The 70,371-nt window shown below is 48.0% G+C and overlaps 2 protein-coding genes and 2 pseudogenes across 3 annotated transcripts; 3 read left to right on the top strand and 1 right to left on the bottom strand.

Moving 5' to 3' along the window:
• The first annotated feature begins 216 nt into the window (after nt 1-216).
• Nucleotides 217-1,579, top strand: LOC138721632 (dual specificity protein kinase CLK1-like). 2 transcript variants are annotated; one of them, XM_069858977.1, is made up of 5 exons: nt 217-273; nt 407-573; nt 649-743; nt 834-963; nt 1,113-1,579. In XM_069858977.1, exons 2-5 carry the CDS (start codon nt 420-422, stop codon nt 1,322-1,324), a joined length of 591 nt encoding a protein of 196 aa, XP_069715078.1. In that variant the 5' UTR covers nt 217-273; nt 407-419; the 3' UTR covers nt 1,325-1,579. The 2 variants fall into 2 exon arrangements, with proteins under 2 accessions (XP_069715078.1, XP_069715076.1); XM_069858975.1 differs by lacking the exon at nt 217-273 and having other exon boundaries at nt 358-573.
• Nucleotides 1,580-15,900: 14,321 nt separating this feature from the next.
• On the top strand, nt 15,901-17,022 carry LOC138720688 (dual specificity protein kinase CLK4-like). The gene is made up of 5 exons (XM_069857035.1): nt 15,901-15,971; nt 16,105-16,271; nt 16,347-16,441; nt 16,532-16,661; nt 16,811-17,022. Exons 2-5 carry the CDS (start codon nt 16,118-16,120, stop codon nt 17,020-17,022), a joined length of 591 nt encoding a protein of 196 aa, XP_069713136.1. The 5' UTR covers nt 15,901-15,971; nt 16,105-16,117.
• A 5,595-nt stretch (nt 17,023-22,617) lies between these two features.
• On the bottom strand, nt 22,618-25,911 carry LOC138720689 (E3 SUMO-protein ligase ZBED1-like; annotated as a pseudogene).
• Nucleotides 25,912-36,270: 10,359 nt separating this feature from the next.
• Nucleotides 36,271-39,699, top strand: LOC138720690 (SUN domain-containing protein 2-like; annotated as a pseudogene).
• The last annotated feature ends 30,672 nt before the right edge of the window (nt 39,700-70,371 follow it).

Raw genomic sequence — 70,371 nt, forward strand, 5'->3', positions numbered from 1 at the left:
TTGGTGCACAGATGACTCTGGGTTGTATGAAGTCAGTGCACCCTTTTCCCAGAAGGTTTCCAGTGTTAGGAACAAGGCAGATGGGTTTATAATTACCCAAGAGTCTGAGTTAAAAGCACTCGTCGTTCTAATCTCTGTTAAAACCTCTCTTTTCAGGAAAGGCAAACATGTAGCCGTGAAAATAGCAAGAACCACCAATTGTTCCTCCGAAATAGCTCATGATGAAATAAATGTGCTGGAAGATTTAAAAGCATCAGACCCCAGCAATGCCTCGTAAGCACACAAAGCCGACTGTGCTGTGTTCCGGCTTGAAGACTTCCTCAGCGACGCTTTCTGTAACACACAGCGCACGTAGGGGCGCTGCACAACTCCCTGTTTCAATGCATGTGTTTTCCTGCTTTTGCAGTCACTGTGTGCAGATGCTGGAATGGTTTGAGTACCATGGACACATCTGCATTGTTTTAGAGCTCCTGGGGCTCAGCACCTATGACTTTCTGAGAGACAACAACTTCTCGCCATTTAGCCTGGACGACATTCGACACATGGCCTATCAGATCTGCACCTCTGTCAACCGTAAGTATGTTCCTTCTTTGCCCTGTTTGTTAAAGTTTCTGTGTGGGACTTGCTAAGTGTGTGATTTTATTGCAGTTTTGCATAGGAATAAGCTGACACATACAGATCTGAAGTCAGACAATATTGTCTTTGTGAAGTCTGACTACGTAGAAAAGTACAACCCCAGACTGGTAAGTTGCTGTCCCCTTCCCCGCTTTCCTCCTCCTCAACCATCCTCTGCATTCATTTGGTCACTTGCTTGCCATCACCTTTCGTTTCAGGAACGCATGGAACGCAGACTAAGAAAACCAGACGTAAGACTTGTGGACTTTGGGTGCGCCACATATGATCGTGACCACCATGAGCCTACAGTGACTGCGAGAGCTTACAGAGCTCCCGAAGTGATCCTAGGTCAGTAGAAGGCTGTTGGTTTGGCTGATCTTTCACGTATGAGATTTGTGTGCAATTGAATGGAGCTGGAGAAGTGTTTGGTGTCTTGCTTGAGCTGTTGAACAGTTTGCGGTCTGGTCTAAACATGAATGACCTGAATCTTTCCACAGGGCTCGGATGGTCACAGCCGTGCGACGTTTGGAGCGTAGGATGTACTCTCCTGGAATACTACCTTGGAGACATAGTATTTCAGGTAGGGAACTCTGAACCCCAAAAGCGTGCAGCATGCGTAACACTCCCCAACTTGATGAACATAGGCTACGGAGAGGTGGGGACTGAGAGGAATGGCCTGCACAAGGAAGTAAGCTGCATTTCTCTGTAATGCCAAGTTGAAGAAAACGGGAGAGGTAGGCACCAAGGAACTATCTCAGGAGCAGATTTTGATGAGTTGCTTCCAGTAGATGTTTTGGCAGCACTTTAAAGGAAGGATCGCCCTGTTAACATTTGGAATTTACAAGGTACCCTAATACCAGATGTGGCTTCATCTATCACCATCAGCAAATACTACTCAAAGCCCTGAATCCTGTCCTCTTAACAGTATTGCTGAAGTCGAACTTGAAAAAGAAAGAAAAGAAAAAGCCCACCAAGGAAAGCTCAAGGGGAATAGCTCCAGTAGCTTGTAACTTCATTCAGGAAATAGAGAAATTGAGCCTCTCTCTTTTTCCTTGACCAAGTTCAGCATATTGGTTGCAGAGTACAGTCACAAATGAAGTCAGACTGGTGTGTGCTTCTTGATAACTTCCTCTTAACAAGGAACAAAAAATGTCTCTCTTGACTTCCATCCAGACCAATGAGGACACAGAACACCTGGCGATGATGGAGCAATTGCTGGGGCCTTTGCCGAGGTGCATTGTGGGTGTGGGAGCCGGACCCCGAGTAACGATGAATCTCAATATGAGTATGGTCGTTCTCCTTTATTCGTAAACACAACAATCCTTATATACCTTTCCAACAGAGCATGCGCCAACGAACAACTTACAATTGGTCCAATTAAACTGTCCGCGCACCTTAAAGTTACAGGATTGGCTCAAGAGGGTTGAGCGCGCGAAAGAAGCTAGTGCGGCCGTTTCAGGGACTTTCCGGCGCTGAGTTCCGGGCTTTTGTTATGTGCTTCTCCCGGTCAACATACCGAGGAAGGCTTAAAGGGGAACGCCAGGTTTAATCCTGAATGTTGAACCCTGGATTGTTCACTGCTATTAAATAATATAGCCACCCTTCCACAACTCCCCCTTTTTGTTTTTTGAACAAGCCAGGCTTCAACATTACGTGCAACAACATTTTTTTTACACATAATATTACACAGCTAAAAAGTGCTGTCCCTAAAACAACCATTATCAACAACATTAGTCCAACTACAACAAGTACACAAAACATCAAGATAACAGACTTCTGATCTCTTCATTTATTCACTCGCATTGTCTTCTTGTGTTGGCAATTGGTCGCGTGCCATAGATGATTCTCGATAGGGTCGAATGCTTCTAGCTGGTACCCATTTTGGACCACCCTCTGTGGAAACACACATATATCCTCGACCATTGAATATAACAGCAACAGGTCCTTTCCATACCCCAGTTATCGGATCCCTATATAACACTTGAAAGCGAGGAATAGTTGTTTTTTCACTGAACTTTATACTCTGATGATGTATTACTACAGATGGCTCTTCTCTGTTACCCATCAAACACAAATAGTTCAACGTAAATAATGCCTTACTTAACCTCATTTGCGCATCCATGTTTTCCCCTTTTTGCTTTTGCAAATAATCTTTTAAAACTAGATGCATTCGCTCTACCAAGGCCTGTCCAGTAGGGGAATGCGGAATCCCTGTAAGGTGTCGAACTCCCCATTTAGACAAGAAGATCCTCGTCTTTTGGCTGCACTCTTAGAAATACCCATTCCAAGATGATAAATTTATCAAACCCATCTTTGTCAGTGGCATTACTATCCAGTAAGGTAGAGACTGTCTCCCCCTTTTTGTTTTGCCACTGACAAATGACGGCATACGGTGATTCTAAACCATTACACACTATAAATGAAATAGGTATATCTACGATTCGCCGAGATGACCAAGAAGTTTGCAATTTGCAAACAATTTTTTGCAACAGGCTATGGTGTTCTGCAGTAAGTTCGATCTCATGAGCTGGGTCCGCATTGCGTAATAACGCAGTCAGCGGGGCAATTTCGGTGTTTGAAATCCCGACACAGTTACGTACCCATTGAATGTCACCTAGCAATGTCTGTACATCTTTTACTGTTTTTAAACAAGTTTTGAGCTCTATCTTTTGAGGCCGAATTTGAGCATCGGTGATATGCCAACCCAAATATTTCCAGGGGCTTGATCTTTGTACCTTGTCAGGTGCAATAACAAGCCCTCTTGCTGCTAACATGTCTATTAAGGTTTTTAACGCCATGTCGCTAAAGGGTTGGTTGTCTCTTTTAAACTAGAGAATTAAACAAAAATAATTTCTAAAAAAGAGAGACCACTCCCAGATTCTTCTGGAGCCTATCCCTTTGGGACATGAAAACAAATCATTTTTCAGAATATACCAAATTTAAGATGATCTTTAAGGCACCGATTGCAACATTTATGGAAAAGGACATGTGAAAACAAAATATATTACAACATATTAATACAGTTGGAAAATTCTAATTGAATGTGAGGTCATGAGAGATGCTGTTATCTCTCTCTTTCCTTATCTGTTTTCTTGAATTACAGGAAAGGCTAAGTGCATAAGCCCTTCACTGTTATTTGGAGTCATCAAGTGTCCCTGCATTATAGTATCCTTAATGACCCCAGTCCATCGTGTACCTTGTGGCAAAGTTGACCGATTAGTAGACAAACAAGGTGGCAGAGTTTGTCCCTGTCTTTCTATTCGTATTTCCAAATCGTCAAGACGTTGTAAAACGGTTTGCAATAGCTGCGTGGTAGCATCCACCGGCCGCCGAGTCCTCTGTCTTGCAGGTGGTGTTGAATTGCCAGATGAACCACTAGGTGGCGGCAGCGGAGGACAAAGGGGTGGCGGGGTGGGTGGCGCTGAAAGAGTCAGTTCCTCGATGGGAGGAGCACAAGGCCGACGTGGAGGAGGGAGGCAGAGCGAGGGCGGCGACCGCAGCCAGCCGCTCCTCCCTCCCGCCGCACTGCCGCGTCCTCCTCAGTCGAACCGGAATCGCTCAAGGCATCAACTTCCGGTTCGATCGGCTGTTGCGCGGTGATCCCGTTCCACTCCTCATCTACTTCATCCTCCCTTTTCAAGTCACTAACAGTTTTACACACAGTTCCTATCATGCCTTTTACCGCAGGCAGCCCAAATAATCGCGAAATTGGACCTGGTTTGGCTGGAACCCTTTCAACGTTAGATACAGGTTCCAGCATCCGAATCGCTGCACAAGCTACCTCCCTTTCCGCGTTCATCTCCTTTAATGTCTCTAAAACGAGACGCCAATCTGCACGGACGGCCTTAACCTCTTTTTGTTCCCTTTCGGATCCCAAAATAGTTTTGTCCCATAAGGTATCCCCGTAGTTTTGCCAGTCCGTGACCGAAAATATCGTATGCAGGTCTTCAAAATGACCCCATCTCTGACCTAACTGTATTAACCCTATTACCTGCTTTGCGGGTATATCATGCCCTCTCTTAGAGAGGATTCCCCCCAGCAGAGTGGCCGCAGCATCTGTTTCCATAGCTGCGCCTAAGGGGTGAGTCGCGATCTCACTCCAGCATCTATCCTGCCCTTTTCACCCAGATAGTGCCTCCCTTAGCCGGTTCTTCCCAACCCCCTCCTCTCGCTGCCTTCCGGCAGTCACGGAGAAATTAAAAAAGAGAACATGAACCATCCTCTGCTACCAGATGTGGGTGTGGGAGCCGGACCCCGAGTAACGATGAATCTCAATATAAGTACGGTCGTTCTCCTTTATTCGTAAACACAACAATCCTTCTATACCTTTCCAACAGAGCATGCGCCAATGAACAACTTACAATTGGTCCAATTAAACTGTCCGCGCACCTTAAAGTTACAGGATTGGCTCAAGAGGGTTGAGCGCGCGAAAGAAGCTAGTGCGGCCGTTTCAGGGACTTTCCGGCGCTGAGTTCCGGGCTTTTGTTATGCGCTTCTCCCGGTCAGCATACCGAGGAAGGCTTAAAGGGGAACGCCAGGTTTAATCCTGAATGTTGAACCCTGGATTGTTCACTGCTATTAAATCATATAGCCACCCTTCCACAGTGCATGATAAAGAGAGTTGTTTCACCACGGAAGAAGAATTATTTCTGTAATGGCCGGCTGGTCTGGGATGAACACAGTGCTGCTGGGCAACACGTCTCAAGCTGCTGTAAACCCCTGAAGGTAAGATTACAGGGGAAAGATTCTTCTGGGCAGAGGAGCTCCGAGTGCAATTCTAAGATTGGAAGCCTGTGTTTTGTTGTTTTCTTCACAAAGGCATACATGACATGCTCCGATGGTGACCATGAGCTGCTGTTTGATCTGATCGAAAAGATGCTGCAGTATGACCCGGACAAGTGCATTACTCTGGAAGAAGCACTGGAACATCCTTTCTTCCTCCCGCTGAAGAGGAAAAAGAGGACATTTTGTATTCTGAGCTGAATTCACTCGGGTTTGTTGATTGGTTGGACAATCCTGGTGTCGTTCCAGGCAAGTCGTCGAAGGAGCACAGCCATGAGTGTGGAGGACGAGCTTCTCCATCTGCCTGTTAAGAAACGTAAACTATGTTGCATGCTGTGTTCTTCTTTGTGTATGCTAGACATTTACCTATTGATGCTGAATTCAAATTCGTCTGTTGGAATAGAATTTATTTGAGAGAAAGATACTGATGAGCCTGATTGTGTTTCTCCAGTAAAACAAAATCTCAGGACACTTTTCTTGTGTGGACGAGAGCACCCTCTACTCTACACGCCTCCCAAGAGCCAGAATGTATTCATTTAATTAGGGTTTATCTAACTGTCATTGGAAGAGCAAAAGACCTCGGGCTGACATTTGCCCTTTAGCATGTGACTGATGCTTCTTTTCTGAGTGAGAGGAAAGGGACAGCCCTTGCTGTTAAGTGTGAGCATGGCCTTTATCTTGTGAAAGAAAAAAGTTACGCGGGAACAAAGATCCCTGTAGTATTAAGAGGTTGCACTGCGATAAAGAATTATTATTTTTATTAGTTTTAGGAGGGATGCTCTGGTTACCAGTATTCCTGTGAATGGTCATTGTTGGCGTGCAGCAGTAAAGACTTCCCTCTTCCAGCAGCTCTTTCTTGGACTACAAGCTGTCCCGAGGCTTTCTGTTAAGCACTCAAACAGGGCTGACAGTCTGAAAAGATCCTTCTGAGAGACAGTGGCTGAAGTGCCTGCCTTCTTACTAGGCGCTCTTTTCTTTCATTCTGTGGGGATAAAAGATTATGATCTATGCGCTCCCTTGAAGAGCTGCCTTTAGTTTCTCTGTGTTGTGGTTGGTATTTATCAGAGTATCATAGAATGTCCTCAGTTGGAAGGCACCCACAAGGATCATCGAGTCCCGCTGCCGTCCTTGCACAGGACAACCCCAACGTTCGCACCACGCATCTGAGCATGTTGTCCAAGTACTTCTTGAACATTGTGACGCTTGGTGCCAGGACTTCTTCCCTGGGGAGCTGTTCCAGTGCTCCACCATCTGCTGCGTGAAGAAACGCTTCCTAACATCCAATGTAAACCTCCCCTGGAAGATCTGCCTGCCATTCCCTCAACTCCTTTCATTGTCCCGGTAGGGCGCAGTGGGTGCTGCCTGAAACGGGGTGATTTTGTAAGTCTGGAATGACAGAGCCACATTCCCAGTCAGCACCGTGGCCGTGGGCCGCTCCTGGTGTCTGGTGCTGGCGATTCTCAGGGTTTTCCACCCCATCTCTAAGAGGAGCTGCTGCTGCCATGGCTCTTCATGGGCATTGATGGAACGTTCATTGCCCACAAAAAGGGAACTGGGGGCACAGGAATATTGGTTTTGCAGGAAGAAGTTGGTAGCTTTGTCACTACCGTGCTTCGGGTTTCGAAACGTTGGGGCTGATTTTGGTAATGTGGGAAGGGAAGGCTGGGGTTTGCTATCAAGGGCTGGGTTTGCCTCCATCCTCACGGCTGAATTAAAGCAGATCTGGGCTGCTCAGAGTTGGAAGGAGAACACCAGACTTGGGCTGCTTGGTTTTCCTGGGCGATGGAACGCGTCCAGCTCACCTGGGCCACTCGGAGATGGCTCGGGCCGGTTCTGAGTCCGGCTCAGTATTCGGAGGAGGAATTGATCAGGGCTTTCTGTCTTTTAGGCTGTAGGCAGCATCAGGAGCGCCAGAGAGAGGCAGCGGAGAGTGATCCCATCGAGCCTTCCATCCCATGTGGAAAGCGGAGATGCTCCCCATGGTTTTCCATGCCCGGAGTGTGGAAGGTAGAATTCATCTTCCTTCTGGAAGCTGTGTGCTTGGCTTGGGCTAAAGGAGATTTCCCCCTCCTAAGCCAACTGTGGGCAAGGGAGAAGCAGAGCCAAGGGCCCTTGAGAATCACCCCTGTCCCTTTGGAATTTCCAGCCCTTTCCAGTGCAAACACCCGCCTTGGTTAACCATCCTCAGCTGGGGATACGGCAGGACCAAGGGATGAAACGCTTGCCATACGCATCACAAAAGCCTCAGAAAAGGCAATGACAGAGCTCTGTTCAATGGCATTTCTTCGGATGAAAGAAACGCCTCTTTCTTCTCCCCCTTCCAGGGTGTTTCCCAAGAGAAATGGCCAAAACGCCCATGTGAAGATTCATTGCCTGGAGGAGGACCTGCATTACGTCCGGAAGACCCGCTGGCCACTGAAGCGCTCAAATCCAGAGCCAAATGCAGAGGAAAGCAGGCTGCTGACGGACACTGGGAGCAGGGAAACTCCGTCTCGCCAGCAGCACTGAGGTCAGCTTCCTGCATTCCCTGCTGTCCGGGAAGAGGTTGAACCCCAGGGAGGGTTAATGCCACCAGGTTGTTTTGGCACTTCCATCCAAGTGGAATGGAAGCATCTTTTTCTTTACAGTGATGCCGGAAAAACTCGGTGGAAATATTTTGGGCATGTTTTTCTTGAATGCATTAAAGACGAATTTTCTTTCTCTCACTGTGTGTGTTTAAAGCTTGTCTGGGTTTTCGTAGCACGTTGTGGGTGGTGTGGGATTTGTTGGGAATAAATGACATGTTCTGAACTCTGAAGGTGTGTGTGCTAATTGAATTGTTGAATCCTTTATGTTATAACAGACCTTTAGGATCATCGAGGCTAACCCTGGCAATCTCCTTCCAGTGCCTGACAACCTTTACATCAAGGAATTTTTCCCCATGTCCAGTCTAAACCTCCCCAGGCACGTCTGGAGGCCATTCCCTCTCATCGTATGCCTTCTTCCTTGTGAGCCGAGCCCCACTGCTGCCTGGCTCACACCTCCTGGCCAGAGTTGCGCAGTACGATGGGTACTCCCCTCTGCCTCCTTCACTCCAGACAGAGCCCTCCAGACGGAGCTCCCTCAACCCCTTCCTTTCTGCTCCAGCCCCTTCCCACCTCCACTGCCCTTCTGCGGACGTGCCCCAGCCCGTCAATGTCTTTCTTGGAGTGGGGAGCCCTAAACTGAACCCGGCACCTGAGCTGCGGTCTCTCCGCTGCCGGATGTAGCGGGATGAGCCCTTCCCTACTACTGCTGCCCACACTACCTGATAACCAAGCCTGTGGTCCCAGCACTGATTCCCAGTTCCGAAGCCCCTGACTCTGCTTCTTCCTTCAAGGAGCCCTTTCCCTCCACTTCAAAACAAACCCACAACCCCTCAGCCTCGCTTTTCTTCCTGGTTTTGGCATTTGGGGCTGTTGGAAAGAGCCACAGTGAGGAAATCAGCGGCATACTGCCATCGCATTTAGTGCTGTGGAGCCAGAGCAATGTGCAGCATCCCGGCTCTGGAAGGCAGCGCACAGCAAAAGGGGGTTTTCAGGTGGTTTCTCCTTCCTCACTTCCCAGGCAGGGCCTCCCTAAAACCACCCAGCGCAAGGTGCTGCAGCAGGCAGTCGCCTTTCAGAGGCGGCAGCCCAGGGAACGCCGTTCTCCTCTGGCTGCGGCCTGCACTCCAGGCTCTGCCTGCTGGGGATATTCCCAGACTGCAACCACGCCAGGCACTTGGAACAACAGATACGCGCACGCCTCAGCTGGCTCCCACCTTCCTCAGAAGGATCTGCAAGCCCGGAGCGTGATTTCCCCTTGTGATCCCCTTCAGGGTTTTGCCCTGGCACTGGCTTTCCCACCTAATCAAGACTGAGCTGCTCTGTCCCAGTGTGGCTGATTTCCCTTGGCTTCCTTCAGTCCAGATCAACCGCTCCAGCAACCTTAGCCCTTTCTCTTCTGCTTCAAGCCCTCCTCAGGACTGTTTCCCTCCTCTGAATGTGCAGGAGACCCTTATCATCTTGCTTGGTGAAAACTGCTGGGAAATCACTATTAACACCTTGGTTTGCTGTAGATTAAGAGTCCTTGGGAGCATTCTGGGTCCAGAACACAGAGCCTGAATATTCAGGTTTCTAGGGTTGTTTCCACTTCATTGATGAAATCTGGCTTTGGAATAGTGGATGTAGACATTTCTGTCCTTGCTGTAGATTCTATGTGCAATTAACACTGCCTTTGTTAGGCTTAGTTGGTGATGCCAACTCCCTGTCCTTATGTCACGAAAGCATTCCCTCTGGTTTTTTTCCCACCCATAATTACTGGACGTGGCAGCTGGACTGAGATTGTTGTAAATGTTGGAACTGTGAGTTAGCATCATTATCCAGTGGGACAGAGCTGGCCTTCCACAATTAGTGTCCAGTGGGATGTCGAGTTTTATTGGGATGATTTGAGTATCCACTGATTGAAATGGGAAAAAAAGGTCTTCAGAAGAGTTAGAAGGGTTTGGTTGTTTCCAGGCCACATGATTTTCATAATTCCACTTTTTTTCTGGGGCAGAACGTCCACATCCTGTAGAAACAAATCTAGATTTGGGTTCCGTTTCCTCTCTAAAGGACCAAAGTCAGGCCTGGGCTTTGATGATCTAGCCCTCACACTTCCAAAAGGAAACCTTCCGGATGCGAAGATGTCCTCTGCTCTCTGAAAGCAGCCGACTACAATTGGATAATGTGGTGTTTGCTGAGGGAGTCGCTGTGTTGACATATCCGTACCCATCTGGCCAAACCTCTTCCCAACTCCTTGCTCCCTGATGATCTCTATCCTTCACACTTACATGTTTCTTGTTTTTTGATGGCTCTGGAGATCATGCTTGGAATGGACAAATTGTGTGCACTGGGGAAGGCTTTAGCAGGAAGGTTTTAACTGGGAATTCCCAGCCTGCAGCCTCTGGAGTCATTTAGTTCATCTGAAACATTCCTTATTTAGGAAAATCAACTCATCCCAGCCAACAAGAGCCCCCAGCTGCACAGGATGGATTCAGATGGGGCTCACAGCTGCCAGGAAAAGATTCCATCACTCTGAAGAGCAGCCATGTGATTCTAAAAACCTGTAGGCCAGAGTCTGGGTAGACACGGCCCTAAGCAACCTGCCCTCGCTGATCCTGGTCTGAGCTGGTGGGTTGGGCTAGACCATCTCCAGAGACAACTTCCAGCCTCAGCCACTCCATGGTTCTAAACCACTCAGATTTTTACACTGCTACGAGCTCTGGCAGGAATTTCCAGAGGAATTCTGGTTCCAAAGACAGACTGTGGAACGGACCACTAGCTCTGCTGTAAAGGTTAGAAATCCTGCCTAGATTAATCAGCTTCTCAACCAAATAAAGCCGTGCTGAAATGCACCTCTAATATCAGGCTCCCAGGACAGGAAAACAATTACAATCCCTGGTGGTTCTGATACCTGTTTTTCAAACTGCACTGCACAGCACCATCTTCTGGTGACAAAAAATTGGATTTTGTTTTTCTTTCAGGCTTTGAGAACAAAGCTCTCACCATATGAGAGAGAATTTTCATACAAGAAAGAGTGCGTTAAGTTTAAAAATAATCAATTCAAAATAGACAACAGCTGTACAACACACAAGCCACCAAAAGTTTATCAACCTGTTGCCCCTAGAAACACAGAAAGTGAAAAAATATCCTTTAAAACGTCTTAAACTTCATCAAGAGGGTCAGGCATCAACCTTGTGATGACTTTGACAAGCAAAGAAAATGCATATTGTTCCCATAACAAACCATGAAATCTCGAAGCACGTATCACAGCGGAGCGTTCTTCTGAGCTTGTACATGGACCCACAATGGCAAGGTGGGGGTTAAAAACTAACAAAGGCATGTGGGCACCTGCCCTTTGTGACATCGCTGCAGTGGATCCAGGTAACACCGTGCGGAGCAGGGGCACGGGCAGAGCTACGGGCGGAGGTCGGCGGGCAGGAGGCTCCAGGGGCTGAGCTGGGGAAAAGCTGTCCCTGAAGAGCAGCCACCGACGGGTCTTTTGGGGGAGAAGGAGAGAGCGAGGCGGCCTGGGGAACCTGGCACTTGGCGTGTGCTACGGGCAAGCTGTGTAGGACGTCGAGCTGAGCCAGATCCAGGACGCTCCTCGAGTGCGTCACACATCGTTTCTGAGCCCAGGTAGTGTGCTCTCCTGCCTGAGGGGACGCCGACATCCCAACAATCCTAAAGTCCCCCCAGATTTCCTTCTCTCTAAACTGCAGATCTGTGGATGTGATGGGTGGACAGTTTGGGGGATAAGGAATTGGTTGGATGGTCGCCAGTAAGTAGTGGTCATCGGCTCGATGTCCAAATGGAGACCCATGACAAGTGGGGTCCATACTGGGACCTTTGCTCTTTAATGTCATCATCAGCAATAGACAGTGAGATGGAGGGCACCCTCAGCAAGTTTGTGGATGACACCAAGCTGAGTGCTTCAGTTCTTACACCAGAAGGATGGGCTGTCATCCCGAGGGACGTGGAGAAGCTGGAGAAGTGGGACTATGTGAACCTCATGAGGTTCAACAAGGCCAAGGGCAAGGTCCTACACCTGGGTTGGGACAATCTGTGCTTTCAGTGCAGGCAGGGGGATGATGTGACTGAGAGTAGCCCTGCAGAGAAGGAATTGGGGTTGCTGATTGATGAGAAGCTCGACATAACTATCCCAGCTGCATCCCTTGGAAGGAGTTTTACCACAGATACATCGGATTCTGTGATTCTATAATCAGGCAACATGTGCTCACAGCCCAGGAGACCAACCATATCCTGGGCTTCATCAAAAGAAGCGTGGCCAGCAGGTCAAGGGAGGGGATTCTGCCCCTCTATTCCACTCTCATGAGACCTCACCTGGAGTACTTTGTCCAGTTCTGGAATCTCCAACATAAGAAGCATATAGAACTGTTTGGACGGGTCCAGTGGAGAGCCACAAAGATGATGCGAGGACTGGAGCACCTCTGCTATGAGGACAGACTGCGGGAGTTGGGCTCCTTCAGTCAGGAGAAGAGAAGGCTCCGGGGAGACCTTATAGTGGCCTAGAGTACCTGACAGGGGCCTAGAGGAAAGCAGGGGAGGACTGTTCAGAAGGGCACGTAGTGACAGGAGGAGGGGGAATGGCTTTAAATTGGAAGGAGGAAGATTTAGATTGGACATTAGGAAGAAATTCTTCCCTGTGAGGGTGGTGAGACACTGGCCCAGGTTTCCCCGGGAAGCTGTGGCTGCCCCATCCTGGGAGGTGTTCAAGGCCAGGCTGGATGGGGCCTTGGGCAGCCTGGTGTGCTGGGAGGTGTCCCTGCCCATGGCAGGGGGCTTGGAACTGGATGGGCTTTGAGGTCCCTTCCAATCCAAATCACTGCGTGTATCTTGGTTACAGACGTGGCATTCCAAGCAAACTAAGTATCCTGACATGGATCAGAAAGAAAGTCCGCATCTTGGAAGTTGTAACAGGGCTAAAAAGAGAAAGAGGGGATCACCAAGCGGCGTACAGGAGAGCAAGCAGTGTAAAAGGGATCTGGAAAGTTGCAACGGCTCTAAACAGAGAAATAGATCAGCAAGTGGTGCACAAGAGACCCAGCACAAAAAGACGGGTCTTGGAAGAGGCAAGAGGACTAAAAAGAGAGACGGATCAGCAAGCAGTGCGTTGGAAAAGCAGTGCTGCAAGCCAGATCTCAGAAGATGCACAAGGGCTACAAAGATAGACCAATCAGCAAGCGGTGCACCGGAGAACCAGGACTGCAAGCCGGATCTCGGAAGATGCCAGACGGCTACAAAGAGAAAAAGATCAGAAAGCCGTGCACCAGAGAACCAGCAGAAGAAACCGGATCTTGGCGGACGAAAGAGATCTAAAAAGACAGACAGACCAGTAAGTGTTTCACCGGAGAGCAAGCGCAAGCAATCGGATCTACAAAGAAGCAAGAGGGCTACAAGGAGAGAGAGATTGGGAAGTGGTGCACCAGAGAACCAGTGCAAGAAAACAGAACCTGGAGGAAGCAAGACAGCTAAGAAGAGATCAAGATCAGCAGGCAGCGCTCAGGAGAGCAAGCGCTGCAAACTGGATCCGAGCGGGACGAGTGCTCACAAAACGGAATTACAGGCAAGGCCCAGGATCTATGAATATTTGCAGATACTTGACCCATTTTAATGGAGGAATTTTTATTTTATGAAGATTAATTCTTATCTGGGCAGCAGCCATTGAGTGGAGGGGGCACAGGGAGTTCAGTTGGTAACATTAGTAGTTTATTCATTTTGCTGATACTAGTGGCTTATTCTTTTTGCTGGGTTTTGATTTTCTTGAGTTAAAATGTATAGTTTGCAGGTACACTTGTGGCAGCACACAGGCCAGTCTTGCTGTTAGTTCTCGGGATATATTAGACCAGATTAGTGAACAAGAACCATCCGTTGGGGTGCCTGAAATACAGGCATCTCTCTCGTGCCATCAGAATTTCCCTGGCAACAGGCATTTATTTCAACCCTACTCAAAAATGCAAGCCCAAGTTTTTAGACTTGCTTTTGACTTGGTGTTGTCGAAACAGGAGATCACATCTGATTTTTACTTTTGTAGAGATATATTTATTAAGATGTTCTAAGAATCGCTAAATAATCTGTAGAGTCAGATACGTATGACGTCTGCCCGCTAGTGGGGCAGTTGTTCCGATCTTTATTATCATCCATTTAACACTTTACAAAGCTGCAGGTAGGATTTATAGTGCAACGTCTGCACCTGAGACGGCCTAAAATAAATGCGTATGCTGTGTGCAATGTATCAAACAATTCCTATCAAAAATGCAGACTAGTGATTCAGTGTCAGTTACTTTAAAGGAGTACTTTAATGTGGTCAAAAGGTGATTTTATATAGAAACAGAGCAGATCATTCAGACCTCTGTCTCTGGAAGATACATCTAAAAGACACCTTTGATGCATAGAAGAGAATTCTTAAATGCTTTTGCTTCAAATAAGAATACGGGCACTGAAATGCTGAAGGAAAATTCATGGAACCAATCTTGTAAAAGGAAGACAATGGCCTTATAGCTTTCTGTTGCCTTGCCACTGTAAGTATCCCACCTGAAAATCTGTTCCTTGCCACCTTTCTGCCCTGGAACATAAACGATGTGCCCTGTGAATTGCCGGGGGCTGAATTGGAAATTGCTCGTGTGTAGTGCTTGTGGCCTGGCGCGTATCTGAGTGCCTGACTGCCTCCCCGCTGAATGCATTTTGTATTCTGAGCTGAATTCACTTGGGTTTGTTGATTGGTTGGACAATCCTGGTGTCGTTCCAGGCAAGTCGTCGAAGGAGCACAGCCACGAGTGTGGAGGACGAGGAGGCGGGCCACCTGATCTGTCAGAGAGGAGACATTCTAAATGCAAGATGTATAGTATATTTTTCCATTTTGTTTAGCTTTTCAGATAGAACAAGTTCTTACAGTGTAAGAAGTGAGGGGGCTCTCAAGCCTTTTCTTTCTCTCTTGATTGTGTTGTGTGTGGAGTTGGGACTGTTATTTTTTTCACAATATATTATGATATATATTAAAAGTATATTTCATTGTTTCTTTTTCCCTTCTGTCCTCCCTCAAAAAAATAGTCAATGGAGTTAATGAACCCACTGAAATGGGATCCCTGTAAATGTACTTTGAAGACAGTTGTCCAGTAACATCTCTCAGACCAGATATTTACAATTTAGAGGAAAGCCTAGAACAATCTTCAGTAATAGTATTTACTCCTTCTGATTGTTTGTTTTATCTCTGTTTATTAATTGCTAGGCAATTTAATAGATGAGTAACCCTATCACTTTGGTGACTAAGAGCTCGTTTCTTTACAGACGAGGTTGTTGCCGTGTTGGGTCAAGGCACTTACGGAAAAGTAGTGGAATGCATTGACCACAAAGCGTAAGTCTTTTAATCCAGTGGCTGTCTTTTTTCTTACCGAGACGCCCAGTGTGTAGTTTGGGAATTGCTTTCTCTTTGCTTCCTTTTCTGCTGCTCTCTCTTTTCCTCTAAGGACGACACAGTTGCCAAACAAAAGGGTATGTTGGTTCATGCTGCTAAAAGCAGCCCTGAGACACGAGGGTTGTGCAGGGCTGGTGGATGAGGCGAAGGCTGCGTCTTCTGCAGGCGCAGCCCAGTCGGGTCGAGGTCAGGGCTGATGGGGAGAGGTGGCCTGGAGAGAGCGTGGGATGCAGCTGCAATCTTCAGTAATAGTACTTATTGGGCACCAATAGTACCATTGGGCAGTCTTGGGGCCTGTGTTATCAAAATCTAAAGATTCAGTTATGTTGGTGCACAGATGACTCTGGGTTGTATGAAGTCAGTGCACCCTTTTCCCGGAAGGTTTCCAGTGTTAGGAACAAGGCAGATGGGTTTATAATTACCCAAGAGTCTGAGTTAAAAGCACTCGTCGTTCTAATCTCTGTTAAAACCTCTCTTTTCAGGGAAGGCAAACATGTAGCCGTGAAAATAGCAAGAACCACCGATTGTTCCTCCGAAATAGCTCATGATGAAATAAATGTGCTGGAAGATTTAAAAGCATCAGACCCCAGCAATGCCTCGTAAGCACACAAAGCCGACTGTGCTGTGTTCCGGCTTGAAGACTTCCTCAGCGACGCTTTCTGTAACACACAGCGCATGTAGGGTCGCTGCACAACTCCCTGTTTCAATGCATGTGTTTTCCTGCTTTTGCAGTCACTGTGTGCAGATGCTGGAATGGTTTGAGTACCATGGACACGTCTGCATTGTTTTAGAGCTCCTGGGGCTCAACACCTATGACTTTCTGAGAGACAACAACTTCTCGCCATTTAGCCTGGACGACATTCGACACATGGCCTATCAGATCTGCACCTCTGTCAACCGTAAGTATGTTCCTTCTTTGCCCTATTTGTTAAAGTTTCTTTGTGGGACTTGCTAAGTGTGTGATTTTATTGCAGTTTTGCATAGGAATAAGCTGACACATACAGATCTGAAGCCAGACAATATTGTCTTTGTGAAGTCTGACTACGTAGAAAAGTACAACCGCAGACTGGTAAGTTGCTGTCCCCTTCCCCGCTTTCCTCCTCCTCAACCATCCTCTGCATTCATTTGGTCACTTGCTTGCCATCACCTTTCGTTTCAGGAACGCATGGAACGCAGACTAAGAAAACCAGACGTAAGACTTGTGGACTTTGGGTGCGCCACATATGATCATGACCACCATGAGCCTACAGTGACTGCGAGAGCTTACAGAGCTCCCGAAGTGATCCTAGGTCAGTAGAAGGCTGTTGGTTTGGCTGATCTTTCACGTATGAGATTTGTGTGCAATTGAATGGAGCTGGAGAAGTGTTTGGTGTCTTGCTTGAGCTGTTGAACAGTTTGCGGTCTGGTCTAAACATGAACGACCTGAATCTTTCCACAGGGCTTGGATGGTCACAGCCGTGCGACGTTTGGAGCGTAGGATGTACTCTCCTGGAATACTACCTTGGAGACATAGTATTTCAGGTAGGGAACTCTGAACCCCAAAAGCGTGCAGCATGCATAACACTCCCCAACTTGATGAACGTAGGCTACGGAGAGGTGGGGACTGAGAGGAATGGCCTGCACAAGGAAGTAAGCTGCATTTCTCTGTAATGCCAAGTTGAAGAAAACGGGAGAGGTAGGCACCAAGGAACTATCTCAGGAGCAGATTTTGATGAGTTGCTTCCGGTAGATGTTTTGGCAGCACTTTAAAGGAAGGATCGCCCTGTTAACATTTGGAATTTACAAGGTACCCTAATACCAGATGTGGCTTCATCTATCACCATCAGCAAATACTACTCAAAGCCCTGAATCCTGTCCTCTTAACAGTATTGCTGAAGTTGAACTTGAAAAAGAAAGAAAAGAAAAAGCCCACCAAGGAAAGCTCAAGGGGAATAGCTCCAGTAGCTTGTAACTTCATTCAGGAAATGGAGAAATTGAGCCTCTCTCTTTTTCCTTGACCAAGTTCAGCATATTGGTTGCAGAGTACAGTCACAAATGAAGTCAGACTGGTGTGTGCTTCTTGATAACTTCCTCTTAACAAGGAACAAAAAATGTCTCTCTCGACTTCCATCCAGACCAATGAGGACACAGAACACCTGGCGATGATGGAGCGATTGCTGGGGCCTTTGCCGAGGTGCATGATAAAGAGAGTTGTTTCACCACGGAAGAAGAATTATTTCTGTAATGGCCGGCTGGTCTGGGATGAACACAGTGCTGCTGGGCAACACGTCTCAAGCTGCTGTAAACCCCTGAAGGTAAGATTACAGGGGAAAGATTCTTCTGGGCAGAGGAGCTCCGAGTGCAATTCTAAGATTGGAAGCCTGTGTTTTGTTGTTTTCTTCACAAAGGCATACATGACATGCTCCGATGGTGACCATGAGCTGCTGTTTGATCTGATCGAAAAGATGCTGCAGTATGACCCGGACAAGCGCATTACTCTGGAAGAAGCACTGGAACATCCTTTCTTCCTCCCGCTGAAGAGGAAAAAGAGGACATTTTGTATTCTGAGCTGAATTCACTCGGGTTTGTTGATTGGTTGGACAATCCTGGTGTCGTTCCAGGCAAGTCGTCGAAGGAGCACAGCCATGAGTGTGGAGGACGAGCTTCTCCATCTGCCTGTTAAGAAACGTAAACTATGTTGCGTGCTGTGTTCTTCTTTGTGTATGCTAGACATTTACCTATTGATGCTGAATTCAAATTCGTCTGTTGGAATAGAATTTATTTGAGAGAAAGATACTGATGAGCCTGATTGTGTTTCTCCAGTAAAACAAAATCTCAGGACACTTTTCTTGTGTGGACGAGAGCACCCTCTACTCTACACGCCTCCCAAGAGCCAGAATGTATTCATTTAATTAGGGTTTATCTAACTGTCATTGGAAGAGCAAAAGACCTCGGGCTGACGTTTGCCCTTTAGCATGTGACTGATGCTTCTTTTCTGAGTGAGAGGAAAGGGACAGCCCTTGCTGTTAAGTGTGAGCATGGCCTTTATCTTGTGAAAGAAAAAAGTTACGCGGGAACAAAGATCCCTGTAGTATTAAGAGGTTGCACTGCGATAAGGAATTATTATTTTTATTAGTTTTAGGAGGGATGCTCTGGTTACCACTATTCCTGTGAATGGTCATTGTTGGCGTGCAGCAGTAAAGACTTCCCTCTTCCAGCAGCTCTTTCTTGGACTACAAGCTGTCTCGAGGCTTTCTGTTAAGCACTCAAACAGGGCTGACAGTCTGAAAAGATCCTTCTGAGAGGCAGTGGCTGAAGTGCCTGCCTTCTTACTAGGCGCTCTTTTCTTTCATGCTGTGGGGATAAAAGATTATGATCTATGCGCTCCCTTGAAGAGCTGCCTTTAGTTTCTCTGTGTTGTGGTTGGTATTTATCATAGTACCATAGAATGTCCTCAGTTGGAAGGCACCCACAAGGATCATCGAGTCCCGCTGCCGTCCTTGCACAGGACAACCCCAACTTCGGGTTTCGAAACGTTGGGGCTGATTTTGGTAATGTGGGGAGGGAAGGCTGGGGTTTGCTATCAAGGGCTGGGTTTGCCTCCATCCTCACGGCTGAATTAAAGCAGATCTGGGCTGCTCAGAGTTGGAAGGAGAACACCAGACTTGGGCTGCTTGGTTTTCCTGGGCGATGGAACGCGTCCAGCTCACCTGGGCCACTCGGAGATGGCTCGGGCCGGTTCTGAGTCCGGCTCAGTATTCGGAGGAGGAATTGATCAGGGCTTTCTGTCTTTTAGGCTGTAGGCAGCATCAGGAGCGCCAGAGAGAGGCAGCAGAGAGTGATCCCATCGAGCCCTCCAGTGATCCCAGCGAGCCTCCATCCCATGTGGAAAGCGGAGATGCTCCCCATGGTTTTCCATGCCCGGAGTGTGGAAGGTAGAATTCATCTTCCTTCTGGAAGCTGTGTGCTTGGCTTGGGCTAAAGGAGATTTCCCCCTCCTAAGCCAACTGTGGGCAAGGGAGAAGCAGAGCCAAGGGCCCTTGAGAATCACCCCTGTCCCTTTGGAATTTCCAGCCCTTTCCAGTGCAAACACCCGCCTTGGTTAACCATCCTCAGCTGGGGATACGGCAGGACCAAGGGATGAAACGCTTGCCATACGCATCACAAAAGCCTCAGAAAAGGCAATGACAGAGCTCTGTTCAATGGCATTTCTTCGGATGAAAGAAACGCCTCTTTCTTCTCCCCCTTCCAGGGTGTTTCCCAAGAGAAATGGCCAAAACGCCCATGTGAAGATTCATTGCCTGGAGGAGGACCTGCATTACGTCCGGAAGACCCGCTGGCCACTGAAGCGCTCAAATCCAGAGCCAAATGCAGAGGAAAGCAGGCTGCTGACGGACACTGGGAGCAGGGAAACTCCGTCTCGCCAGCAGCACTGAGGTCAGCTTCCTGCATTCCCTGCTGTCCGGGAAGAGGTTGAACCCCAGGGAGGGTTAATGCCACCAGGTTGTTTTGGCACTTCCATCCAAGTGGAATGGAAGCATCTTTTTCTTTACAGCGATGCCGGAAAAACTCGGTGGAAATATTTTGGGCATGTTTTTCCTGAATGCATTAAAGAAGAATTTTCTTTCTCTCACTGTGTGTGTTTAAAGCTTGTCTGGGTTTTCGTAGCACGTTGTGGGTGGTGTGGGATTTGTTGGGAATAAATGACATGTTCTGAACTCTGAAGGTGTGTGTGCTAATTGAATTGTTGAATCCTTTATGTTATAACAGACCTTTAGGATCATTGAGGCTAACCCTGGCAATCTCCTTCCAGTGCCTGACAACCTTTACATCAAGGAATTTTTCCCCATGTCCAGTCTAAACCTCCCCAGGCACGTCTGGAGGCCATTCCCTCTCATCCTATGCCTTCTTCCTTGCGAGCCGAGCCCCACTGCCGCCTGGCTCACACCTCCTGGCCAGAGTTGCGCAGTACGATGGGTACTCCCCTCTGCCTCCTTCACTCCAGACAGAGCCCTCCAGACGGAGCTCCCTCAACCCCTTCCTTTCTGCTCCAGCCCCTTCCCACCTCCACTGCCCTTCTGCGGACGTGCCCCAGCCCGTCAATGTCTTTCTTGGAGTGGGGAGCCCTAAACTGAACCCGGCACCTGAGCTGCGGTCTCTCCGCTGCCGGATGTAGCGGGATGAGCCCTTCCCTACTACTGCTGCCCACACTACCTGATAACCAAGCCTGTGGTCCCAGCACTGATTCCCAATTCTGAAGCCCCTGACTCTGCCTCTTCCTTCAAGGAGCCCTTTCCCTCCACTTCAAAACAAACCCACAACCCCTCAGCCTCGCTTTTCTTCCTGGTTTTGGCATTTGGGGCTGTTGGAAAGAGCCACAGTGAGGAAATCAGCGGCATACTGCCATCGCATTTAGTGCTGTGGAGCCAGAGCAATGTGCAGCATCCCGGCTCTGGAAGGCAGCGCACAGCAAAAGGGGGTTTTCAGGTGGTTTCTCCTTCCTCACTTCCCAGGCAGGGCCTCCCTAAAACCACCCAGCGCAAGGTGCTGCAGCAGGCAGTCGCCTTTCAGAGGCGGCAGCCCAGGGAACGCCGTTCTCCTCTGGCTGCGGCCTGCACTCCAGGCTCTGCCTGCTGGGGATATTCCCAGACTGCAACCACGCCAGGCACTTGGAACAACAGATACGCGCACGCCTCAGCTGGCTCCCACCTTCCTCAGAAGGATCTGCAAGCCCGGAGCGTGATTTCCCCTTGTGATCCCCTTCAGGGTTTTGCCCTGGCACTGGCTTTCCCACCTAATCAAGACTGAGCTGCTCTGTCCCAGTGTGGCTGATTTCCCTTGGCTTCCTTCAGTCCAGATCAACCGCTCCAGCAACCTTAGCCCTTTCTCTTCTGCTTCAAGCCCTCCTCAGGACTGTTTCCCTCCTCCGAATGTGCAGGAGACCCTTATCATCTTGCTTGGTGAAAACTGCTGGGAAATCACTATTAACACCTTGGTTTGCTGTAGATTAAGAGTCCTTGGGAGCATTCTGGGTCCAGAACACAGAGCCTGAATATTCAGGTTTCTAGGGTTGTTTCCACTTCATTGATGAAATCTGGCTTTGGAATAGTGGATGTAGACATTTCTGTCCTTGCTGTAGATTCTATGTGCAATTAACACCGCCTTTGTTAGGCTTAGTTGGTGATGCCAACTCCCTGTCCTTATGTCACGAAAGCATTCCCTCTGGTTTTTTTCCCACCCATAATTACTGGACGTGGCAGCTGGACTGAGATTGTTGTAAATGTTGGAACTGTGAGTTAGCATCATTATCCAGTGGGACAGAGTTGGCCTTCCACAATTAGTGTCCAGTGGGATGTTGAGTTTTATTGGGATGATTTGAGTATCCACTGATTGAAATGGGAAAAAAAGGTCTTCAGAAGAGTTAGAAGGGTTTGGTTGTTTCCAGGCCACATGATTTTCATAATTCCACTTTTTTTCTGGGGCAGAACGTCCACATCCTGTAGAAACAAATCTAGATTTGGGTTCTGTTTCCTCTCTAAAGGACCAAAGTCAGGCCTGGGCTTTGATGATCTAGCCCTCACACTTCCAAAAGGAAACCTTCCGGATGCGAAGATGTCCTCTGCTCTCTGAAAGCAGCCGACTACAATTGGATAATGTGGTGTTTGCTGAGGGAGTCGCTGTGTTGACATATCCGTACCCATCTGGCCAAACCTCTTCCCAACTCCTTGCTCCCTGATGATCTCTATCCTTCACACTTACATGTTTCTTGTTTTTTGATGGCTCTGGAGATCATGCTTGGAATGGACAAATTGTGTGCACTGGGGAAGGCTTTAGCAGGAAGGTTTTAACTGGGAATTCCCAGCCTGCAGCCTCTGGAGTCATTTAGTTCATCTGAAACATTCCTTATTTAGGAAAATCAACTCATCCCAGCCAACAAGAGCCCCCAGCTGCACAGGATGGATTCAGATGGGGCTCACAGCTGCCAGGAAAAGATTCCATCACTCTGAAGAGCAGCCATGTGATTCTAAAAACCTGTAGACCAGAGTTCAAAACAGTACTCATGATGGGGAACTGCTGAGAGCGTCGTGTCTGAAAACCCCATGGGTCAATTTAATTCATACAATTTGGGCTTCCCATACCCAAATCTGTCACCTTTATCCCAGTTCGGCGCTCTCCAGCCAGATAACGGTAGTTGTCCTGATTCCACTTTGCATAGGGAAAAAGGGAATGAGGAAGAGAGATTTACGGATGAGAAAGTAACACCAAATCAATTTTAACGAACCAAGGATGGTAACGAGAGAATAATTAATGAGGAAAGGATAAAATCCATATAAGCATGCAAATGGGGGACTCCCTGCATGCCATTTATTCCATTATCTGATAATAAGGATATATATCCAGTGTTGCCACTTCTGGAAGCAGACACTGTCCGAAACCACCTCACTGATTTTCCAGAAATGGCATCACTTGGAATAGGTTGAACTGAAATATTCTGGAATCAATCCTGTTTTACCCTAAGCCAACATCAAACCACATTGCGACCCCCATTCCTGCTTCTCATTGACTCGAAAAAGTCAAAATTTTGATGCAGGAAGAGGATTTTGTCCAGGTTTTCTGGTGCCAGGATGGCTCGACGATGCTCCAGGGTGCTCTCTCCAGCGGCAAAGGCCTGGGAAGGCAGTACTGCAGTGGCAGGAATGGTGAGATACTGTCAGCCAAGCTGCCCTACAGCTGGGAAGCGCCGCTCGTTGCTCTTCCACCAGTCCAATGGATCTGTGCTCTGCTTGCAAAGTGGCTCCACAATGTAGTTTTCCAGTTGCTGGTGGATCTCTGGCATGTTCTCTGTTGGATCCTTCCCCAAAAGGATGTCATAGATGCTCTGGGATGCAGTGCTGGAACTTCTCACCTTGCAGCTGCCTGCATCCCTGCCCTCCACTTTGGAATCCGAGCTTGGCACCCAAAATGTAGCAGTGGATGTGAATGGAGGGTGAAAAAACTGTGACAGCATTGTCTTGACACGATCATGCACCTCGCTCCGTAGGCTGGGGCGGAGAAACCTCAGCTCCTTGAAGCATGGATCCAGGAACGAGGCGATGACTGCTGGGTTTTCCAGCACTTTCTCACTCTCTGAGAGCCCCCACTGCTCTGTCAGCTCCAACCGGATGTTGCTCACCACTGTCTTGATGACAGCACTGGCCTCTTCCACCTGCTGCCCAATGGCAGAAACAATTCCGTGGACACAAGGCATCAGGGAAGAGACGGAAATATTCTGCTCCTCCCGCAGGAAGGACGTGGCAATCCTGATGGTCCTCAGTACTGGGATTAGGTCCTGCAGGAGCTTCCACTGGTGATCAGCCAGGTTCTGGATGCCTGCCCCTCCCTTGGGATGCTCCTCCAGGATGGACATAATGGCCCACTTCAGGTCCAACAGGCTCTCACACATCTCCATGGTGGTTATCCAGCGGGATGCTGTGTCCATCACGAGTCTCATCTTGGATTTATTGATGGATTCCAGCTTGCTCTTCAAGGAACCAGAGGCTTTTGAGTCCTGCTGGAAATATTGGACAATCCTCTGGGCAATGCTCAAGGCTTCCTGGATCTGCTCCACTTCCAGCCCAGCTTGGACACAGCGGTGAAGGCTCCAAGCAGCACAGCACAGGCTCCTCCAACCATACATGTCCTCTAGCTGCTGTCCATTGGCCACTGTGCTCCATGGGCTGTCCTGCACAACACAGAAAATGGATTTACCAGATAAGCCAAATTCGGAGAGGACAGTGTAAAGTTTCTCCGCTAAATTGCCCTCTGCTTCACCTCTGTGTGCTTGCTGTGTCTCCAAGACGCATCGTGCCCGCTGCCATTCCCCATTGATAACATTAGCCGTAATGGTCAGGTAGGTCTGGCCAAGCCGTGATTCCCAGAATTCCACAGAGACTGCGACGGCTTGCACTGTCTGCAGGTAGCATTCCAGGTGCTGCTTGACCACATTGTACCGGTGTCGCAACATGTCAGAAAGCTGTGTGGAAGCTGGGAGGGAAAAACTTGGCTCCAGATATCCAAGGAGGAGACCAAATCCTTTGTCCTCCACCATGGAGAGAGGATGCAAATCACGGAAGATCATCTCCAGCATCAGCTCCAAGATGACATCGCTTCTCGGCTCTGAGTGGTTCTCTGGCATCATCTGCCGGGAGCGTTTCAGGGTGGTTTCTGGAGCTGCGCAGTCAGATTCAGAAGCTGGATCGTCCTTGAATTGGGAGAGCAGGGTGTCACGGATACTATGCTTCCGGACCAGGTGTTCCCGCATGGTGGTGGTGCTGTTGTGGAAGGAGAGCTGCTTCTTGCAGACATTGCATTCCACGTAGGCATCTCCCAGCTTGGTGTAGTAATTCCATACCTTGGATTTCCGCCGGTTGACATACAGCACACTGCTGGGACCATCTGGAACTCTTTTCCGCCTTCTTCGGGCTGATGGTGCCGGACTGCCTGCTGCCATGCCATAGGTGTGGAAGACTATCGCCATTTCCTCTGAGGAGACAAACAGAATGTGGCCTAAAATTCTTAGTTCAGCCTCCCTTTGGGGCTTTAATCCCACATTAGGATTGACAGATTGTTAGGATAATGTGGGATTAGGCATTAACCTCAGTCTGGGGTCAAACCATGTCTGGGTGCAGCTGTTTTGGGGGAAAAGGAAGTCAAAATGGTGCACATACCTTGAACCGACTGTCCCTCCATTGCCTCCTCCATGGGCCGTGCTCTGTCAGCATCATCTTCCATTGGCTGCGTCCCATCATCAGCACTGTCATCCTCTGGTTTAATGCTCTTCCAGAAGAATGGAGACACTCCCTTGGGATTTACATCTGCCATTGCCAGCAGGAAGTGCAACGGAGAGAATTCACACCATTGGAATTACATAGAACACACCCTGGATGCCAGACAGCAGAGCAATGTTGTTAATGATACTCCTGCCTTCGTCAGGGAGTCCCTTGGGATTTGCATGTGCTGTCACCTGCCGGAAGCACACTGGAGGGAATTCACAGTGTTGAAATTACATCCAGCAGATTCCAAATGCTGGATGGTGAAATGAGGTTGTTAATGACCAGCAGGTTGCCCACTGCTCCCACCTTCATCAGGAAGCCAGAGCGCTGCCATTCCACCCGGAAGTGATGAACCTAGGGCTCCTATCCAAAGTTCCCACTGAGGATGGAAGTGGGTGGCAGCAGCTGGAAATTAAGTCCTCATGCTTGTCGCTCCTTAATTACCCAGGGGTTTGTTAAATCCCTCTTGGGATGGGGGCAGCGCTGAGGGAAGGCAGAGCCGGCATCGCTCGGTGCTTGTCCCTTGTGAGGAACAGTTCCGCCCGGGGAGAATCTGCTGCAGGGCTGCTATGCTTCTGTGATGTCAGCACGAAGGCTGTGACGTCACCATGAGCGCTCTGATGTCAGCACGGGACCGGTGACGTCATCGGCCTGCTGCGCTTCAGGATCCGCACCGCCGGCACCAAAGCACGGCCGGGCGGCGGGTTCCTGCCCAGCAGGTCGGGGTCACATCCCTGCAAAGCATCAAAATAATCGAAAGGGACGTAGACCGCCCCACGCCGGGCCCCCGGCCACCCTACAACGGCGCCAATGGCACCGCGGGGGCAGGGTCACGTGACGCAGTGCCGGAAGAAGGCAGAAGCGGAAGCTAGGTGAGCGGCTTCCGGCCATTTCTCACCGTTCCCGTCGGGTGGCTGCGACTCAGAATCACAGAATCACAGAATAACCAGGTTGGAAGAGACCCACCGGATCATCGAGTCCAACCGTTCCCATTAAACACTAAACCATATCCCTCAGCACCTCATCCACCCGTGCCTTAAACACCTCCAGGGAAGGTGACTCAATCACCTCCCTGGGCAGCCTGTTCCAGTGCCCAATGACCCTTTCTGTAAAGAATTTTTTCCTAATGTCTAGCCTAAACCTCCCCTGTCGGAGCTTGAGGCCATTCCCTCTTGTCCTGTCCCCTGTCACTTGGGAGAAGAGGCCAGCACCCTCCTCTCTACAACGTCCTTTCAGGTAGTTGTAGAGAGCAATGAGGTCTCCCCTCAGCCTCCTCTTCTCCAGGCTAAACAACCCCAGCTCTCTCAGCCGCTCCTCATAAGGCCTGTTCTCCAGCCCTTTCACCAGCTTCGTTGCTCTTCTCTGGACTCGCTCCAGAGCCTCAACATCCTTCTTGTGGTGAGGTGCCCAGAACTGAACACAGTATTCGAGGAGCGGTTTCACCAGTGCCGAGTACAGAGGGAGGATAACCTCCCTGGACCTGCTGGTCACACCGTTTCTGATACAAGCCAAGATGCCATTGGCCTTCTTGGCCACCTGGGCACACTGCTGGCTCATATTCAGTCAGCTGTCAACCAACACGCCCAGGTCCCTCTCCTCCAGGCAGCTTTCTAGACAGACTTCTCCTAGTCTGTAGCACTGCACAGGGTTGTTGTGCCCCAAGTGCAGGACCCGGCATTTGGCCTTGTTAAACCTCATGCCATTGGACTCAGCCCAGTGGTCCAGCCTGTTCAGATCCCTTTGCAGAGCCTCCCGACCCTCCAGCAGATCCACACTTCCACCCAGCTTAGTGTCGTCCGCAAACTTGCTCAGGGTGCACTCGATGCCTTCATCCAGGTCATTGATGAAGACATTGAACAGGGCTGGACCCAGCACTGAGCCCTGGGGAACCCCACTTGTCTCTGGCCTCCAGCTGGATTTCACACCATTTCCCACCACTCTCTGGGCCCGGCCAGCCAACCAGTTTTCCACCCAGGAGAGTGTGCGCCTGTCCAGGCCAGAGGCTGACAGTTTCTCAAGCAGAACGCTGTGAGAAACTGTGTCAAAGACTTTGCTGAAGTCCAGGAAGACCACATCCACAGCCTTTCCCTCATCCAGCAGCCGAGTCACTTTGACTCGTCTGAGAGAGAGCTCCGCGGGGACGGGGGGATGGCAGGGAGCGCAGGGTGTGAGGAGGGAGCGCTGAGAGGAGCTGCGGGTGAGGCGAGGCGAGGGGAAGAAGGGAAGTGAGTGGCCTCCGGGGACTTTGGGCATGCAGGGAGCGGGTGGAGAAGAGGTGCGTGAGGCTTCTGTGGTGGTTTGGGGTGCGGGGGCGGGGGTACAAGGGAGGGGAGTAGGGGGGCTTCTGGGGGATTTGTGAGTGAGAGGGTGCAGTGGAGGGGTTGGGGTTGAGGAGGAGGAGGCGGAGGGGTGCTGTGGAGGTTTGGGGGTGAAGAGGGGTGCAGAGGAGTAGGGAAAGGGTATGAGAGACTCCAAGGCGGCTTTAGGGGTGGGATGCTGTCACTGAGAGGGTTCAGAGAAGACCTTTTAGAAGCTCCTGGGGTTTTCTGGGGGGCAGGGTACTGAGGAGGTGCAAGGGGGCACAGAAAAGGGGCGAGGGAGAATGAGCATTGGGACTTAGTGGTAGAGGGTGGGCCCTGAGGGCGTGCAAGGTGGGCACAGAGGGGCCTTTGGGAGTGCAAGAGGAGCAGAGAAGGGCTGTGAGGGTTTCTTGGGAGGTTTTAGGTGAGGGACAGGGGCACTGAGAAACTGCAGGGGATCAGAGAAAGGGAACTGGGGTCTTTGGGAGTGCCAGGTGGGTGCTGAAGGGGTTTAAGGGGCACCAGGGGTTCTTGGGGGTGATGGGTGGCACTGAGAGAGTGCAAGGAGACAGAAAAGCATTTTTAGAGAGTTTTGGGAGTTTTAGGGGTGAGAAGGGAGTACACAGAGGGCACTGGATGGTTGGATTTGAGGAGGGGGTCCATGTGGGAGAAAAGGAGGCAGAAGGGGCTCCAGGGGGACTTGGGTGTGAGGAAGGGATGCAGTGTGGCAGAGAAGGAGTACTGGAGGCTCTTGGAGGGCTTTGGGGTGAGGAGGACACTGAGGCGGTGGTGCAGAGATGTGCACTGTCAGGGTGTGAGGGGACAGAGAAAGAGTGTGAGAAGCTTCAGGGGGCCTTGGGATTACAGAGGGAACACTGGGAGGGTTGGGGGTGAAGGTGGAGACACTAGAGGGGGAGGTGCAGGGGGGCAGGGAAGGGGTTTTAGGAGCAATGTGGTCTTGATTTCCCTCTTGGACATGGGATTTCAGCGTTTTTGCCATCTGTTTTGCTTTTCCTGGCTTGAGGAACTGTAGAATAGTTTGGGTTGGAAGGGACGTTAAAGATCATGCAGTTGCAGCCCTCTGCTATGGGCAGGGACACATCCCACTAGATTAGGCTGCCCAAGGTCCCATCCAACCTGGACTTAAAAACCTCCAGGGATGAGGCAGCCACACCTTCCCTGGGCAACCTGTGCCGGTGCCTCACCATTCTCATCATGAAGAAATTCTTCCTTATGTCTAGTCTAAATCTGCCTCTCTCCAGTTTATACCCATTGCCCCTCATTGTATCACTACAAGCCTTTGTAAACAGTCCCTCTCCAGCTTTCTTGTAGCCCCTTCAGGTATTGGAAGGTCACTATAAGATCTCCTCGGAACCTTCTCTTCTCCAGACTGTACAACACCAACTCTCTCAGCCTGTCCTCATATGGGAGGTGCTCCAGCCCTCTGATCATCTTTGTAGCCCTCCTCTGGACCCATTCCAACAGTTCCATATCCTTCTCCTGTTGAGAATTTCAGAACTGGACGCAGTACTCCAGATGAAGTCTCACAAGGGAGGAACAGAGGGGCAGAATCACCTCCCTTGACCTGCTGGCCATGCTTCTTTTGATACAGCCCAGGACAGGATTGCCCCACTGGGCTGCGAGTGCACATTACCAGCTCATGTTGAGCTTCTTATCAACCAGCACCCCCAAATTCCTCTCCACAAGGCTGCTCTCAAACACATCATCCCCCCTCCTGTACTAAAACCAGGGATTGCCCAGACCCAGGTGTAGGACCTTGCCTTTGCCCTTGTTGAATCTCATGAGGTTCACACAGGCCCATTTCTCCAGCCTGTCCAACTCCTTCTGGATTACATCCTGTCCTTCTGTCATGGCAACTGCACCACTCAGTTTGGTATCATCTGCAAACTTGCACTCAATCTCGCTGTCTAAATTATTGATGAGGATATTAAACAGCAGTGGTCCCAGTACAGAACCGTGAGGGACACCACTTGTCACAGATCTCTCTGAATATAACCATCTAACCAACTCCTTATCTACCCATCAAATCTATATCTCTCTAATTTAGAGAGAAGGATGTTGTGGGGGACCGTGTCAAAGGCATTACAGAAGTCCAGACAGATCACATCTGTTGGTTTTCCTGTGTCCACTGCTGTGGTTACCCCATCATAGAAAGCCACTAGGTTGTTCATACAGGCTTTGCTCCTGGGGAAGCCGTGCTGGCTGCCATTAATCACCTCAATGTCCTCCATGTGCTTTAGCATAGCTTCTAGGAGGAACTGCAGGACCTATGCGTGATCCAGCATGTTCAAAATAGCTAAAATCTGCAGTGCAGATCTGGACAGGCTGGATCCAGGGGCCCAGGCTCTGCAGAGGGATCCGGGCAGGCTGGATCTAGGAGCTGGGTCCAAGATATGATCCAATAGGGGCAGGCGTATATGGGATACCAGGAAACATTTCTTGAAGGAAAGGGTTCATGGGCCCTGGCAGAGGCTGCCCAGGGCGGTGGTGGAGTCCCCATCCCCAGAGGGAATTAAAAGACAGGCAGACAAGGTGCTCAGGAATGTGGTTTAGTAGCGGACAGTTATGGTTGGACTGGGTGATCTCCAAGGTCTTTTCCAACCAAACCACTCTGTGATTGTACAACTCAGGCGGGAGGTCCCATTCAGGCCTCAGAGCTCCTAACGAGCAGCATCCTGACTCCTGCTCTGCTCTTACTTCTGGCCTCTCAAGGAGTTGTAGCCCCAGGCGTGCTGAGTCCGCGGTGCCACCTTGGAGTCCCATCTTGGTTGGTTTGGCTGCTGGTGCCTGCGCCCGGCACGGCTGCTGTCACACCCCGAAGGTAGACAGAGTAAGACCCAGAATTGTATTTAAACATTTAGTTTATTGCCTATAATGGTACAATTCCAAGTCAAGAATAGAAGCTCAAGTCTAGACCAATATTAGCATCCTGTAAGGGTTTGGCCCCTGGTGCCTGTGCCCAGCACGGCTGCTGACCTTCCACGGAGACGGGCCCCTCTCTGCAGGCTGTTCCCTCCAGGAATCGTGGCCTCCTCACTGGTGATGCTCTTCTCCCAGAGGAGGGTGGGCTGTCCAGTTGAGGACTTGGAACTCATGCCTCATTCCAATCCCTCCTCCTCTGCTGCCCTTGCTGTGCTCTCTGGCTGCTGTGGGATCTGTGCTGGGAATGGCTCCTTGATGCTCGCCATTCCCTGCGGGATCAGTGCGGGGAACGACTCCTTGTTGCCTGTCGTTCCCTGCGGGATCTGTGCGGGGAACGACTCCTTGTCACCTGTTGTTCCCTGCGGGATCTGTTCTGGGAATGAGTCCGTGAGGCCTGTCGTTCCCTTATCGCCTTCCTCTGTTCCGTGGACTCTGACCAGTGGATGTGCCGGCTCCCCTCTGAAGACTCTGGTTTGTCCCGTTCAGGCCTCGGAGCTCGGCCGGCGTCACGAGCAGCATCCCAAGCCGAGCCGTGGCCATCATGGTGCTGCCTTGGGGATTCTCTTCAGACCCCCTTGAGGGCCACCCTGTGACCAGCATCCTGGCCTCTTATGGAAGGGCTTGCACGACGCCACCACGTGCTCCTTGTAGCAAAGAGGGGTTGAGGCCTCAGCCTGTACTGGTGGTGCGCCATTTCATGGATGTCGTAGCTGTGGGGTCCCAGCCTGTGCAGGATGTGATGGAAAGCCCGCCGGCAGAGGGGACACACAGCTCTTCGGCAGCCCCGCTCCCAGATGCAGGGAGAACAGAAACGGTGCTGGCACGGGCTCACGCGGGCTTCATCACAGATGGTGTCCAGGCAGATCATGCATTCTGGGACCTCAGAGGTGTCCGGCACCGCGGCCTGCATCACCCGGCTGGTGCTGGCCACTGTGGAAGAGGTGCCCTGCTCCGACGCCATCTCACGCGGCAAAGGAAGATGATGCCAAGCTGATGCCTGGCCCTGGGGACGCAGCCTGTGGGAAGCAGCCAAGGGGATGGAGGGAAGCTCTGAATAGGCGCTCGCTCAGCCTTGAGGCTGGGCTTGTGGTGCCACGAATGCCAACGATGTCCTGGAGCAGACGAGTCACACCAGGAATATCTCTGTGAGCTCCTGCTCTGCAGGCAGGATGCTGACTGCTCCGACACGTGCTGGCAGCAATCAGGAAGGCAGGTGAGTGGTTCCTGCCCCACAAGGACAGCACAAGAAGGTTTGGGGTACGGCAGGTCAGGAGCAGCGGGTCCTCATCCAGCAGAACCTCTCTGTGCTCGTGGCAAAGAGCTCACTGGATGGGGTGTCCTTCCCCTCACCGTCAGATGTCTGCCCTCCATGCAGGAGGACAGCACAGTGGCCCTGCGGGGCTGCTGCAGCCTCAAGAGGAGGGGAGTCACGGGGGTCTCTGTGCCATCACAGAGCTTTAGGGGACCATGCCCAGACAGGCTGGTGCATGGAGCCACTGTTCTCTTCTTGGGGCTAGGAATACCTTCTCCTCCTCTCTTCCTGGCAGGATTCAGCCTTGTTGAGGCCAGAAGCCAGCCCTGGCTCAGTGCCTCTTGATTGTTCTGGCCTGGTTTTGAGTGGTATAACCTGCCCACGTCCAGCTTTTCTGCCTCAGCTCTTCCTGAAAATGTTCAGAAAACACCGCTGGGCTTCCCTCTCTCCCTTTCTAGCTACCCAGAATGTCTTTTGCCAAGTGGCTCAGCTCCACCTACAGCTCCAAAGCAAAGATGACACATCCATCAACTTTGTGGATGCCAGGAATGCCTTCAAGAAAGCAGATCCACAAGGTTAGGAGCTCAGTTTTCCTCTAGCATTTCAGATCCACAGATCTTCCAGCCTCCTGAGCTGCTGTGGGATAGAGGAGCATGCCTAAAACACCTGGGTTTTGGTATCCTCTGGGTTTCCTCAGCCATTTCACATGGATGTTGTAGAGAGGAGGGAGCTGGCCTTTTCTCCCAAGTGTCAGGGGACCAATCTAGTGATTCTGTGATGTGGATTATCCCTTCCTCTCAGCACTGTTGGGAGTGAGCTGGGATGCCATCAGCAGGATTTTCACATGATTCCTGGAGCTGAGAGTTGCTTTGGCAGGCAAAGTTCACCTTGCATACCTGCTGGATGACATCAGATCCCCTCCTGTGCAAGAATCCCTGTGCTGAGCCCAGCTTTGAACATATGGCTTCAGAAGGGTTATAAGTTGCGCTCCATGCATGCATCCCATTTCCTTTGGGTCTGTTCAGAGCCAAGCTAGGTTGAACATTCTGGGGTTGATGAGAAGAGATGGTCTGGCTTTTCCCTTGTGATTGGGAATGCTTTGCTGTTCCTGGCCAGCTGTTGCACTCATTATTCCTTTCTGGCACTGTGCTGGGTTGGTTTGGGTGATTGAATAATGGAGTAACCTGAGCAGAAAGCTGATCTATTCTGGAGGATTTACTTAATCTCCCAGAGATTTATGTTCTGATGATCTGCTTGCAACCTGGGTTTTCCTCTCTGGAGTGGCTGTGTGAACTGATGTTCAAATGGCCCTGCTCCGTACTTCCCCGGTGTGGTCAGGCCTTTGAGAAGATGAAAGCTGAGGCTGCCACTTCCAAAAGGGGCAAACCCCTTTCCAAATACCATGAACTGGGAATGGTGCTGTGCCAGATGGAGCCTTCGGGAAGGTAAGGTGTTCGAGAAGGATTATTTCTGTGAGGACAAAGGTCTGTGGAAGAGGAAAACATGGTTGGATACCAGCTATGTGTCCATAACTGCAGCTTCTCCATGGGCTGCTTTTCACCTCAGAGCTGGACAAGATTTTCCAAAGTGCTGCAAGCTCCTGCTCTCCAGTAGTCTGCAATGGGAGCTTTGGGATCCATCTCTGTTCCCTTCTGCTCTGCCCTGAGCCCCCATCCCATGTCCGTGTGGCTGCGACACTTAGATGGCAGCTCTGGAGATGCTTGTCCCCCCTGGTTGGAAGGTTCTGTGAGTCTGACAGCTGGGATCTGGCTTCCAGGACGTTGCACTTAGCTGCAGCAGAATTCCTCCCGTGCCTCTGTGGAGATGGCATCTTCCTGAAGTCCAGCAAAACACTGGCTTCATCCCTGCTGTCCGTCTTTGGGGCATCTGGGTCCCTCTCTGAGCAAGGAGCACATCTCTCTTCATGTTCTGGGATGAAACGTCCCAATGAGGGCTAGTTCCAGGGTTAAATCCTAGCCCAGGAGGAGGCTGTGCAGCTGCTGTGGGGCTTCTCCCTGCATTCCACACATTTGGGGATCTGCCAAGTGCCCTTCACCCCAAACAAAAGTATTCTGGTAGCAGAGAATTCCCAGATCCTGGAAGTGACAGATTCTTCCAAGGCATTTTGAGGCAGGGTTCCATATCCCAGTTTCTGCAGCCCATCCCAGGCGTTGTCCCAGAGCAGAGCTGAGCGTGTTCCCTTTACCAGTGTTGGATGCAGATGCTGCTGTTCTGGGTGCATTTTTCCCATTTCCTGACAATCCTCAAACAGGATGGTTCTACCAGGATTCCAGATGCCACAGTGGATGATTCCCCTCACTCACAGTGTCCAGAATCCTCACTGCATGCAGTGTCCAATTGGGAAATGCTTTGTTGCTTCCCCTTGGCCTGACAATGCGTAGGTGCCGTTAGTGCTGTACCAAATCCATTTCCCATTCTGTGTCCCAATGCAATCCGGGAATGGATCTGTTTTGTTGCCCAGACTCAGTCATCTCCATTTTGATTTTCCTGCCACTCCTGTGGTCCCGAGATCCATTTGAGTTCTGGCTTTTCCCAAAGTGGTGCCAATTCTCAGTGGCCACTTTCCAGCCAATGTTGGATTCTTCAGAGCTTCCTGCTGGTTTTGGTGGCTCCTTTCCCATGTCAGCCCTCGGTTGGTGCTGTGGACACCTGTGACATCCTCATTCTCACAGCTTGTGTTTCCTTTAGGGATGTATGTCGAGCCATACATCAGCTGGTGGACAAATCTTTGCAGGAGTTCTACTACCTTCTGTCCCCTTTGGAACATGAACAACAAAACTTCTCCCATTCCTCTTATTTTCCATCTTTAATTTGACAACAGAACAGGAAAAATAGGTTTTTGTGGAACCAAAACCACCATCAGGAATAAATGGAATGGATGCTGCAGTTTAAAGTGAACATGGAAACAGTTAAATAAAATTTAATCCCAATCCATGTCACAATGACCAGATCCCAAGGGTTTGTGCCTCAAATGGATGAGAATGCAGCTCTGTTGCCTTGGGGAGGCAAGGGGGTAGAAAGCAGCACTGCTTTTGTGAAGGGCCCTGCCATTTTCCAAAGGCCCTAAATTGCTTGATCTGAGCCATTGAGATGTATATGGACGTGGTAAGCATGGCTGGGAAGGAGAGAGGTGAGGCCAAAGGCTCAGAGATGGGAATGGGGAGCTTGGGAAGTGGTGCTTCTGGCTGGATTTTGGGGTCAAAGCCAACAGTTAAGTCTGGCTTTGGAGCTGAATCCAGCACTCCACAAGAAATGAAGGCAAACACGTGATGCGCAGGGACTGCAGCCTTCCCAGAGGGCTGGGAGTGGCACCTTTGGCAGCTATTCCTGCCCTCAAAGCAGCTCTCTTGCTCCCCTTAGGCTTGGAGGGGTCTTCCCTCCTCCGGACATTCCTTTCCACTTCCAGGACCAGTTCTCCATTGCTGCGAAACCCCGCATATCCATAGTGGAAATCTATGACATGGAGCTGGTGGACATTGGAAAGGTAGAAAGCGAGAATGATGTAGGGAATGGCATGCAGCATCGGGGCTTCCTCTGATTTCTGTAAATGCCAGCTTCAATTCAAGGTAGGAGTTGGGAGCAGTCGAACCCCGAGCCATCGTGGCTGCAATAGGGATGCTTGCTTTTGCTTCTCCTAAAACATTTCAGCTGCCTGTGAGGTGGCTTCAAGCCCCAAATCCCAGTGATGCTTCCAGGGAATATGATCAGAATGGCCCTGAGGCCACTGTTAATGAGAGGAAAAAATACTGTGGGCTTGCATGGGCATCTGGGAAGAGTGATTGGAACCATCCAAGACGAAACTGCTGCTACTCTTAAAGGCAGCCAAGCTTTCTGACTTCCTAGAGTGTCGGCATTGCCTCCAGATTCTGACTCAGTGGGTTAGGTTTTTTTTACCCTCGGGAATAAACAAGTTTCATTTTAAAGCTGCCTGGCACTGCCTCTCTGTTGCTGATCCTTACCTGTGTGGCATCCCCTTCTCCAGGTGATTAGGGACAACATGATGGGGAAGGCACAGGGAAAACCTCACCAGAGGCATGGTGGTCATCCAGGTGGGGTGGGTGCCTTGCAGGGAGAGCTGGGACAGGTTGGTCCATGACTGAAGGAGCCCTTCTGGGTGATGAGGAAGTCGTGGAGGGAGTATGGGCCAGGAAGTGGGTGGAAGTGGCTTCTCCAGTTTGTGGGCATTTCACTCTCTGGGTGTCCCAGGAATAGAGCAGGAGGAGCATCTGCACTCTCCTGGGAAGCAGCAGGTGGACAAGATTACACAGACTCTGGGGACTGGGTGGCCTGGGTCCCCTTTCCCAGGTGTCCCTGTGGAGCAGGTGGCTCCCTGTGGGTCTGCATCTCACTGAGGGGCTGCATCATGCCCTGCCTTGCTGCCACAGGTGCTGGGGGGTGGTGGTGGGGAGGACCAGCTTCTGACTCTTTTGCAGGTGCTGGAGAAGAGCATTGAGGTGATGGAGGCCAAGGTGTCAGAGTGGGAGCTGCTGGTGAACCACTGGGACACAGGGCTGAAGGAGAATCTTTGCACTGACATGACCAGCTACCTCCAGGTGGGGTGTGGGGGGCACCTGGGGATATGAGAGCGTGCTGGGACAGGCTCTGATGTTCTCTGCTGTTTCTCACCCTGCAGGGCGACCTGGATGCCCTCTGAGCCCAGGTGCAGAGGGATTTAAATGAGCACGTGGGGAAGATTGCAAAAGCTTCTCACGTAAGGGAATGAGCATGTGGTGGTAGCCAGGCAAGACATCCTTACTGCTGGTGTCAGAGATCTCACCTCTTCCCCTTCTCCTGACAAGAGATGGAAGCACATATGCTGGAGCTGAACTTGGAGTGGCAGAGGTGACACTGGCAGTTCTGGGCAGAGCTGCTGCCCTCTAAGGGGCTGGTAGGTAGGGGGGTGAAATCCCCACAGTGAGGCTTAAGAGGGGTTCCCAGGACTGGTTTGCTTGGGGTGAAGGAGAAGCTGAGAAGTAAGAGTCTTGTCGGGAAAGGAGGGATGGGTATGTGGGTCTGTCAGCGAGAAAGTTCCCTGGTTGGCAGTAGGGCTTAAAGCACAATTTCAGCAAATGACTCTCACCACTGTCATTTTGCATTACCATTGGGAATGGGGCACTTCAGCTGAGGGATGGGAAGGGGATACTTTCCCACAGGAGGCAGTAGAAGTCATTGTCACGGGAATTGGAACTGCTTAGGGCTGGAGAAAGGGTTGAGTATAGGTGATGGGGAGTGTATGTCCTCCTCTAGTTTACAGATGGGAGCTGGGACTGTCAGCACAAGGTTTTCTTGCCTTTCTTTTGGCACAGCTCAGCATAGAAGTGCCTGTGAGGAAGCTTTGAGTGGAAGGTGGACAAGCTGGATCAGGAGGTGGTGGTGCTGAGTAGGGAGCTCAGGGGCCTCAGATCAGATAAAAAGATGGTGGCAAAGCATGTGAAGGGGATGCTGAGAAGCTGATGGCAGTGCAGGCTGATGTGAGTCCCTTGTCACCACCCTGTTCAGCAGAGGGAGATGCAGTGTTCCTGTGCTGGGGCTGAACTCTGTCCTCACCGTTCCAAGTGGAAGCACAGTTCCTGGCATAGGTCAGTCAGTTCCTGTTGCAGTTCTGGTAGGGTGGTGCTGCTGGCCTCATCCTCCAGCAGGAAGACTTGCAAGTGGATCTCCAGACCCTGGAACTCAAGATGCTGGTCAAAGTCTTGGAGAACCAGAGGCAGTTGGCATGTGATGCTCAAACCAGTATCGGAATGGCCCCATGGCAAGGTGTGGCAGAGGAGGTGAGTGTTGGTCTGAGCCTTAGGGCCATGATGGTCACCAGAGATGTTGGACTGGGGCATGTGCACCACTGCACATCTGCTGGCGTGGTGGCACACATGCCTGGCAGATGGCAGAGCCGTGGAGACAGCCCTTACAGCTGGGACATCAATCCTGGGTTTGTGTAACACCTGGCAAGGGCATCCCTGAAACTCTTCCCATCCCTTCTCTGCCAACCTCCCCTGAGCTGTGCCTGTGCTCTGCCCTGGAAGGGGTTGTAGGTGACGATACCCACAGGCCTGCAAGGCTCTTTTGCTCTTAAAATCCACATTTCTGCTTTTACATCTTTCACCCAGCAGCTGGGCAGGTGCCAGCAAGCTGTCTCCACGGCTTGAGCATCTAGCTTCCCCCACTCCTTTAGTAGTGCCTCCTTTGGGGCAAAACATTTCAGCAGAATGACACCATGGGAAAAAATGAACCTGCTTGCTTTGGAATAATAGTGGTTGGCAGTTCCCCATGGAGGAGAGGGATCGAGCAGGATTAGTAGTCCCTGCAGCCTGCACAGTACTGCAGGGTCCTAGATTGGCTTCTGAGGGATGCTCTGTTTGGCTCCCAATGAGGCATCAGATTTTCCAGATGGGGATCCAGTGGGACAGGCACAGGTAGGGAGAAGCAGCCCACATTGTGGAGGACCAGGGGGGCAGTCAGGTTGAGTCTGCTGTCCATGGGCAGATCTGGAGCCAGTCAGCAATTTGGGATAGGGATAAGTGATCCCAGTGAGCTTGGGTGCTTCCCCATCTTACCTGAGATATTTTTAGCAACCTCTAACTAGGCTTCCCAGCTGAATGTGTTTCCTCTTGTTTTTGCCATGGGGGTTCATCCCCTGGCTCTTCTTTGTGAAAGTCCTTGTGCTTTCTCCATCCTTGTGGGGTGGAAGTGGGTGGGGGGACAGGATTCCTGCCACAGCCTTTCACTGTTCTTGTGCTATCTGTTCCCACCACAGCAAGTGCATCTCATCGTGGGTCAAGCTTTGAAGCCCTACATCGAGGACTGCATGGGGATGGTTGACAATGCCTTGGAGCTGGTGGTGGGGGAACCTCTGGCCCTCCCTGGGACAAAGTGGCCATGCTGTCCTCTCTCTGCCCCAGAGGCCAACCTCGTCAGCACACCCTGCTCAGAGCTTGTTTGGCATTGCCCTGTGGTACCACTCACAGTCCCCTCATGTGGGCATTCTTGGGTGAGAGCCCACTGAAGGGGAGGGTGGGCCAGGCTGGTTCTTGCATGGACTTAGCGGGTTTTATTGGGCTCCAGCTGTTGCTCCAAGCAAGCAGCCAGGCTGGTGTTGAGGGGAGAAGACGGCACTGGTGATGATAACCTGACTGGTGTCTTGCTCCTGTGTTCACAGCTGGATGTCAACCCCGATAACTGCTGGGAACTTTTTGGGTACTAGGGCTTTGCTGTCATCCACCTCTCCAGCATCATCCACCTCACAGCCATGACCATACAGCATGTCCCAAAAGCACTCTCACCCCAGGGGACCATCCCCATTGCCCCCAAGAACTTTGCTGACTAAATGGAAATCCTGTGGCCAAACCCAAGGGAAGAGTAAGGGGATGTGTGGGAGGATGCTATGGCGGAGGGCACAGGAAGTCAGGGCCAGAAAACTCTGTACCTGACTGTGGGGTACACTGGGTGGTGGGTGTTACCCTGAAGAAGAGGAAGAAGCAGTACTGGGAGGAAAAGGGTGAGCAGCAGGCTTTGGGAAGGGTTTGGGGAGACACTGGGAGGGAGGGGATTGAATAGGTGTAACTTGCCGCTGTGTCTCCCTATTCTGCCTTGGCTGTGCTCAGCATTTCTGGTTCTCCCTCTCTGACCACTCCTGGTTCTCCCTTTCTGCCTCCCTGCCTCCCCACCCCAGTCCTGTAGAACTTAAAGGAGGAGGGAGAGGCAGGGGGCCTTCAGGGGCAGCTCACATACGACATGATGGCTAGCCTATCCAAACACAAGATTTCAAGGTAAGTGCTTTGACCTCCGAACACGGGACTCGGAGAAGAACATGGGGTCCCTTGGCTTTCTGAGCCCTCAGGAGCTCTTGAGGGCCCAGGCTTTCCCTCCTCTCCCAAGCAGACACCATGGCCTCGTATGAGCTGGGGCAGCTCTGGGTGCTGAGCCATGGGACCACCCTGAATACTCCTGCATCTCCCGCTGCTGTGTGCACGGGGAGCCGGCACACAGATCCCCCTCTGTCTGCCTCCCTGCTTGTGGTTTTTAATTCCACCATCTCTGTCTGCAGCCACCACTGGTTTTCCTTCTAGCTTTTTTCTCTGCTTCCTGGTTGATTTTTCAATCTCCCGTCCAATAACGTCCTTGAAGCTCCCTATGTCCATCTGGGTGCAGAGACACACATTTGTTCATTACTCATAAACACAGCTGCTTTTGAAATAAAGTAAATGATACGGTTATAGTTTGTTTTACTTGGCATTAATGCTTTAAATATGGGGAATTCACTGATTCATGTCCCTAGTTCATATCCTTTCAGGTCATCCTGTATCTTGGCAGTTAGGCAGTGGGATCTAAAGGGAGGTCTCCACGCAAAACATATGACTGTTGGATAAAGGCTTCATTCTGTGCCCATAATCAGTAACTTCAGGACTTTCTGTAGATTCTGCACAGCAGTACTCACATCATATTGCAAAGCACTGCCAGCATATTTGCAATATTTTCGAGCAAAGTCTTCTGGAGTCAAATGGACCTTCCCTGCAGACTGAGCATTGTAAAGGTGAGGATTGACTGGAGGGATATTCTGAGGGTTTTAGGGCCACTTGGATACCAGATTCTCTAATTTTTCTTTTGGCAATCCATCCATCAAATCACACAGAATTCCTTTCTGCTAAAATCTTGTCCATAACTCATTCCTTTTGTTAGGGATATCTCTCCCTCCAGGTGGTCTGGCAGGACCACCAGGATGTGGAGCTGCGGTGGACATGGGGCAGCTGGCATCATGTCTGGGTTTGGTCTCTCTGCATTGCTCTCTGTCACCTCCCCGTCCACAGTTTTTAGTTCTCCCCTTCTCTGCCTGCAGCCACCACTGTTTTTCCTGCTCTTTCTTTCTCCCTCTGCTCCCTGGTTGATTTTTCCATCCCCCTGTCCCTGACCTGAAGCCATTGTTTTTTGCCATCTCTGCCCGTGTTCCCAGTTCCTTGCACTCTGCCCGTCCACATCACTATTTTATAGAATTGGAGAATTGCAGAATAGTTCAGGTTGGAAGGGACCTTAAAGATCATCCAGTTCCACCCTGCCAGTCATGGGCAGGGACACGTCCCACTAGACCAGGCTGCCAAAGTCCCCATCCAACCTGGCCTTCAACACCTCCAGGGATGGGGGATCCACAACTTCCCTGGGCAACCTGTGCCAGTGCCTCACTGGTCTCATTGAGAAGATGATCTTCCTTATGTCTAGTCTAAATCTGCCCCTCTCCAGTTTATACCCATTGCCCCTAGTCCTATCACTACAAACCTTTTTGAACAGTCCCTCCCCAGCTTTCTTGTAGACCCTTCAGGTACTGGAAGGTTGCTATAAGGTCTTCTTATAGCCTTGGAGCCTTCTCTTCTCCAGGCTGTACAACCCCAACTGTCTCAGCCTGTCCTCATATGAGAGATGTTCCAACCCTCTGATCATCCTTGTTGCCCTCCTCTGGACCTGTTCCAACAGTTCCATATCCTTCTTCTGTTGAGGACTCAGAACTGGACACAATACTCCAGATGAAGTCTCACAAGAGAGGAACAGAGGGGCAGAATCACCTCCCTTGACCTGCTGGCCATGCTTCTTTTGATGCAGCACAGGATATGGTTGGCCTATCCTTTCTCCCCACCTCTCCCTGCCCTTTCCCTTCCCATTCACCATCTCCTGCTCCCTGCCTTTCTCTCTCCTCTGCCTTACAGCCTGCTCCCTCTCTCCCGCCCATCCTCTGGCTCCTGCGGGGCCGGGTCACCACCAGTGTGGGGCCATAGGGAGGGTGAGTGTTGGTGCAGATACTGGATAAAAGGGATGAAGTTATTTTATTACTAATACTCAAAAGATGTAGCTATATAACACAGGAAATAAGCAATTAAAAGTACACAATGATGTACTTCAAGAAAGACAACGCTCTATGATGATGCATCTAGTCATTACTACATGACAGAGGGAAAAGGATTTAAGAAAAGACATCATTGCTTCCCCTAGCAATGTGTTACTGTCATCCAGATCCACAGTCGCTGGGGACTCCCAGCTGCAGCGAGGACCCGGAGAACTCCTCCCGACAGTGGGAAAATGCTACATGGGGCATCCCCTCATAGGTAAGACCTCCAAAAGTCACTGAAAGCAGGACCAGGCTTACACCTGTTAACAACTGGTGAGTTATGAATGAGTATTTCTTCGTGCAGAATGATCTGGTGGTTCACCCCCACCCAGCCATGCCCAGGGCTTGGTGAGAGTCCCTGGTGCACGTGGTAGGGTTTCCTGAAATATTTCTCCTAGATATTTCTCCTAGGGTCTACCTGAAGGGGCTACAAGAAAGCTGGGGAGGAACTATTTACAAAGACTTGTAGTGATAGGACTAGGGGCAATGGTATAAACTGGAGAGGGGCAGATTTAGACTAGACATAAGGAAGATCATCTTCTCAATGAGAGCAGTGAGGACCCGGCACAGGTTGGTCAGGGAAGCTGTGGCTGCCCTATCCCTCCAGGTGTTCGAGTCCAGGTTGAATGGGCCCTTGGGCAGTCCCTGCCCATGGCAGGGGTGCTGGAACTAGATGATCCTTCAGGCCCCTTCCAACTCACACTATTCTATGGTCCTATCTTGTCAGCATGATATTGCAATAGTCAGTTGCCATCAGTAAATATATCTGATGTGGCAGCAGTTGAATCTGCTGTGTTCTTAAAGTGTCTGCTTAGCTCTTAAAGTGTCAGCAAAAAAGTGTATTTAGTTCTTAAAGTATCAGCAGTGCCTGATGCCCTAAAGCACTGGTTTGACAGGTCCATCTTGGCCTGGGTCTTATCCAAGGCAGGGCACTTTGGGATAGGGTGGAATATGCAGTGTTGGATTTACAGGGGAGTCAATGACCCTAAAGGTCTTTTCCAGCTTAAAGGATACTGGAATTCCAATAGTGTACACCATGGCAGTATGGAACATCCCATTTGACAAAATCAACACCCCCCATGATCCACTATGAAAATCCAAGTGAGCTTTAACACCACCCACCCGTGCCTCCACCACCACCTGAATATTGAGGAACTCCTTCCAGAAACTGTTTAGGTACACTCTCAGCATATTTCTATCGTGGTTTTCCTGCATTGCTGAAAAAAGGAAAAAAGGAAGATCCTGATGGATTGGATGGAAAAGCAGGAGAAACACAGTAGTACTAATCCTCTGCAACGCTCATCTGCTGCCCAGATGCCAGGCAATGGTGGAAGCTGACCTCAGGGCTTCCCCAAGGACAGAGTTATTCCACTCCCATTGACTGGCATGGTAGGTTCCTCCTCTTTTGGCTCCACTTTGGGGCTCTTCAGGGGCCACCTAATCTTCCAGAGGTAATCCTCTGAGCGATGGCTTCCCTTTATCTTGGGAAACACCCTTTAAGAAGGGGAAAAAAAGGGATTTCTGTAAGCCAATTAACTTTGTTAATCTGAGCTCTGTTGTTTCCACTCCTGTGACTTTCTGATGCATGGTGCAAGAACTTCATCCCTTCCTTCTGCTGTATCGTGGAATGTGGGCGATTAAACAAGGAAGAAGGAAGGGCTGGAAATTCCAAAGGGGCAGGGGTGATCCTCAACCAGCCCTTGTGTCCTCTTCCCCCATGCTCCCAGGCCACTTGGGAAGGGGAAAACTCTACGTGCCAAAAGCAGAGAGTTTCCAGAAAGAAGATAAACTCTACCTTCCACATTCCAGACATGGAAAACCAACCAGAGTGTCTCCACTTTCAGTGCAGGATGGAGACTCGCTTGGATCGCTGGAGGGTCTGCCTGCACTTGCTGTTGGTACATGCCTGCACTGCTTCAAGGGGCTGCAAACAGCCTGGAAGGCAGAGAGCCTGGATCAGTTCCTCCTCGGTTTCTGCACATCAGATGTAAAGGGCTGAAATCTGAAGCATGAAGCATAGAAGCTATTTTTCATGCAAAATCAATATTCCTGTGCCCTTAGTTCCCCTTTCATGGCAATGGTTGTTTGAGCAATGCCCATGCAGAGCCATGGCAGCAGCAGTTCCTCTGCATCTCCCTCATTCCTCACTTCCCAAATTGCTCCATTGTTCAGTTGGAAAGTCTTGGACCATCCAGATACGGTTCCACAGCTGTACAGGAGCATGTCTCAGAGTTAGCCATGCTGGGACTGAGAGGCTCCATGTTTATTACGTAGGAAAGCCAGTGCTACAGCAAAACCCTGAAGAGGATCACGAGGAGAAATCACACTCCTGGCCTGTACATCCCTATTGGGAAGGCAGTAGTGAGCTGGGGCTTGACTGCAGTCTCAGAATATTCACTCCATGCTCTTGCCTCGAGGACCGGGCCAGTGGAGAACAGCATTCTGTGTGGATGTGACACTTAGGCTTGTAGTTTAATGGTGGGATTAGTGGTTTTGGATTTACGATTGGACTTGTTGATACTAAAGGTCTTTTCCAACTTAAAGGATTCTGTGAGTGCATTAGTGGACACCATTACAGTACAGAACATCCCATTTATTTCCAGCAAACCAAACACAACCCACAATTGGCTACAAAAATCCAAAAGAGCTTTAAAAGAACAGAGAGATAGAGAGGGGAAAAACTGTGGATCTTCTTCCGGAATGCACTCAGGTAACACTTGCCTAGAATTTTTCCATCAATTTTTTCTAGTGTACCTGAAAGAAAACAGGAATTTCTTATATCCAATATAAACCATTAAAGTTAGCTCTGTTATTTCTACTTCTGTGGTTTTGTGATATGTGGTGCATGAGTTTCATCCCTTCATTCTGCCATATCCTGGGATGTGGGTGGTTAAACCAGGTGGGTGTTTGTGATGGAAAGAGCTGGAAATTGCAAAGAGGCAGGGGTGACCCTTAACCAGTCCTTGTCTCTGCTTCCGCACACTTCTTGGGCAGCTTGGGATGGAGAAATCACTCTTATCTTCCAGAAGGAAGATTAATGCTACCTTCCACACTCTAGGCATGGAAATCCACATGGAGTGTCTCCACTTTCAGTGTAGGGTTGAGACTCGATGGGCTGGGATTTGAAGGGTGGGCTGTTCAGTGAACATGGAATTGGTTGGACGATCATATTCAGAAAGTAGTGGTCAGCGTCTCGATGTCCAGATGGATCCGTGACAAGTGTTTTCCCTTAGGGTTCTGTACTGGGACCAGTGCTGTTTGACATTTTCATCAATGATGCAGACAGGAGATTGAGTGCACCCTCAGCAAGTCTGCAGATGGCACCAAGCTGAGTGGTGCAGTTGTCACACCAGAAAGATGGATGCCATCCAGAGGGACATGGACAGCCTGGAGAGGTGGGCCTGTGTGAACCTTGTGAGGTCCAACAACGCCAAGGCCAAGGTCCTACACATGAGTTGGAGCAATCCATGGTTTCAGTACAGAATGGGCGATGATGCAATAGGGAACAGCCCTGTGGAGAAGGATGTGGGGGTGCTGGTTGATGAGAAACTTGATGTGAGCCAGCAATGTGTTCTCACAGTCCAGGGCAACCATATCCTGGGCTGCTTCTGCCCCTGTATCCTTCTCTTGTAAGACTTTATCTGGAGTATGCAAGTTCTGGAATCCTCAACATAAGAAGGGTATGGAACTGTTGGAATGTGTCCAGAGGCTACAAAGATGGTCAGAGGGCTGGAACACCTCCTACATGAGGACAGGCTGAGACAGTTGGTGTTGTTCAGCCTGGAGAAATCTCCAAGGAGACCTCATAGCAGCCTTCCAGTACCTGAAGGGGGCTACAAGAAAGATGGGGAGGGACTAGTTACAAGGGCATGTAGTGATAGGATGAGGGGGAATGGCTATAAATTGAAGGTGGAACAATTACGTTAGACTTCAGGAAGAAATTCTTCACCCTGAGAGTGGTGAGGCACTGGCACAGGTTGCCATGGGAAGCTGTGACTGCCCCATCCCTGTAGGTGTTCAAGACCAGGTTGGATGGGGCCTTGGGCAGCCTGATCTAGTGAGAGATGCCCCTGCGCATGGCAGGGGGTTGGAACTGGATGGGATTTAAAGGTCCCTTCCAACCCAAAGCATTCTGTGATTCTAAGAATGGGGCCCTGGATTTGTGCTGCTGTGACCATGGGTTTCTGATGCCAACCTGTACTGGGGGCATTGTGTAGGCTAGTTAGAAGGGCCCCCTGCCCCTCTCTGCCTGCTCCTGAGGATGCTCGGGATTTTCTCACTCAAGGACCTCATGGCCCCGCAGTTGGCGGTCCCAGAGATGCTCCTGGAGGGCAGGGAGAATGAGGGAGAGGTGGTGGGCAGGGCTGTTCAGCCCAGGGCGGCTCTGTGGGAGATCTGCTGGGCCCGCGCTCGGGCAGCGGCTGAATCGTCACTGACTGAGAAGGCTTCCAGCTCCCACCCCCAACTTGTCCCTGGGCTGCAGCACCTGCTGCCCTCCCAAGGGGAGTGGTCACTGCTGTCACTCTGCCCTCCCTGGGGTGACACGGGCCATGATCAGCCCCAAGGCTGCCCTGGCGGGCCCCACTCCACTGCTGGGGCTCTGACTGGGCAGCCAAGCTGTTGCTTTGTAGGGTTCAGTGCCCACCGCCCCCCTGCTCTCTGACTGCGTGCCTGAAAGGCTGCTACCCCCTACCCATGCCCACTCTTCCCCCAGGAGATGTTTCTCGTGACTGGCCATGTGGCACATGCCCAGCTCATGCCTTTTCCCACCTGCTCAGGTGCGACTGGCTGCTCAGGGTTCTCCACCTCCCTTCCCAAGGCAGAAGGTCCTCTGTGACGTTATTGAGTGGTGCAAAGGGTCCCCTGCCTCCCACCTGGTGTTATCAGACGGTGGCTCCACCCCCCGATCCGTGACCCTGGGTGTGGGTCTGTGGATGCTGGGGCGTGGCCGTGACCCAGAAATGAGTGTTCTGGCCCCAAAATGGGGGATATTGCATCCTGTACAAGATGCCAAATAAGCAGTTGCGGTGGTTTGGCTCTGGCCCTACTGATTCCAGCAGCTGAAACTGAGTAGTCAGTCTCCCAGTTCCCTCCCCTGGGGAAAGGGCAATGAGAGGCAGAAGCCAAACTAAATCAGCTTTAACAAAGAAAATAAGAACAAAATAATAAAATAAATACAAATACATGAGATCGCGCCCGCACCCCTGGTGACTGAATGTCACTGCAGAGGATGCGGAGGATATTCGGAAGGGACAGCGGCAGAGAGAGCTGGGCACGGGAACTGGATTTGGGAACACACAGATCAGAGCCAAATGGACAGACAAGGTCCTCACTTGTCGGTCATCTCAGAAAAGAGAGACCCCCAGGATCTCTCAGTTTTGTATGGAATATGGCATTTATGGGACGGAATGCTCTGTTGGTCAGTTTGCGGTAACCTTTGCTGTCCTCCCCTCTCTTCACTCTATGTGGCTCAGGATTTAATAACACATTCTGTGGATGGTGGTGATTGAGGCACTAAGCAAATAAATAGCAGTAGCAATGGCAGACTGGAATGAAATATGGCAATACTTAGTTATACTGCAGCAATGTTTCTGTTAGTATCAGCAGTGTGGAACATTAGCAAGAATTGATCCACTGATTAATAGAAAAGAACTTTTCTTCCTAGGCAATGTATGTGATCTTCAGTGCAAGCACATTTCTGGGAGATAATAGCTAGAAGCTGTGTACCATAGACAGATGAAAACAGGACACTGAACAACGATGGAGGGAAAACTGTCATTCCATCTGGAGTTATGCATTGGAGAAGCCCTTTTGAAGCAAGCATATCTTAAGCAAATATACACCAAGGCACCTGGACGTAAAAGTAGATTTCCATTTGTTTGGCCTTCTCAGACAACACTTTTCTGGTGCAGTCTGCAAAAGTTATTGCAATTGGTGAAATTAATAGAGCTGCTGTCCTCATTTGTGTGTGTATATAAGGCTTATTTCATGTGACATTGGTGGTTTTCTTTCAAATCCTGTGCTTTCAGGCACACAGTCCTCCCATATGGGAAGGGTAAGAGAGAACTTTCCCTTGAGTTCTCTTCACTGATCTCAGCAAAATGCCCAGTTTGAATGCTATGAGTGGAAATGAAACAGTGGAGGAGGATGACCCATCAGATGTGCTTTTGGAGCTGAGAGGACCTGGACATCAAAGTCTTCTTTGGATCTCCTTTGTGGACTGATGAAAAAGCTGTAAGAAAACCCAGGACAGGTAGCTGTTTTCTGCCCTGCCACTTGGGGAAGAGATCTGGAGTTCTCTCAAGGTCTTTCCTCATTTGCAGAATGGAGATGGGCTTCCCTCCACCTCAAAGTTCTTTCATCAGTCCAGGGATGCGCTAGGTGAAGCACAATGCATCTAGGGACTGTCCAGGGAGTTTTCCTCAGCATGTCAGCAAGGACTGAATTGGAATCTGAAGGTTTGCAACTATGGGATGGAACGAAAGTTTGGAATCCTTAGGATCTTACACTGTGGTCCAAAACTTTGCTATGCTTACAGCTGATCCTGATGCTGTATGGTAACCTTGCTGTCAATAAGAAATGTTCCTGAATGCCATATTAACAGCGGTCTGCAGCAACCAAAAGTGTAATTCCGTCAAAGGGCATGAGTATGCTTGATCTTTAATGGCATACTCTGAAGCAATTGCGGTGCCCTGAGGTACTCTGCTTTTCCTTTGTGGGCTGCCTATCTATTTCTAACAGCAAAGGAGTCGGTCGGTAGGTGGAGATTCCTGTCCTGCTGTTCTGTTTGGCTGGCTGTCTTGTGCTGTCAAGACAACTGGGAGATCACAACTGATACTGCACCGTCTGTTGGGATTGTCAGAGAGCCTCAGCTTTGTCTAAAATCAGGAGCAATCTCACTCTATTCAATGGCTTTTGGTTTGTATGTCAGTGGTATTTTCTGCATCCATGCTGTTTCATTCTTTGAGACACCATGTTTGTCGAGGACTACTAATGAGGCAAAGGAGACAAAAGTATCCAAGTCAAGGTTGGAAGGAGACAGGTTCTTTTGGGGGAGTGGGAGGAGTGGGAATGCCTATGTCCTGCCAAAGCTAGTAGTCAGCTTTTGGTTGCTAGCTGTCAGCCCCAACAATGCCAGGCTGGGGAGTGTCTCCCTCAGTCCTGGGAGAGCAAGGGTGCAGGCAGCAGTGGAACCAAACACTTCTGGGTCACGCAGCAAGTGGTTGTCAGGGCTGTGACTTGAAGGACAGGCTAAGGGAGCTGTGTAATTCCGAGATGGGAGAGTTCCTGTACAAGTATTATCAAAGACTGGGTCCAGCAAGTTCTGCTGATCCAGGATTTATACTGGCTCTAGCTATCAGTCAAAAATTGTCCTTCCTGTTTCAGGCAGCTGAATGCTACAGGGTTTGCCGGCAGCAGCAAGGGCGAGCTGTGAGGGAAAATGCCCCCACAAGGGTGGTTGGGGAGGATGTGGGGGCAGCAGTGGTGCTCATGGAGTCGGGAGGATGTCCTTCTCAAGAGGCCTGGGCATTCCTTCCTCCCCTCCAGTCCCTGGGACAGGAAGTAACAGTGGCTTCTCTCCATTTTGCAGCACACAGCAATCTTTGGCATCACTGGTGACAGCCACGGGGAGCAGCTTCTCATCGTTGCATTTCCTCAGTCCACTGCAGAGCACAAACATGGGCAAACACGGGCACGGACACAAAGTGGAGCTGCCCTACCGAGTGTGTGCTGTGATTTTCCAAAGGGCATCACCTTGGGGCAGCCACGCCATCATCAGTTCTGCTTGGGCTGCATCTTGTGGTGGGCAAAGTCCCAAGTTTCAGCTGATGCTGTGTGCCCGTTGGGGCAGAAGGCCCTCTGTGACATTATTGAGTGGTGAACGGTAACGCCACTGGGGGATGGATTGTGACCTCACAGCCCTCACTGCTTATCTGCAGGGATCGCCTGAGCCTGGCCCAGTCTGCTCGAGCCTGGACTCCTGTGAGGACTGGAGGGCCGAGAGAGACTTCTAGTGGTGCTGGGTTGTGCTTTGGAGGCTGTTGTTGGCAGCTTTCAGTGCCCATCCCAGAGCCGTTCCCTGTGTTTTGCCTGCCCTGTCTGGTTCAGGCAGTGAGGTACCACAGGACATGCTTGCACCAGCAGAGGTGAGCTGTGCAGGGAAATATCCCCCCTGGAGTGGCTGTGGGTTGGGCAGGAGGGCTCAGGGAGCTGGGAGTGTGTCCTGCTCGAGGGACCTGGGCATTTCTTCCTTCCCTGCTGTCCCATTCCCAGGACAGCGAGTGACCACAGCCTGCCTCTATTCTGCAGTGCAAAACATCTGCTGCAGCACCACCAGTGATGGAGAACATCTTCTCATCCTCAGCGCGCCCCAGCCCACCAGAACGTGCAGAGGGCATGGGCTTGGAGAGTAGGTGGTGCTGCCCGATCTGCAGTGAAGAAGAAGTGGACATCGCCTTCTTGTCACCCTGCCAGCACCAGTTGTGCTTCCAGTGTGCAATACGCTGGGTAAGGCAGCGGCCAAATTGCCCGCTCTGTAGGACAGCTACAGTGTCTCTCACATTACAGATGCAGTTGGAAGATTCAGTGGAGCATTTTACATTCAATGTGATACGCCTTGCAGAGCCATCAGCTGAAGATGACCAAAACAATCAGGTGGCTGTGGGGCCAGTGCCTAGGATTGAGGTGGACAGCTTTCCTCCTGAGGTCTGGGCACGCTTTTTCAGCAGCCACCCAAATCACATCAGGCCCCTTCTGTTGTGGCTGCGACGGGAGATCCAGCGGCTCTTCGAGAACCAGTGGTGGGAGGTGCATGTGAGGGAGGTGATTACTGTGAGCAGGCTGTCATTGTGGGGGCTGCACCAGGCAGCATTGGTGAGGGAGCTGCAGCCCTACCTGAGAGAACACACAGAGACGTTCGTCCACCAGCTCATCACTGCTGCCGTGCAGCTCTGTGGCAACCGGGTCTACCAGTACACGAGGCAGCTGGAAGCCCCTGCAGCCAGCGCCAGCCCCATCACTCCCCAGGAGAGTGCTCTTATCCCCCAAACAGGCTCCTCTAACTCTGAAGGCTCCAATGTGGAGGGGGAAGCCGTCGTGTTAGAGGATGCCATCCAGCAGAGCCTTGACCAGCCCCCATCAGTACTCATCCCTGCAGAGCAGGATCAGCCCCAAGATGACCAAGGGCAGGTGGTGGTGGCAGGTCCCTCTGCTGCTAGCCAGGAAAACTTGCCCGGGGAGCAGCAGCGCTCCTTGAAGAGGAGGTGGCCTAACACCCAGGACTCTCCCAAGACATGCAAGAAGCCACGTCACCTGGAGGAGGAAGCCGGCACGTCCAAGACTGCCCTCCCTGTGGGTCCCAGGGACCCCTCATTGGTGCCCATCCCAGCAGAGCAGGAAGAACCACAGGAGGAGCCAGAAGAGGTGATAGCGGCAGGACCTCCTACTCCTGGCCCAGACAGCTGGCCTGAAGGACACCAATGCCCCTCAAAGAGGAGGGCTCCCAGCCTGCAGGACTCTCCCCAGCCCTGTAAGAGGCCATGCCACCAGCAGGAGGAAGCTGGCACGTCAGAAATCATCTCCTGTGAGTGTTGTGACTCCCTGCTGCCTGCATCTCTCCCTGCAGAGCATCTGCAGCCCCAGGATGAGCCAGAAGATGTGATGCCAGAAGGTACTTCTGCCTCGCATCCTCCAGAGACAGGGGCCCTTAGCCCCCAGGATGAACCTCATCGCCGCAAGGCGCTGTGCTGCTCCTGCCAGTAGCAAGGATCCGTCAACTCTTTATTTGGCAAAAAGGGCAATAAATTCCTGTTTCCTTGACCCGGTCTCTGGGTGCTGCTGTCTCCCGCTTCTCCTTGTGCCGTTCCCTGGCCTACACTCCTTACCATCGGTGGCACAAGCCTGCTGGGGAGCACGGCCGTGAGCCTACAGAGTCCCAGGGCTACGCGCGGTGCTTCCTCCGGCAGGAGTTGCTGCTGCAGCCACACACAGGCAGTGCTGCAGATGCTGAGGACAGACTGGTTTGCAGGGCAAGCTGGTTTTACCACAGGTCCAATGGAGACCCAACTGGGTATCAGCCCTTGTCTTCACTGTCAGTCAGCCAATGGAATTGAGATGAGCTGTAATCTTGCCATCTCCAACACTTGTCTGTCACTTGACAATATGTGAGAAACCAGGAACGTCTCCAAGGTGGGAAACTGTTTTTCCTGCTGGAGGCCTCTGTCTCTGTGCTGTAGTGTTTGTGTATGTGCACACGGAACTTGGTTTCAGTCACCTTTTGAAGCAAGGAAGAAGCCAGATGTGGAAGGAAGTGACCTTCCTGTGCAATAAAGTGAGTTCTCCTGTTTCTAGAGCAAGTTGTATTACAGAGCTGCCAGTAGCGCTGGTTCTGCAGTGCTCGTATCTGGTACGCTAGTGTATTCGAGTGAGTATCACAGTAGTTTTTGCTGCTGTAGATGACGCGTGGATTGGTGACAGTGCCATTGGGGACTACTTTCACAAGAGAATGCAGAGACCTGATCTTTCCCACACCCTGGAAGAGACCACATTGCCCAGAGGAGGAAGCCAACATGTCAGAGGCTGCCCTCCATGGAGGTCACATCTGCCACTCATCTACGTCTGCCCCTGCAGAGCAGGATCAGTGCCAGGAGGAGCCAGGGGATTTGATAGCAGCAGGCCCTTCTGCTCCTGATCTGGAGAACTTGCCTGGGGAGCCCTATCCCCCCCTGAAGAGGAGGACTCCCAGCCCACATTTCTTGGAGGAGGAAGCCAGCACATCAAACCCTCCATGGGGGTCACAGCTGCCACCTATCTGTGCCTATCCCTGCAGGAGCAGTACCTGGAGGAACCAGAGGAGGTGGTCAGGACAACATGCTTGTAGGGGCCCAACATCCCCTAAAGAAGAGGGTCCCCAGCACCCATAACTCTCCCCACCTCTTCCTGCACCACCAGGAAGAGGAAACTAGCATGTCAGAAGCCACCCTCCATAGGAGTCACTGCTGCCCCAGATCTGTGCCTCTCCCTGCAGAGCAGCTGCAGGATGAGTTGGAAGATGTGATGGCAGAAGGTCCCTCTGCCCAGGGCTACAGCCCCTCAGCTCTGGACTGGAACAGGGAATGCCTGGCTGGGAGAACCCTGCACCCCAGAGAGGTGAGGGTTCCCAGCCTCCAGGACTCTCCCCAGCCCTTCAAGTGGCTGCGCTGCTCCAGTAGCAGGGATCCCTCAACTCTTTATTCAGGACACAGGAAATAAACTCCTATCTCCCTGACTTAGTCTATGCATGCTGTTTTCTCCTCATTTCTCCTCCTGCCTTTCCCTGAACTCCACTCCTTCTTCTGGGTGTGCTACTATGGTGACCAGCCCACTGGGGAGCACAGCAACGGACTGCCGCATCCCAGGGCCATATGAGTGGTTGGTCTTCCCACCCAAAATCCTGCTGTAACTGTGATTGTGCAGCAGGTGATAAAGGCAGAGTGGGCCAGAGGGGAATCTGGTTTTGCCACATGTCCAATAGGGTCCCAGCTGGGGATCAGCCATGGTCTCCATTGTTGATCAATAAAAGGAATGTGGGAATGGTTGGTTTAAGCACGGGCAAACCTTAGTGGGCTAGAGTTTCTTCCTTTGCTCCCTCGATTCTGCTTTGCCATCTGAGGAACTAATGGATGCTGAGGCTTCAACGTCTCTGTCCCAAGGAATGCTTCAGCAGTTGACATGAATGCACGTGCCTAGTCACAGTTATCACATTTAGCGTGCCGATTGTGCTGATGAGAAATGTTGAACAAGATGTGTGTGTGCACTTAAACCCAGCTCTGTCACTTTGGGAATACCTTCAGATGCTGTTCCAAATGCAAATGGGGGTTTTGGGAAACTTTCCTAGAGTGAAGTGTCCCTGGTAACCTCTCCTACCTCTCCTGCTTCTGGGACTGGTTGTTGCTTAAGCTGCCTAAAAAAAACTTGTGACCGTGGCATAGAAGGAAGAGGTGATGGCTGGATTACTTCCTGGCTCCCAAGACGCAATTTAGGGATATATTTTCACAACAAATTCCTGCCCTTGCCACATTATGTGCCACACAGAAGGCTGTCACTTGCGCCACAGCCACAGTGGGATAGGAAAACACTCTGATCCTTCTATTGGCCTGTGTATCTTCTATGTGCAGGGAGAGGTGCAGATGGTAGATGAACACGACTCCCATGGATGGTGTCCTCTGTTGTGCTGGATTTTTCCTCCTGGTGATGCAGCCTCTTGCAGGGATAGGGAGAGTTCCTGGGGCTGGGTACCTCCTCTTTGTGGGGCGTGTTGGTGCCCTCCAGGCACTTTTTTCTTGCACTTGTGTTATGTAAAGAAGTGTTAAATATTTTTCCTTTAAACCAGACAGTTTTTTGAACCATTTATATTCAGGAGGGTGTAAAGTTCAAGAGATGTGCATCAGTAAAGAAAGTGGTGAGTGTTGAAATTCAGTCATAAAAGTGGTGAGAGAATATTTATGATTTGCACACAATTACAGAAAATATTTAATCTGCCTTCCATAAAAGTCTGATCACAGTACATAAAACAGAGAATCACACATTATTAGGCCAGTAAGTAATCAGGCAGAGCGCACACCTTTATTTTGTAAAGGGATGAGAAGAGCTGGTATTCAGAGATTATCAAAACAAATGTCAGTGACCTGTAATACTCAGTTCCTACTTTTTACTGGTTAAATAGAAAATGCCACTCTTGCATTTGCAATCCATAGAGTAGAACTTTTCCATCTACTTAGTATTCTCTACTAAGAAAAAAGGACTACATCTTGTTGCCCACTTTTTCTGCATGTTTTTTAACTTGGAGTAGTTCAAAACTGGATGGCAATCCAAGATTTCTCCAATTTTTTTTTTTTTTTACTATTTTGTTGTTCTACCCCTTCATCTAGCTTAGGCATAAGCAGCAAGCTTACTTTCACATCTAGTCAAAACCACTTTTTGCCAGATTAATTTACTCCTTACAGCCATATCATTACTCAGAATACAAGCAGGTAAACAGAACACATTTTTTTCCATTCTCAACATTTTGCTACTGTAGACAAATCAGACCTGGAGGGTCCTCACCTGGCCTCAATCCCTTGACCAAACAGTAGTATTTTGTTGCAGTTTTGTGGTTGAGGAAACTAAAAGAGAGTGCATTGGATTACTTGCCATCTGCATACACACATAAATTACTATGTTGAAATCCACTGGCTACTTCTGGAATCCCCAACATAAGAAGGTTGTGGAATTGTTGGAATGGGTCCAGAGGAGGGCCACAAAATTTATCAGAGGGATGGAGCACCTCCCATACGAAGACAGGCTGAGAGAGTTGGGGTTGTTCAGCCTGGAGAAGAGAAGGCTCCAAAGAGACCTTGTGGAGACCTTCCAGTACCTGAAGGGGCTCTACAAGAAAGCTGGGGAGGGACTTTTTACAGGAGCATGTAATGATAGCTGAGGGTAAATGGCTTTAAATTGGAAGGCAGAAGATTTAGATTAGATATTAGGAAGAAATTCTTTGTGATGAAGGTGGGGAGACACTGGCTTAGGTTGTGAAGGGAAGCTGTGGATGCTCCCTCCCTGGAAATGTTCAAGGCCAGGTTGGAATGGGGCCTTGAGCTGTCTCATCTAGTGGGAGGCGCCCCTGCTGGAAGGTTGTAACTAGATGATCTTTAAGGTCCCTTCCAACTCAAATCATTCTATGATTCTATGAAATTTGATCTTATTATAGATAATGATCTCTGTTCAATCTTCTAGATACACATGAAAATGAAGAATAGTAATAAGTTTAAAAGATACCACAGGTGGGAAAAACAAATCCTTTCAGAGAGAACAATGGCTGATTAGCTAGGAAAGAAACCCCAGATCTCCTAGACAGTCTTTGCAATAGCCTTTTTAAATGTACTGTGGCATTTAGTTTTTGTTGACAACATTTTTTGGAGTATAACAGTGATCCAACCTCAGAATTTTTTTGTATCTTGTCTCCTACCTCAGAATTGTGTTTTGCCATGATAAGTAATTTTTTAAGAGATCTAAGACAATCTACAATAAGACAACTATGCATTTGAATTAGTAAACCATTGATTTGCATTCACATGATTGATATGATGTGACCTAGGCAGAACTGTAAAGAGAATACAATTAAAGATAAAACAACAACAAAAAATAAAAATAAAAAAAAATATAAATATAAATAAACAACAAACCACTGGAAAAAAAGTTTGGGTAAAAATACAGAACAGAATAATAGTTGTGTCGAATACAATTGAAAGTTTTTTCTCTTTTTGTCAGTGGGGCCAAGTTTTATTCAACTGCTGCCATGACCATCCTTTAGTCTCTTCTGTAACACTATTTGATAAAAGCAAGGTGCTATTTTCTATGTAGCATATGGTTGTATTTTATGTAGTACTTGAAATGTGAAGTGGTATCATGAGCACAAAGCCGTGGAGAAACTGACTCACCTACCTCATGTTTTAAATACAGAGGAGGAAGGAGTTTGTTTGCTTTTGGTGGAATAAGAACAATATGACAATGTTTTCAGAATTAATCTTCTTTTCATGGTATAAAAGATGAAACCAAAAGAAAATTTTTATGCAACATCTAGACAATGTGCCTTTTTGGCTGCAATGCAGAAGTAATGCACCAGAAAGATGTTCTTCAACATGGCCTGGAAAGTACAGAGGCAAGCTATTGTGTAAGTGGAACTGTAAACTACAGCATCCTAAAATCATCTCTTCAAGGGCAATCGTATGCATTGTTTAACTTGGCTGGCACAGCAAACAGTGGAGAAGAACAGTCAGATCACATCCTACCAGGCATTTTGTTCCTAGCTCATTTTACGGTGTTGGGCACTTTTATGAACATTGGCTCTAGATTTGAACTGATTGTTGTATATTCCAATTTCATTATTTTTGCTGTAACAAGAACTCTAGTCACTGGATTTAATTGTTCATGAATAATCACAGAAAACAATCTTTGATTTACTTTAGATTTACCCTACAACCTTAGATATCTGTCCTCCTGACTACCCAATTTCTCATGATTCTGTAGCGAATAACTTCTACAAATGTGAAAGCAAGCATTTTACCTGATAGAAATTGAAATGACAGAATGGAAGTGAAACCCGCTGTTTATAAGCAACCAGTTTTACTGTAAGTGTTCAGCTGTCTGGCCTTGGATCCTTCAGAAAATAGTTATGAGTGCTAACAAATACCCATGTTACAATCCAATCAGTTTAGGTAAGGTTAATTACTAATTTAGGTTTTTACTTCATGTTGCAAACATTTCTGCTTTGGTCTTACTTCTTCTGTATGTTGCTGAGATACAGCTTCTGCAAAGACAAGAACATAAGGTGAGGATATTAACCAGAGTAACACTCCCTTTCAAGTATAAGAAGCTCCCCTCTGAAAATATTGCTTCCACTATGCAAGAACCATCACACTTTGATGTCTGGAACAATTCGCACAGCATTTGATTTGAATTGAACCAGAATTTTAAGAGAGTTCTAATTCTGTCAGCATGGTAAGGTGTAATAGACAATCGTCTTCAACTAGTGATGTATCATTCTTTTAAAAGTCAAAGTATAATTCTGTTCCAGACAAGACACATGGAATTATGACTAGACAACACCAGCAGTACAGGTTGGAATAAAGAGGATAGATGATTTAGGAAAGCCTTTTCAAAAAGGGGATAGATACTTTAGCAAAACCATATCTATTTTTTTTCTCTATATTGTTGTTCCTTATTGGGCTACCAAGTTTGTTGAAAATCATAAGATAATGCTTTTAACTAAAAATTGAAAGAAAAGATTAAATAACACAAAACCAGCTCCCAGGATAGTAGCTTTCCCATCAAGGTTATCATCTCTACGAAGTTTGGTAAGATTGAATTTTAGTTAAAATACTTAAATTAAAATCCTTTGCTGAATTTAGTGCTGGTGGATAGTTACCATCATGTACTACAGATTAAGTGAAGTCTTGCACATCTGCAGCCTATAAAATCTTATACTTTTTTTCTGAGTAGGCAGCATCATATGGGAAAAATTAATAAAAGAAGGTGCAGAGAAAATTACCATATATGTCTGCTTCTAGGTAGCTAAATAAAGGATTTGATTGCAAGCACTGCCAAGTACTGCAAACCCAATGTTTCTCAATAATAATCAGAGACAAAATAGAGCCACCTGTTTAGACGCCTGATTCCAAACACCTCACTGTCCTCAGCCAAGTTTAAAATTCATCTGCTCAGCTTCATCTATCCCTGAAAAGAAAAGTTGTCACAGTTAGGAATTAAAAGCTACTCAGGTCACTAATATGGTATTTGGCCGAATATATCTTGTGTGGATTATAAAGGTTAATGAATTAATCCTGGAAAATTAACATTCATTGGGTTTTTTTCCATTATTTTCTGCCCACTATTATTCTGTGCAAAAGTTCAGTTCCTCAAATAATGATCAAGAAAAAAAATATTTGACTGGACAGCTGCTTTTCTGAAAACGGTTGAGACAAATGTTTCTCAAAGAAATGCTTTTATGGAAAATCAGAGGTCTTAAAAGGGTTTTGGATTAAAATGTTATCTGGCCACAGATGTAAGTTCTGGCCAGTATGGGATGACCTGCCTAGAGCTAGATATTAAAACCTAGATCTGATGAGTGAATATGGATCCAATTGACTGTGACAATGCAAACAACAACACCTGTCCCACTGGACCTCTCAGGATCTTGTCAGGTCTGTACACAGCCTAGCAACAGATGTGAGTTGCTCTCGAGATGGGAGCAGACTGGAACAGGAGTGTAGTCAAGCGCAGGGATGTAAGACAGAAGGTCAGGTTGTTCCAGGAACAGTCATATCAAGGTGAGCTGAGCTATGTGATGGTCACCTATGCTCCTTCTGAAGGGAACAGGCTTGGCTTATAAAGTACCAAAATGTTTTTTTCTTGTAATGGTCAGTTTGGACCCCTGGCAAATATGTGAATCTCGCAGATATAACTAAACAGTATTTATCAAAATTCCTTATTCACTAACCAAAACAAGTCAACTGATGTTCTTGGTTTAGTTGATGAATACCATCCAGCCACTTCCATCAGAGATGGATTTCTTTTGAAAAATACAAATGTGATTTTCTATAGAACTGCTGAGAACTGAGCAATGTCACTATTGTCACAGATACAAACACATTTTTTGCATTTCTGCATTTTTTGAGGACTGGGTGCAGACAAACTGACCTCTAATCAGCTCGAAAGTTCAGTGAATGTTCTCATGAGACATTAATAACTATTTGGTTTGGCTTGTTTTTTTCCCTGAGTTATACTAGATATGAAAACAGGTTATACAATTTCTCAGGGAAAGAATATACTTATTCATATACAGATGTCAAGTTAATACCAAGAAATAGGTCTTCTCCTTTATGTTGTTTTTGTGACAAAATATGTCATTTTGAAAGCAATTATAAACCCCATTATTTTTATCCTATCAACTGGATCAAAAAGAGATGATGTCACATTGCCAACCCTGTTCCTTTAGAATATTTGCTATCGACAGTGGTATGTACTGTTGAAATAGTTGGAAGAAATCAGCCCAAGTCCCATTGTGGGGACAAAAATTATCCCTTTTTTGAATAAACAGCAATTCTCCTTGTGTGATATACATAGATGGATATTGAAACCAGAAGAAATCAAGGGCTAAATGAAAGCTGAACTGATTTTCTCCACTTAGTGAAAGTCTCTAAATAACCCATAGATTCTGTTTTTATGCATTTCTGCTAGTTGAGATTTTCTCTCCTTTGTGGAAACTTCATGGTACAGGTCAATGTAAAAGCTTGGGATGACCTCTCTGGAGATATCTGGGAAGTGGAGAGACAGGAAGGATGTCTATGAACAGTAAGAGGGAAAATTGATGTCTGGTGTGTTATTTTCAGTGTCAAAGGCTTTGTAAAGGGGTTTCCATTACCAGAAAATCTAGATAAGAAAGTGAGAATTCAGATCATTCTAGAGCTAGAAAATCTTACAGATGAGCGGCAGTCACGTGAGTGACAGTCGTTGGTGCTGTAAGGTGCAATACAAGGTAGGTGCTGTAAATGCAATACAAGCAGAAAGCCCTCTTGGAGGCTCTTGGTGGTCTTTCATGGAGCTACATTGCTGAATTTAAGTGCTAATGGGATGAGAGGTAATCTTGGGCAGCAGCCAGGCAATTCCCAGCCACAGGCAGCAGTCTGCATGCCACAGGCTTGGTCATCCTCTCGAGGGAGCTTTGACAGCTTGGATATGGGGATGGACAGAAAAGATGTAAGACAGAAGTTGTAGGATGAAGGCAAAACAAAGCCATTTGGGGTGGAGTTCCAGGGAATATATATGGACATGTAGATTTTTTGCTAAAAGGAAGTCGTTCCTGGGCTAAAGCAAGAGTCTGAATAGGGAAGGAAAGTGACAGCAGAAGAGTATACTTGTTGTCCTTCCATTTCTGCTTTGTATTTCCAGAAGTAATTGGTTTATTCATTCCCTTCACAAGGCTTCTATTCAGATTTGACCAATGTGCTTTCTTTAGGTCAACGAGGCCACCCAATAAAATGAATATCACAGCCCCCTATATAGGGAAAAGATCTGACATTCACTTTCTGTGCTTCACCTTTACCATCTCTACAGTGACCTTGAAACAAAAGCATTTCTAAGTGATAATTTGAATGCTATAAATGAGAATTGCTACCAATCCTGCTTGATAATAATAGTCTGAGATGTTTTAGTTAGCTCATTAGGTTTTTTTCCTTTGTTAAATAATTGGTTGTAACAGCAGCATTTAACTAATTGTGATCTTTTTTCTCTATTTTAAATTTTGTTTTGTTAATTATAAGCTGTTCTTCAAAGGATATTTCATCCCAGGGAATGCCTTTGAGATAAGTGAAAAGGCCTAATAGCAATTCTTGTTCTTTCTGTCATCAGAAATGGCATGAGTCTCCTGCATCATTCACCAGGAATGGTCCTGAATTATCTTGTAATCCTATTAGAATTGATGAACCCTATGGATTGTGACTCTGGGAAGGTCTAAAATCCTCTTGTCAGGTTAGAATTATTTTTTTTCCTGCCTATGTGGATTCTTATGCATTAGAGAGAGGAAAAGCTGTGAGTTCAATCAAAGCTGGGACATTTTTCTGTGTGAGGTTTTTGGTCTGTGATCAGTTATGAGAACAGACAACACTCTGCAGCTAAAAATGGCTCAATTGCTGAACATATAGATTGAATTTTCAACAATGTTTGCCATGTGGGAAGACTACAAAGGTTCCACACAGTCTCTTAAAATAACAAAATTAGGAGAAAAGAAAGAAAGGTCTCTAACCCTTCAGTAAAAGAAGAGATGGTACACAACTTGAAAGTCACATAAACAAAATATTACGAACACCTCCTATCTGCAAAAACAAACCTGAAATTTTGCTAGATAGGAGAAAACCCAGCTTGAAACTTTTCAGCATCACAGTATGCTATTCTTTATGCCCTGTCTCAGTGTGTGTACTCTCAAACAGCTGATGCATTCCAGAAGCTGCTGGAAAACCGGCAGTGCACCTGTAAAATAACACTTGTACCAATACAACAATACACTCAGCCTTATTAGTACTTAAATGTGTTTCTAGTTGTTTTATAAACACTTTATGGTATTTTGTGTATTTTGTGGAAAAAATACACCAATTCTTTTTTTTTTTTTTTTTTTTTTTTGGCACAGTTCCTAGATTTGCAAATCTTGGGTGATTCTCTTTGCTTCAGGTCTCTTACTGTCATTTGTGCTTAACTGTTCTACTCTCTTATCCATTCCCCTTCCCCCCACTATAAGAACAAAACTGAGCACATGGATCAAACAAATTAGTCTACTCTCTTTTCTCACTCTGGTTGCATTTTGCAACTTAACTGGTGGGCCATAGGATCTTATGTTATGAAATGTATGAATGGAGGATTAAAAAAAAGGGCGTAACAAATATTTCCTAAACCAGAAAAGATCAGAAAAAAAAAAGAAAAAAAAAAAAAAGAGTTTTTTTCTGCTGATTGCAAAGAAAGATAATATAAAGACATAATTTTGGGTTGACTCAATGTGAGACGAACCTCTTTTAATAGTCTTGATTTTAACTCATACTACATCTTTCCTTCCTTCTTCAAAGGAGTGTAAGTTGCCAACTGACAATACTGTCTCAAAATGAAGAGAAATATTTATTTATTAACAATCTCAGACAGTCTTCTTAACTAGGCATCTGGGGAGTCCCATGTCCAAGTAGATCTGGAAAGGAAACAGAAATGACATGAAATCATAACTCCTTCATCCTTTGGAAATGCATGTGTTCTCAGTGCCCAGAGTAGTCTACCCATCCTGAGAGCTGGTCCACAATTACCAGTAGGTGCTTTAGTCTGCTTACAGGAGGCATGTCAGCATAATCAGTTTGCAGTCGTTGGAATGGAAATAACATGGTTGTCTTTCAGCCTCCTGTTTGCATGTTGCATCAGAAAACTTCCAGCTTGTGGGACAAGAACTCACAACCCTTTTCACTGCCGTATGTATTCCTGGAGCTGCCCACATTCTCTCAAGCTGGTTCACAATCATGATGGTGGGAGGAACAGACAGAAGCAGTGCTTGATTTGAAACATTGTGTCTTTTAATATGCACATTATTTGTGTTCAATATCATTAATTCTTAGCAATGTCCTTTTGTGGGCACTGTGCTTGTGTAGGATGTTGCGTAAAAATCGGTTCTGCTTTGTGCAGGACATACATGGTTGGTAGGCGACCCAGAAGGAATGGTTTGCTCCTTATTTTTCAGTAGTCACTGTTACTGCTGTCTTTTTACACAAGGATTGTTCCCTGTCGGTACAGGACGCAGTTGAGTAAAGAGCCACATGGTGGTAGTGTCGACTTAGCTTTTGAGTAAAGCCTCCGCGGGCTACTTTGTTCTCATGCACAAATATTTCAAAGGACTTGGCGTAATCTCGCTATCCCAGAGCCAGAGGAGAAGTTAAAGCTCCTTTTAGTAGCTTGGAAAGCCTTTTCTCTCTCTGGACTTCAACATATGAGCTCCTCTCCTTTGCCTTGGTAGCTTTAGTCAGTGACTCACTCACCTTCCCTAGCCCAGGTATCTGAGGTCTGCAGTACCCTGCTGTGCCTAAAAATCCTCAGTTATTTCTTTGTTACTGGTAAAGGTATTTCTACAATAGCATGAACTGGTTCTGGATTTATTAATCTTATTTCTTCTGTTAACATAAATCCTAAATATTTTACTATTATTGTGGCTGAATCTTAGAAAGAGATGCACAATACCTTTCCCTGCTAAAGCAATATGTAGATAAATAGCATCTTTCAAGCATTATTTGTAAGTTGTTCACAAGTAGCAGATCATTCACGTATAGTACAAGTATGGAGTCTCCGGGCAGAAGAAACCTTACAGATTTTCTCTTTGCCACACCAGCATGTGATCCTTAAAATAGCTGCAGATTTCATAGGAAGCTTTGTCCACAAACACACTTGCTGACAATTAATTATTAAAATTCTGTAGAGTCATGCCCTTGTACATCATCAAAGTCTGCTCCAATTTTCCTCACTAGTCTCTGGAGTGTTCTTCTGGCCTCTGATTACATTCCTGTACTTCAGTTCTATTTATTCTTATGTCCTTGCAAATTCTGATCACATTTATCTGATTTCTAAGCACTGTTTGGCAATTATCTCTTATCTGTTTCATTATTATAATCCTAAGTAGGATCAACCTGAGGCCAAGAAATCTGATTTCTCCCTCCTGTAGGGTTAATTCCACATTCTTTTAAATTATGCTATCTGTCTGAATGAAACAGCTCTCAACAGCAGGTTAACATTGGCCCAGGATGGATTATATTTTGTACCAGTACTGGAATATAATGATACACATTGACCTACATCTTCCCTTAACCTAGGTTTTGGTTTCCCCACATAACCGAAACCCTAGCATTCCAGGGGTGATAGGTGTATGTATACACGTAGAACTGGAGGTGGGGGAGGAACATTTTACATTACACAAATACATACCCTGTCACAGAGATAACTGAGGGAGAAGGAATTAGCAAGCAATTCCAGGGGAGGAGTATAAGGTGAAAAAGAAGACAGGCTCTGCCGGCACCTTGGATAAATTACTCACAAATGCTGTGAAGTTTCTCCTTGAGGTTTCGTACTCATTTTCAACCATTTTCTTTATCGTGGTGATGTGCCTAGTGACCCCATACATTCTAATAATCTATTTGCTGAGGCTTTTAATATTCTACAATTTTCCAGAGTGTAGACAATTTCTTTAATTTGAAGGCTCCTTTGTGACACCACAGTTCAATTCCTCTAACTGCTGGCCAGTCTTACTTATACACTGCAATTGCTTGCTTTTCTGATAGTTTTTCTGATAGACCTGCAGTGCCATCTTTTTTTTCCCCAGCATTCTAGTACCCCATCTAAGAGCATCTCCTTCTCTGCGATAGGTATGGATTGTCAGATAGGTACTAAATAATAAGTGCTGTTTTTTACTTATGGTCTGTTTTATCACTTAAGCTGAACACTATAATAATACTGAAGTATTTGCTAATGAGATCATCTAGGCTAGCGTATGCTGATGAGCAAGGAACCTACTCAGTAATCTCCAATCTCTACATCACATTTTTGTTTATTTGAACAAAACTGTGCTTGGTCTGGAGCATGTGAGGACAGCACTGAATGTTTCATTCAAGATTGTCCTAAACATTGTGTGTAACGTATTCAGGGCTTAAAGGAAGCTAGCCCTGTTAGTCAGCTGTAGATTTCAAAACTTTGGTGCAGTAGGAGTGGGAATATGATAGAAGATTGGCAAGGTAGCATTGTAAAACATGCTCAATTGAACTTGCAGCTGGGATGTAGGAAAACACATAAACCATTCCAATTATTGCCTAGTCTTTTGTGCCCTAACTGTCAGAACATCTTGTGTTTAGGTAACATAGACCTCTGTTAAACTCAAAGACAACCCAGAAAGCATGCATAAACTTAAAAAATATATTTTTAAGCTCCTTAAATAAAATTGCATCATCCAATGTTATCTCTGTTGTAAAACTACTTGCATGATTTTGTAAAATGATGAAGTGTGCTTAGTACCCTAATATTGTAGCTGACACTATGGTAAAATATATTCAGTGTGAGCTCACCTGCTCTGGCTTATTGTTCAGCACCTACAACATTCTTTGTGGGAAGCCGTGAAGTTAAAATATTAGAAAAACTGGTCTTTGAAGTCAATAATAATTATCAGTAGCTTGTAGTATCCTCCATAGTTTACAATATTCAGGATATAATATTTTTCCACTGAACAGGAGGAGCTACAGTCACTGAACTGGTGAAAAAAAAAAAGGGATCTACCATATTTTTTTGTGAACAAAACAAGTTTTATAGACATACGTGAAGGTTAGGGTTATGAGTTAAAGTTAGGGTTAAGATTAGGGATTAATTTTCATGCTAAAGACTAACAGTTTATGTTTAGGGTTGGGGCAAGATTTTAGGCTTAAGGTCAGGCTTAGGCTTAGGGTTTAGGTTCTAGGGTTTGGGTTACAAACTCTGAAGGGAAAGGGGAGACGGAAATGAGAGGAAAAAGGCTTATGGGTTGGAAACTAAAACTGCAGCTTTAATGAAATGATGATGATGATAATTTTAAATATAAATATAAATACACAAATATATGAGATTGCACCCCTGTTCCACCCCTCAATGACTATATGTCACCACAAATGCTGCAGAATAAACATGAGGGAATGGGTCTATAACTAGGAGGGAGCTGGACACAGGAACTGGATTCAGAAATGCACAGATCTGTGATCAGGAACAATCAGACAGATAAGATCCTCACCCAATGTCAGCCATTGCAGAAAAGAGCACGACCCTTGTGTTCCTTTAATTTTTTACCAAATCTGATGTATATGAGATGGAATACTCTGTTGGTCAATTTAGGGTCACCTGCCCTATTCACCCCTCCTTGCTGGTGAAGCCCCTTTCCACCAGCTTGAGGATGACCTTTGTTAAGTACAAGCATTGGCCTTTTTGAACACCAATGCGTTGTGTTATCACTTTAGAGAAGAACACTATCTCAAAAATATTCAATTAGCTTTCAAAAAAACAAAATTACTAACAGCAGCTGAGTTAGTCAAAAAACTGACTCTAATTTACCTCAAACTACAAGTCACTAAATTTGATATCCAGTATTACTGTAACTCTGGAAAATGGGATATCGATTCATGAGTCTTCAGACATCTGGAAGTTAAATGTTTGTGTACATCTCAGGTTTCTTACCAGGCTAGTAGAACTGAATTCAGGAGAAAGAAAACACAACCCTCCCTCAAAACATACATGAAATTAATTCCATACTTTGTCTTCTTTAGCCTTCAGTCTGTTTTTCTTTCCTGTCCTCAATCTCTCCTAATTTCTTCCACCATAACATAAAACAGATAGGATTGCCATATGCGATAAAGTTAACTCTACAGTACAACAAGAACTGAGAGAAGCTTCCAAAATGCTGAAAAACAACTGCGTATATTTACAAAGTCTTCTCTGCTATAATTTTGTCCTCCACCCACTAACAAGTTTCTGAATAATTCCTGCAAATCATAGAATCATAGAATCACCAGGTTGGAAAAGACCCACCAGATCATCGAGTCCAACCATTCCTATCAAACACTAAACCATGCCCCTCAGCACCTCGTCCACCTGTCCCTTAAACACCTCCAGGGAAGGTGACTCAACCACCTCCCTGGGCAGCCTGTTCCAGTGCCCAATGACCCTTTCCTTGAAAAGTTTTTTCCTAATGTCCAGCCTAAACCTCCCCTGGTGGAGCATGAGGCCATTCCCTCTTGTCCTGTCCCCTGTCACTTGGCAGAAGAGGCCAGCACCCTACTCTCCTCGACCTCCTTTCAGGTAGTTATAGAGCGCAATGAGGTCTCCCCTCAGCCTCCTCTTCTCCAGGCTAACCAACCCCAGCTCTCTCAGCCGCTCCTCATAAGACCTGCTCTCCAGCCCCCTCACCAGCTTCGTTGCTCTTCTGTGGACTTGCTCTAGAGCCTCAGCCTCCTTCTTGTGGTGAGGTGCCCAGAACTGAACACAGGATTCGAGGTGCAGTGCCGAGTACAGAGGGAGAATAACCTCCCTGGACCTTCTGGTCACGCCGTTGCTGATACAAGCCAAGATGCCATTGGCCTTCTTGGCCACCTGGGCCACTGCTGGCTCATGTTCAGTCATTGTCAACCAACACCCCCAGGTCCCTCTCCTCCAGGCAGCTTTCTAGACAGACTTCTCCTAGTCTGTAGCACTGCACAGGGTTGTTGTGCCCCAAGTGCAGGACCCGGCATTTGGCCTTGTTAAACCTCATGCCATTGGACTCAGCCCAGTGGTCCAGCCTGTTCAGATCCCTTTGCAGAGCCTCCATACCCTCCAGCAGATCGACACTTCCACCCAGCTTAGTGTCATCTGCAAACTTGCTAAGGGTGCACTCAATGCCTTCATCCAGGTCATTGATAAAGACATTGAACAGGGCTGGACCCAGCACTGAGCCCTGGGGACACCACTTGTCCCTGGCCTCCAGCTGGATTTAAGTCCGTTTACCACCAGTCTCTGGGCCTGGCCATCCAACCAGTTTTCCACCCAGGAGAATGTGCACCTGTCCGGTCCAGAGGCTGACAGTTTCTGAAGCAGAATGGTTTGATCAGGAATGATCTCAGGAGACCATTCACACAAAGTGGTTTGTATATGGCTACCCTCTTCTAAAGGTTAAGAAGGTTTACTAGTGCAGACATAATCTGTTCAATGCCAGATATTGTCCGTGGCCAGAAACCACCCCCTGAGTGGTTAGTGCAGAAATAAAGACACAACCCTCCATGGCCTTAGTACATATTATTGCCATTTGAGAGTAAAAATTAAAATGTATTCTAAATTCTTCAAACAAATTCTTTTAGGAAACCTCAGTGTTTGTACAAATTACTCCTTGGTACTAAAACAACATTTTCTTACCTTACAGTTCAAATGAAAACCAGAATTCACAATGGAGAACACTTTATTTGCAATGTGAGCACACTGAGTGGGCCAGCTCCTTTCCTGCCCCATTCAGACTCTTTTTCTTTTTTTAAATAAACCACAGTAAACTAACATTTTTTTCCCAGGCTGCTTTAATAGTATCATGGTCTCCTCATGGATGAATTCCTAGTTTTCATTATTCAGTTTATGTCTATGGTTTATGCATTACTGACTTCTGCAGTAGTGAAACTGAAGAGTTCTGGTGCAAGACAAACCTTGCTGGTACAAGACCACCTGAGGTGCTTAGCCATGAAGCCATCTTCTTTATAACACTAGAGAAAGAAGGATCTACATATGCACCATCCAATCACTCTCAGTTTTGATGGGGAAACAGTGAAGTGATATTTTATGGGGTGATATGGGGTACAAACTCTTCAGGCAGGATAGGAAGGGTAGGAGAGGAGGCAGGGTAGCCCTCTTTGTAAGGGAGGACATGGACACCATTGAGATGGATTGTGGTGATGAGGAGATTGAGTGCCTGTGGGTTAAAATCAGAGGAGCGCACCAGAAGGTAGATTTTGTGATGGGAGTCTGTTACAGACCACCCAGCCAAGGAGAAGCAGCTGATGAGCTCATCTATAAACAGCTGGGGTTAATCTCTAGATTGATGCCTCTTGTTCTTGTGGGAGACTTCAATCTTCCTGATATCTGCTGGAAGTACAATAGAGCAGAAAGGAAGCAGCCTAGGAGGTTCCTGGAGTGCGTGGAAGACAACTTCCTTGCACAGCTGGTGAATGAACCAAGGGAGGGTGCCCTCCTGGACCTGCTGTTTGTGAACAGAGAAGGCCCTGTGGGGGATGTGGCAGTAGGTGGACACCTCAGACAAAGTGATCATGAGATGATAGGGTTTTCTGTTCTAGGTGAAGAGGGTTGTTAGTAGGACGGTAGCATTAAATTTCCAGAGGGCAGACTTTGACCTCTTCAGAAGGCTGGTTGGCAAAGTCTCGTGGGAGACAGTACTTAAGGGCAAGGGAGCCCATGAGTGCTGGGAGCTCTTCAAAAAGGAAATCCTAGCAGCTCAAGAGAAAGCCATCCCCATGTTCTGGAAAAAAAGCCGGCAGGGGAGAAAGCCAGCTTGGTTGAACAGAGAGATCTTGAGTGATATCAAGAAGAAGAGAAAGTTTCTTCTTGGGGTAAACATGAAGCCAGAAACTCTAGCTAAGTCTATCTAATGCAAGGTATAAATGGTTCTATGAGAATGACCACTTCCTCCAGATGTAGAGAGAGACATAACTCATGTCTTCCAGTTCTATGTACCTTGTTTCTATGTAGGATTATTGAATTTTTTATTTCCTCATCTGAAAATACAACATTTTTACCCCTTGGGTATTCCATAAATTCATTTAGGTGGAGTAGTGAGCTAACTTCTGCTAATGAAGGGCTATAAACCCAGGCAAAGGACCTTTGTATTTGAAAAGACTTAGGAACTAAGATATAGAACTATTATAGAACATACAGATTTTCCAAACTCCTCAGCTATTCTTTTTCCACTTCTACTGCTGTGGCTTTACTGTTTTGTGAATGTGGAAAGTGATAGATGCTGTGTATCTGAATAATACATTTTGCTGATAACTTGATTTCTCTTCCATTCTCCCGTTTTCCTGTGTTCTTCACCAGAGAGGATGAAATGAAAACACGAATTGTGAGTGGCAGATATTGGTCGACTTAGTGTTCAATAGAAGACATGCAGAGGGATTCATTGCCTAATTTGATTGCCTATAGAAAGGGGCAGGTAGGTCTGAGCTGGTTACACACATTCTCCTTACAGGAAGTGCAGAGCTGCTTGTCAGAATCAGTTAAAGATTGAGTGCAATTTGTTTCATGCTGAAGTAGAAGTCTGCATGTGATCAGAAAAATACTTTTCCAAACTTTACTGACCAGATCTCTATTGAAGCTGCTTAGCTTGGATGTAAGTACTTTGGGGTTAGATGACTCCCACCTTCAGGATCCATGAGACGGAAGAAGCATTGGAACCTGTCTAGACAGCAGTAGCCAAAATGAGAGAGGCATGTCTGGAATGAAAAAGAAACTAGTTTTCTAGAATATGGATGCAAGTGGGATCCTCATTAGTTGCTTGGGATCGTCCCGTGGATAGATTTTTTTAATTGGTCCTATATCAACAGGAAAAGGGGTAACTTTTAAAATTGAAGAGGATCGATTCAGACTAGATATAAGGAAGAAATCTTTTATGACAAGGGAGGTAAAACACTGGAACAAATTTCTCAGAGAGGTGATAGAAACACTATTCCTGGAACTGTTCAAAGTCAGTTTGTACAGGGCTTAGAGCAATCTGTCTAGTTGAATATGTTCCTGCTTCTTGCAGGAAGTCTGATCTAGATGACACTTAAAGATCCCTTCAAACTCCAGCCATTGTATGATTCTATGATTCTATAAAAGTCCTGCCTGAATTGAGATGGTAATCTGGGATCACTCCAACCAAGTAGTCTGCACTAATTCCTTTTCTTTCAGGAGGGAAGAGTCTGCACAAAGAGACACAAGAAAAACTTAGATATGAAGGATTACTACAGATTTTTTTGAAAGTTTTGGAACACTGTTATACTTCACACAAACAAAAAAAGAGAAGTGAGGTGTAATTCAACAGGTTTACCACTTCTTGGATATTTTGCTCATAGCTTTAGAATATATAGTTCAGGATATTGATCAATTGCTGGGAGCTTTTGGTCAGAAATGTGTCTAGACAATGTTTTACTACCCTGTGTCTCCATGATGAGTCCTCACATCTTCCATGTTGTTTCAGATCAGCTAAAATGT

Source organism: Phaenicophaeus curvirostris, chromosome 5, assembly GCF_032191515.1.
Source record: "Phaenicophaeus curvirostris isolate KB17595 chromosome 5, BPBGC_Pcur_1.0, whole genome shotgun sequence".
Lineage (NCBI taxonomy): Eukaryota > Metazoa > Chordata > Aves > Cuculiformes > Cuculidae > Phaenicophaeus > Phaenicophaeus curvirostris.

Bases quoted from the DNA above. Each gene is read 5' to 3' on its own strand.
- LOC138721632 (XM_069858975.1), top strand. From the start codon at position 381: ATGCATGTGTTTTCCTGCTTTTGCAGTCACTGTGTGCAGATGCTGGAA. The intron at 744-833 runs GTAAGTTGCTGT...CTTTCGTTTCAG, and splicing joins AAAAGTACAACCCCAGACTG to GAACGCATGGAACGCAGACT. The intron at 964-1,112 runs GTCAGTAGAAGG...ATCTTTCCACAG, and splicing joins AGCTCCCGAAGTGATCCTAG to GGCTCGGATGGTCACAGCCG.
- LOC138720688 (XM_069857035.1), top strand. From the start codon at position 16,118: ATGCTGGAATGGTTTGAGTACCATGGACACGTCTGCATTGTTTTAGAG. The intron at 16,272-16,346 runs GTAAGTATGTTC...ATTTTATTGCAG, and splicing joins GATCTGCACCTCTGTCAACC to TTTTGCATAGGAATAAGCTG. The intron at 16,662-16,810 runs GTCAGTAGAAGG...ATCTTTCCACAG, and splicing joins AGCTCCCGAAGTGATCCTAG to GGCTTGGATGGTCACAGCCG.